This window comes from Coregonus clupeaformis, chromosome 27 (assembly GCF_020615455.1).
Source record: "Coregonus clupeaformis isolate EN_2021a chromosome 27, ASM2061545v1, whole genome shotgun sequence".
Lineage (NCBI taxonomy): Eukaryota > Metazoa > Chordata > Actinopteri > Salmoniformes > Salmonidae > Coregonus > Coregonus clupeaformis.
In genome coordinates, this window is record NC_059218.1 from 822113 (window position 1) to 894201 (window position 72089).

Consider the following 72089-nt stretch of genomic DNA (forward strand, 5'->3'; position numbering starts at 1 on the left):
CTGGTTGGTTTTGATCAAAATCATGGTGGTATAGCCAGTGGTGACATTTTCAGCAAAAATCTAGGGTATGGAATAGAAAAGACTTCTTTGGCAAGCCTATGTTTTCATTGCCAAAACGGCCTTGCTTAGTGTGTAGGGCGCTGTCCATTGCGCTGATAGAGCACAACAGAGATTTCGTGCCAACCTGTCACTTCTTGGTCAAAAGCACTCAATGGTCTCAGCATTTGAAATTTTATGTTTGTTGTGGTATAGCGTGATATAAGCAGAATTCAATATCATTCCAATGCCCCTGGGTATAGCTGCATATCGGTATGTTTGATCATAGAAACAGATAGACTACATTCTATTTATATGGTTTTCTTGGTAGCCTATTGCTTTTCGTGATTGTAAATGGAACTGTACATATTGGAAAATCATGAAACCATTGAGATCTTTGTAAGACAAACTAAACTCTGCTTCGAACTGTCTCAAAGCAAGTGATACAGCAATGGTAGGCCGGCATTGCTTAATTGATTACATGGGTGGGTTGAGCCACAGAAGTGTATTGTGCCATATCGCAACGTGTTGTTGAACTAATGAGTGGCACAATTTTCAATGTTTGAAGCGGGCCTATAGGCCTATTTATTTGGCAAAACAGCTGTGCATGGCTGCATAAAATTGTAAAGTGGTTGTCCCACTCTGGATAAGAGCGTCTGCTAAATGACGTAAATGTAAATGTAATCTCATTGTAGTAGGCTGTAGCAGGCTATGTTTTGGTTATTTGCATTTGCCTTTTGTTTACAGCATTTGTTTACTGTTAATGTAACTAGCCTAAATATAGATTGTGTCATATTTGGTTTATAGGCCTATAGTAGGTCTACCGCTGTTTTGTTCTGTTCGCATTCATTCATTCGCATTCGCAGTTGTGTCGGCCAAACTATTCAGTATTTTAGTTTTGCATGAATAAGCTACATTCAGCATTAATGTCAACTGCCCCCTTAGTCACTTTATCCTGGCGCCGTGTCTGGACACACTGCCCAAGGCCTCTGGATATGATACCTGGCTGTCAAAGGCCTCAACCGGTTTCTGCTGATGGTCTATGGGGAGATTTTCAGCGAAACTGATGCACTCTTTCATGTTCTGCAGAATAAAATAATGGACATGGGGTTCTGCTGTGAACGTATCAGCGACACGATGAAAGTTGTGGATGCCCGGAGACAAGAGTTGTACACTTTCTATGATCGGTTTGAGGAGAAATGCACCACACTCTGCCTGACAGACAAAGCAACCCGGAGCAGACAGCCGATCAGAGATGAGAGGAATGTTTTACAACATTTTGGACAATATCAGTGTTCAAATGAAAGCCAGGTTTGATCATTTGGCCATACAACGCTGTCATGAGAGGTTCACCCTGAAGGACAGACTAATGGACTTAATTTACAAGTAAAGTTAGGCCTAAATGCATTTTCTTTTGCAATTTGCGGGTTAGTCTACTGTTGAATAAACATGAGAATAGACAGAATCCTTTTGATGCATTTTATTTATCAAGCTAGAATTTTTTTATGAGACACTGACATTTTGAACTGCATTTTTCAGTCATTTCGATTGTTGATATGGAAATTCCGTTAGAACCTTATTTATTATATATTTGTGTGTAATAATATTTCACATAATCATATCATTATGTGCGTGCGTGCGTGCGTGTGTGCGTGTCCCGGCGGTGCATTGGAAGAATTGTAAATCCATTGTGGAAGGCTATGGCGTTTGCGTTGCAAACTATTCAGATAAAATGTGTCCATATATTGCTCTTTTAGTGCCACCTATTGGTTGTAACTGTGGATGCTACATCAGTCTATGGCTGAGCTCAGTTGAGCAGTTTGTCATTTTGTCAGATGATATGAAATATGCTGCCATTGGAGGCAATTTTTTTTTATTTTTTTATCTTGGCTACATTGGTATTTACATTTGGTGAACATTTTTGTCAATTTCGGTTAATAGCCTATGTCACTCTGGTTGTTAGCGCTATCTGTTGTATAGTGAACTTGGGCCTTATCAATGTTTATTTGTGACTAAGGGCTCGATTCAATCCGTATCGCGGAAGTTCAGTGTTACAGAGGGATTGAAATGTAAAGGTAATGTTTCCACGTTAGCGGAGACTGCAGTCACGGTAAAAGCTGCATACAGTATGTCGGCTTAATCGGAAATTACCTTTACATTTATATTGTGCAATCTGTAACACTTCTGCAATACAGATTGAATAGAGCCTTAAATCTGGTTTTGATCATAACCAGTGCCTACTCAGCCATTGACCTCACCACAAGTCACTGCTGTGGACCACAGATTAGACACAGGCAGCCCAGAATGATGCAAAACAGAGCATTACCATCATCCTATAACATATAACGCCTTGTCTGTCCACATACACTTCCAAGGCTGTTGGTTTTGAATTGATTTAATTCATGTATGCATTTCCATTGACTCAGGCCCAGCAGCAGGGAGCAGGGAGCTAGCGGGGAGGGAGAAGTCAGTGGGTAGGGAACGGACCTCATTAATAATGTCTCCTCGTCATGCTTATTTCACAGAGATCTCTTTAATTGCTCTCGTGAGGCTCACTTAAGGCCCGATTCAGACTTAGGAAATGTATGCCTTTCATACACGCTGCTCAGTAGTTGGTATTCAGACTTACCTTATGTAGGTGCTTAACAGGCTTTGCAGTCGTGGTTCCCTTGAGTGTGCTGAATACATTTAATTAAACCACTGAAAACTTGCTTGTCAACAGATTTTCTTGCTGAGTTTTCATTCAATAGGATTTTCAGTACATTTATCTAAAGCAATTCCTTTATATTTGGTGTACCTTTAATTAGAATTTTCGACAGACTCACAAGAATATGGAGAGAACCATTCAGAATATTAGGGATCAATTAAAGAAATCCATGTAAATACATGCATATTAGTCTCCTTTTCAGCAGATTAAAAAATGTATATTATTTAGGGATAGGAAAACATTTATGAATAAAACAAATGTTTTGGAGAGCTTTTATGCACAAAATATATTGGCGAATACAAAAATTGTTGTTTGATTCATCCAGAAAATTGCCATATTCAATAATGTTCAATCAATTAAATATTGGAAGGTGAGAAAAGTGTACAATAGGGGTTGAACAGTAGTACTATAAATCAACTAATAATTCTCACTAATTATGGAACTGTGATGACAACGGTCCAGTCGTCGTGAACCGTCATGAACCGTGCCAGGCTCCAGGTTTAAACGAGTGTTCCATAATAATTCAAACAGGCTACATTATTACACAACTTGTAATACGTTAGCCTAACCACATGAATGTGAAAGAGGAAATAGAGGTAAAATAACAATGGAATGGAATGACGCTAAATGTAAGGAAATTAACATTAAAATGACAGTTATAAATGTAGGCTATGTGGGTATAACTGACAGTGGCTACCGATAGTGGCTAACATTTAACATGATGCAAATTGTAAAACAAATGCAGTGAAAAGTCCGGGCATATAATTAAAACATTCTAGAAATCATAAATCAAATCAACTCGGTAGGTTTGTCGCTATACTGTCATTCATTTGCGCATGGCTACAGAAGCATATAGCTTGGGTCTCCAAATGTAATCCCTGCAAGGTTAGGCCTATAAGGCCATCATTTCATAAAAGTCACTGTGGAAAAAGTGATATGTTGATATGCTTCGGTTTGCTACCATATTACGGTTTCACATTTGTCTTCAGCGATCATAAGGTGAAATAAATCTAAAACAATTGTCATTTATATTTACAATCCCCTTATCCAAAAAGCTTACTCATTTACCAGCTATTATCAATAGCTCTTATCAATTCGTAAATGACAGTGCATGGAGAATGGTGTTATTTCTATCGGGAAAAAAGAAAGTAGATGTTGTTCCACTTGGAACCGACTGGTTGCCCATCGCGCGTAAAGGTGGTGGGAATGACGTCAAGATGTGAATTCGGCGCCTTTACACACCTCCGCCACACATTCATTTCTTAAATCTCCACCCCAAACGAATAGCAGGTGAATAGCACGCTGTTCTCATACTTAAATTCAAGGTCAGAATACGTGTAGAAAGAAAAGTACATAGAAATGGAAGTAAGTTCCATTTTACGCACAATTAACTCGGATCGGAATTCCCCACTTAGCACCTGCTAATCCATCAGCCTGGGTCAAGAGTGATGGGTATGGCTGCCTTACACACACACAGACAGATGCTGTGACAAATGTGACCGGCTGCTGAGCACAAAGACAACATCACTCACAGGTGGGGGAAAGGACAGAGCACACCAACACACACATCCAGACCACAATGACAAACAGGCATGCACACACACCTTCATCCACACTGGCACAGGAAAATATGTGTATGCATTGCACATTCAAAACCTATTGGGAGTTAGGAGATTGTGAAAAAAAAATGTATGTACTCACTAACTGTAAGTCGCTCTGGATAAGAGCGTCTGCTAAATGACTAAAATGTAAATGTAAGTATTAATTCATAGAGACCAAGACAAACTGTTTTCAACTGGTTTAAATGCAGTCCTTTATTCTGTATTGCAGTGCTATGAACAGACTTACAGTACATCCCAATGGAGGTTATGGTTGAGTATCTATATTCTCAGATGCTGTGGTGAAGTACAGTATTAGATGATGGAGCAAACGTCTATAGTCTTAATTAAGAACATACATTACAGTAGTTATGGTCTTGTGAACAAACAACAGCCCATATGGTACTGAAGGAACCAAGATGATAGCTTTAGTGTTTAGTTTCATTCTCCTGCAAGCAGCAACTGTCTATAGGTGACACTGACGTGAATAAATTATGTGGAGAAAAATGAACAACAAAATCAAATACAATTAAAACATTCCTATGGATACGGATGACACAGTATTTGTAAACAAGCAGTGTTGAATGACAGAATTCTCCTGGTACAGCCCTGGTTCTGTCTCAAATAACTCCCTATTCCCCATGTAGTGTACTATGAAGGGTATAGGGTGTCAAAGCAAAGGAGATGTGCTCATATTGGGTATGTGGCAGCCATTTTGAGTAACCATCTCTCTCTCTCTCACTGCTGTTTGTCTAAGGCTGCTATGTTATTGGAGTAGCTGCTGTTATGAAATGCCCAGTCCTAAATCAAACCATAGCCCCTACAACCTACGCACTTGTGGAGATCTGAGAGGATATGATAGGTATTGGCTATTAATGAATTACTAACTATTTACTTCACTTTTGTCTTCAGATAGGCTGGGTGGAGTTTGTTTCCATATTGCTTATATACCATCCAATCTTCTCAGATCTCCTTCAGTGCATAGGGGGTACTGTTGGGCTAAGGGATGATTTGTGATTGGGCAGAACTGTCTGGGAGGATGGCTTTTTCCCTTTGGTACAATGATGAGACATCTCATCACTGATTGGTTCTGTGAGCAGGAACAGCCGAATGGCAGTACCACTGGCCATTATATGGCCGTTATCTCAAATACACAAACACACACATGCATGCAAACGCACACACACACACACACACGTGCACATACACTCACATCTGTGCAAATGTTATAGGTTCTAAAGCTATCGTGCAAATGCTCAGATCCATACACGCAACATACACTGTGTGTAAAACTGCAGTATGTGTACAGATTTCCCTGAAGAGAGAGCGTGTGTGTGTGTGTGTGTTTGTGTGTGTGTGTGTGTGTGTGATTGCCCAGTGGGTTGCTCGACAGGGCTTAAACGAGACACAACCTACCCTGAAGTTATTAATCAATAAGTGCATCTCAAGCAGGGCCTTACAACCATCCATCTCCCCCTCTGGACCTGAGTGGCCTGTCTTGACACACACACACACACTCCAACCGGAGGAAATACACTCCCTCCATACCTCCATCCCTTGTTCTCCCACTTCCTCAACCCCCCTGTGGACTCCCTCCTCTTCTTAAGTAAAATTTATGAATTACAGAACAGGCCTCATGGAGGTGAGCCTCTGAGGTCAGCTCCCAACAATCTGTGTCTCTTCTCTCGACAGGACCCCCTGGGGGAATTTGAGCCAGTCTTTGTGTTCCTCTGTTAGGAGTGTGTAGGAGTATAGCTCCTTAGCCTCTAGTAAGGTCAGTTCTCTACATTGCCCTTGTGTGTGGGCCGTAGTCTCTGATGCAGCCTGTAATCTTGGGACGAGGCCCTGCGCGGGGTGGCCGGGGAGCAGAGCTGGGGGGCCGACAGGGCCTGGCCTGGGGTGGAGGTCGACGTATGGTGGGGGTGGTGAGACCTGCCTGGCTGGGTCCTGCTGCAGCTTACAGAGCGCCTGGTGGAAGAGGTGCTGTCCTCGGGTAGAGCTCCTCCAAGATCCCCTTTTCCCTGGTTGTCCAGCTGAGCCTCACACACCTCCAGCAGGGACACCACCTGCTCCCTCAGGGGAAGAGACTTAAACCTGCGCTGGGCCAGGTAGAAGAAGGCCTCCACAAATGCCTGCAGACCCATCCCTGAGAGGAGGAGATGAATAGAAGAGATGTGGTGGAGAGGGAGAAAGAGAGAGGGGGAAGGGTGAGCGGAGAGCAGGAAAGGGAGGAAACAGGGAGGTGGAAGAGAGAGAGAGTATTTGCCATGAATCAAAATGATTCTCACTGATACTTGAGTGAGTCACTCTCCAATATTGATTAACTATACAAAAATATAAAACGATTTCTATATAAGGAAATCATTCAATTTAAATAAATTCATTAGGCCCTAATCTATGGATTTCACATGACTGGGAATACAGATATGCATCTGTTCGTCACAGATACCTTTTAAAAAATGTAGGGGCGTGGATCAGAAAACCAGTCAGTATCTGGTGTGACCATTTGCCTCATGCAGCACGACACATCTCCTTCGCATAGAGTTGAACAGGCCTGTGGAATGTTGTCCCACTCCTCTTCAATGGCTATGCGAAGTTGCTGTATATTGGCGGGAACTGGAACATACTGTCGTACACGTCGATCCAGATTATGTCAAACATGTCTGGTGAGTATGCAGGCCATGGAAGAATTGGGCAATTTTCAGCTTCCAGGAATTGTGTACAGATCCTTGTGACATGGGGCCGTGCATTATCATTCTGAAACAGGAGGTGATGGCGGTGGATGAATGGCACGACAATGGGCCTCAGGATCTCGTCACGGTATCTCTGTGCATTCAAATTGCCATCGATAAAATGTAATTGTGTTCGTTGTCCGTAGCTTATGCCTGCCTATACCATAACCCCACCACCACCATGGGGCACTCTGTTCACAACGTTGACATCAGCAAACCGCCGCTCACCCACACGACGCCATACACGTGGTCTGCGGTTGTGAGGCCGGTTGAACATACTGCCAAATTCTCTAAAACAACGTTGGAGGCGGCTTATAGCAGATAAATGAACATTCAGTTCTCTGGCAACGGCTCTGGTGGACATTCCTGCAGTCAGCATGCCAATTGCACGCTCCCTCAAAACTTTAGACATCTGTGGCATTCCGTTGTGTGACAAAACTGCACATTTTAGAGTGGCCTTTTATTGTCCCCAGCACAAGGTGCACCTGTGTAATGATCATGCTGTTTAATCAGCTTTTTGATATGCCACACCTGTCAGGTGGATGGATTATCTTGGCAAAAGAGAAATGCTCACTAACAGGGATGTAAACAAATGTGTGCGCAAAATTCAAGAGAAATTAGCTTTTTGTGCGTATGGAACATTTCAAGGATCTTTTATTTCAGCTCGTGAAACATGGGACCAACACTTAACATGTTGTGTTTATATTTTTGTTCAGTGTAATAACAAACCACAGGGCAATTCCACGGTAACAGAACTATGCTGCGACTCAGATTTTCACTTTAAAATGTATTTCAAACAAAAAGCAATGATTGCAAAGTTAAACAAACCACATAACTCTATGCACAAGGACTACTTTTAACAAAGTCCAGTGAACATTTTCAAAGTTTGGTAACAGAATGACAGAACATACAGCACAAACCGTCATTCTGTTACCACACTTTGCATCTGCACTGCTCTTTAAGTAAACGTTTTTTGTACATATTTCAGTGGAACTTGTTAAAGAGTAGTCAGTTCATAGACTACTCTCTAGGTTTCCACATCAAGATGTCAAACTCATAAATCAACCTAACCAATACACACAGGAGCGATGACTGTCCTAAACTTAAACAACCAGCACCCACCCAGACACACACCATCCAGATAGGTACACTACATCTCTTTAATATACAGTACTTGCACTTTGCACACCATTTATTCTAGCTTTTACTCTGCTATTTACACCAAGTTTCATCAAACTTTGCTGTGGTTCTCAATAAAACATTAGGATGAGGGGGTGAAAAGCGTGAAGAAAGTGAAAAACAAGGATTAAAGGGAGGGAGAGAGTTATTTTCCTATAAAGTCACAAAGTAAAGAGAGAGAGAGAGAGAGAGAGAGAGAGAGAGAGAGAGAGAGAGAGAGAGAGAGAGAGAGAGAGAGAGAGAGAGAGAGAGAGAGAGAGAGGAGAGAGGGGGGGAGAGAGAGAGAGGAGAGAGAGAGAGAGAGAGAGAGAGAGAGAGAGAGAGAGAGAGAGAGACTTTCTTCTGAGGTGATAAGGGGCTTTTAGCATTCAGCTAAAGTCCTGAGTCAGCGCTTCTCTTCCCAAAACACAAACCTTTATTATTAATAATAAAATACTTGCCTTATCCCTACCCATACCTACACTCCACCCTCCCCAACACTGCGACCCAATCATCAGAGAGAGATTGGCTCTGTTTTCCTATTACCCGTAGGGGTAATGACCAAATTCTCACCCCGATTTTGGGCTGGAACCAAATATTCAGCTCACAACTCCTCGAGTTGTGCACCGCTAAAAACAGTCCCTCCATGCCAGCCGAGCCCCACAAGAGGAAACCCTGGAACAGCATTCAATCAATCGTACCCGCTGCACCCCTCTCTTCCTCCCGCTGCTTCCTCTTCCTCATCCTCCTGCCCCCTCTGCATATTTTCAGGTGGAAGCTGGTGAATTATTCATAGTGGATACTCTCACAAATGTTGTCACTCTACGCTGTGAGCTCATTTCAATGATGTGAGAGGGGATTCCATGAACAGTTAGAGTCAAAAATAAAACCTGGCCAATTCTAAAGGTCACAGCTAGTTCTGCCGGAGACCTGAAGACTAGCATTAGCTCACCGAACGAATGCTTAATATTTAGTTCAGCGGGCTAACACAATTATGTTTTGTTGTTACTGGTGGGCTGTGTGAAAGGTGACTGGTGATTGGTGGGCTGTGTGAGAGGTGACTAGTGATTGGTGGACTGTGTGAGAGGTGACTGGCTGGAGGGTTACCTGCTTCTCTGGAGTCAGGCAGCATGCCGGCCCAGCGTCGTGTGATGTCAATGTAGAGGATATCCACAGTCGCCATGGAGAAGTGACTGTTGCTCAGTTTACAGTTCCTACACACAGACAGATGGATATAATGGTTTTATGTAGCCTATGGTTTCATTGACTATAAAAAAGCCCAACGCACAATTGGCAGCCAAGAAGCTGAATTGCTTGATACAACTGACAAAATAGGTTACTTATTAAAAAGCACCATGCTAAGGAACGAATTGACAATAAGCACACTTAAAAGACAGATACACACACGCGCATACCAATGTAAGCTCTCTGACTCTGAACTAGTACCTGATGAAGGTTCTGAAGCCAGTGGGCCCCAGGCGCATGTTGCCCTTGACCCCAAGGAAGCGCAGGAAGAGGGCAGTGATGCGCTCCACGGTCCGCAGGTAGCTGAATTGCTTGGTGTACTTAGGGAACACCTGCTTCAGACACATAGAGGGCAGGACACGCCCCTCCTCCCCAGGCCCCCTCACTGGTGACCCCAACATCTCCTCCTGCTGGTGCTCTGGGTAGGACCTGGGGGGAGGGTTATTGATGGGAAGTCTATGTATCCACTACACTCACCTATTCTACAGAGATCAGATGTGTGTGTGTGTGTGTGTGTGTGTGTGTGAGAGAGAAGACATAGATAGATTGAGAGAATGAGAGAGAGCGAGAGAGAGAGAGCGAGAGCACGAGAGAGCGAGAGAGCGGTTATTTAGGGGAATTGTGTGTTGATAGGAGGTGATCTATGAGTGAATAAGAGCGGTATCCATCTTGTGTAGACGTCTATAGTGACACTGGTGCTGTGTCTGTGTGTGACCCTATGTGCCCAGGCAGCAGGGCTGAGTAATGGCCTCTATAGTCCTTCTGGACATAGGAGCATAAGGCCAGCCTAATGAGTCAGCTGGTATACTGGAGAGGAGGAGGAGGAGGATGGCGGGAGAGAGAGAGGGGAGGAGGAGGAGGACAGTGGAGCAGGAGGAAAAGGAGGGGGTGAAGGAGGAGGAAGAGGACAGAAGGTAAGGATATATGGATGGAAGGTTTCACTGCGCTCTGCCCTTCTACAGCTCTGCCGGGAGATGAAATCATCGGTCTATACAAGCACTGTGCTGTGGCTCTTCACTGGAGCAGATAACACACTCATCTACTCATGGCTGGCCCACACACACACACACACACACACACACGTCGCAAAGGCCAGCAACCAGACGGACTACAAACAAGACAGAAACTATGTGGTGAAGAGAGGAAGATGTTAAGCTCTCCTCTCTGTTCCTGGGCCTTAGCCAGACGTCAAGGCCTGTCTTAGGAGACCCAGGGAGAGGAGGAGAGAGAAGGGGAGAGAGGGGGAACAACATAACATTCTTAAGGTTCAAAAGCAATTATTTCTGAATTATGTTAATGTGATGCAGGCCACACGCCTTACTTTCAATTAGTCCTCGAGGCAGGGGAGGAAGAGGGGGCCGAGGGGAGGAGAGAGAGGGCCAGAGAGGACAGAGCGCAAGAGTTCATCCCACCATCCTTCTAGAGGTGCTCTCATGTCCTCAGAGAGGGAGCAGGGGTTTACCACCATTGGCCCACTGTGCGAATCATTATGATAATGCACGCACGGCCCGCAGCACACACAGGTGAAAGAGCGCGCACAAACACACACACACACACACACACACACACACATACACATACACAGGTGAAGGAACCCGCACACAGAGGACAAATGAGGTAGCACTCTCAGCACTCTGGTTTAACTTGCTGTAGGTTAGATCTTTATTCCTCTCCTATACAACGCCTGAATATGCTGAAGTACACTTGTGTTTAATGAACAAAGGACAACGTCAACAGAAAAGTAAAGCCAATCTGGAAAACCAGTCACAAACACAATTGAAAACAGGAGAGCAGAGTACGACTTCCCAAGAACAAAACATTTGAGCTTACAAAGCAATCTCCAACCCTCTCTCCTCTTTCTCTCCTATCCAACCCGAACTCTCCCTGCATATTACCTCACCTTCATCTCTACAGGATACCGAATTCTACAAATCAGCAGCACAGTGGGGAAAAACTGTAATGTTTTTAAAAACAAAAAGAACATATTGCTGTTCTGCTCCTTCAGTTGAAGTGGAACAAATCACCCACGTGTTCCATCAGAGGGGCGAACCCATCTCACCCTTTTAGAAGCGGTGTAAGAACTTAAAAGAAGGAAGTTCAGAAAGACAGAGGTAGGTTGTTCAGTGCTAGCTATGCTAGGTAATTAGGAGTTTTGGGCTGCCCTGGTTAAGAACTAAGAGTGGGTTAATGCATTCACACATGCTGGAAGGAGACAGGACACACACACACACACATAAATCCCTCAAGCTCCCCTATGTGAGCCATTCATAAACACTCAGATAGTGTTGGCTGTGGAGGATATTCAGTAGTGTTGAGCAGAGCTGTAGTGGCAGATTGGAGAACAATTAGTGTTGAGCTCTGAGTGGCCTGCTGCTGCTCAGGAGAATAGATAGCACTTGACATTCATGACTTAGAAAAAGAATGGAGAGCGAGAGAGCGAGAGAGAAACACCTCATCCCTCTGCTCACTCAGATTAACTGTCATGTTTTTATGTCAGACTCAGTTTGAACCCATTCTGTCTCAAGACAGTTCTCTAGGAATACCTTTCTATTTGACGTTACCCATTCTATTTGACCTTTATGTATTGTGTACCATGCTTTGATGAATGACAGACGGCAGAATAAGGCAGAGAATAAGACAGAAGTGGAAAACATATTCTGTCCCTGTGAGCTTACGAATGCTGCAGACGTGAAAAGCAGAGAGCGAAAGAGAGAGAGAGAGAGCTATACCGATAATTATATAACTATACTATTCGACAGGCCCTGAAAACAACATGACCGATCTGCTCTCTACAACCTCTCTCAAACACAAATCAATTATCAGAGAGGAAGCCCCCCGGCCCAGACCTGGCCTCCCTCCACTCCACAGGGCCCAGCAGCAGGACCAGCGCAGCTACGCGGAGGTCCTCAGAGGACAGGAGGACCCTGTAGGATTGAGTGAGATTAAACAGCTCCTCCAATACATCTGCACTAAATTCGCACACGCACACATTGTACTAAAAAAGTTTACTTGTTCAATGAATAGGAATATATATATATATATATATACAGTGTGGAAAAAAAGTATTGTCAGCCACCAATTGTGCAAGTTCTCCCACTTAAAAAGATGAGAGAGGCCTGTAATTTTCATCATAGGTACACGTCAACTATGACAGACAAATTTAGGGAAAAAAATCCAGAAAATCACATTGTAGGATTTTTAATGAATTTATTTGCAAATTATGGTGGAAAATAAGTATTTGGTCACCTACAAACAAGCAAGAGTTCTGGCTCTCACAGACCTGTAACTTCTTCTTTAAGAGGCTCCTCTGTCCTCCACTCGTTACCTGTATTAATGGCACCTGTTTGAACTTGTTATCAGTATAAAAGACACCTGTCCACAACCTCAAACAGTCACACTCCAAACTTCACTATGGCCAAGACCAAAGAGCTGTCAAAGGACACCAGAAACAAAATTGTAGACCTTCACCAGGCTGGGAAGACTGAATCTGCAATAGGTAAGCAGCTTGGTTTGAAGAAATCAACTGTGGGAGCAATTATTAGGAAATGGAAGACATACAAGACCACTGATAATCTCCCTCGATCTGGGGCTCCACGCAAGATCTCACCCAGTGGGGTCAAAATAATCACAAGAACGGTGAGCAAAAATCCCAGAACCACACGGGGGGACCTAGTGAATGACCTGCAGAGAGCTGGGACCAAAGTAACAAAGCCTACCATCAGTAACACACTACGCCGCCAGGGACTCAAATCCTGCAGTGCAAGACGTGTCCCCCTGTTTAAGCCAGTACATGTCCAGGCCCGTCTGAAGTTTGCTAGAGTGCATTTGGATGAACCAGAAGAGGATTGGGAGAATGTCATATGGTCAGATGAAACCAATATATAACTTTTTGGTAAAACCCAACTCGTCGTGTTTGGAGGACAAAGAATGCTGAGTTGCATCCAAAGAACGCCATACCTACTGTGAAGCATGGGGGTGGAAACATCATGCTTTGGGGCTGTTTTTCTGCAAAGGGACCAGGACGACTGATCCGTGTAAAGGAAAGAATGAATGGGGCCATGCATCGTGAGATTTTGAGTGAAAACCTCCTTCCATCAGCAAGGGCATTGAAGATGAAACGTGGCTGGGTCTTTCAGCATGACAATGATCCCAAACACACCGCCCGGGCAACGAAGGAGTGGCTTCGTAAGAAGCATTTCAAGGTCCTGGAGTGGCCTAGCCAGTCTCCAGATCTCAACCGCATAGAAAATCTTTGGAGGGAGTTGAAAGTCCGTGTTGCCCAGCGACAGCCCCAAAACATCACTGCTCTAGAGGAGATCTGCATGGAGGAATGGGCCAAAATACCAGCAACAGTGTGTGAAAACCTTGTGAAGACTTACAGAAAACTTTTGACCTGTGTCATTGCCAACAAAGGGTATATAACAAAGTATTGAGAAAATTTTGGTATTGACCAAATACTTATTTTCCACCATAATTTGCAAATAAATTCATTACAAATCCTACAATGTGATTTTCTGGATTTTTTCTCCTCATTTTGTCTGTCATAGTTGACGTGTACCTATGATGAAAATTACAGGCCTCTCTCATCTTTTTAAGTGAGAGAACTTGCACAATTGGTGGCTGACTAAATACTTTTTTCCCCCACTGTATATATACACACACACACACATAGTACCAGTCAAACGTTTGGACACGCACTCATTCAAGGGTTTTTCTTTATTTTTAGAATTTTCTCCATTGTAGAATAATAGTGAAGACATCAAAACTATGAAATAACACATATGGAATAATGTCGTAACCAAAAAAGTGTTAAACAAACCAAAATATATTTTATATTTGAGATTCTTCAAATAGCCACCCTTTGCCTTGACGACAGCTTTGCACACTCTTGGCATTCTCTCAACCAGCTTCACCTGGAATGCTTTTCCAACAGTCTTGAAGGAGTTCCCACATATGCTGAGCACTTGTTGGCTGCTTTTCCTTCACTCTGCCGTCCGACTCATCCTAAACCATCTCAATTGGGTTGAGGTCGGGGGATTGTGGAGGCCAGGTCATCTGATGCAGCACTCCATCACTCTCCTTCTTGGTAAAATAGCCCTTACACAGCCTGGAGGTGTGCTGGGTCATTGTCCTGTTGAAAAACAAATGATAGTCCCACTAACCCCAAACTAGATGGGATGGCGTATCGCTGCAGAATGCTGTGGTAGACATGCTGGTTAAGTGTGCCTTGAATTCTAAATTAATCACAGACAGTGTCACCAGCAAAGCACCCCCACACCATAACACCACCTCCTCCATGCTTTACGGTGGAAAATGCAAAAATCTGCAATTTGGACTCCAGACCAAAGTACACATTTCCAACGGTCTAATGTCCATTGCTCGTGTTTCTTGGCCCAAGCAGGTCTCTTCTTCTTATTGGTGTCCTATAGTAGTGGTTTCTTTGCAGCAATTCGACCATGAAGGCCTGATTCACACAGTCCCCTCTGAACAGTTGATGTTGAGATGTGTCTGTGACTTTAACTCTGTGAAGCATTTATTTGGGCTGCAATTTCTGAGGCTGGTAACTCAAATGAACTTATCCTCTGCAGCAGAGGTAACTCTGGGTCTTCCATTCCTGTGGCGGTCCTCATGAGAGCCAGTTTCATCATAGTGCTTGATGGTTTTTGCGACTGCACTTGAAGAAACCTTCAAAGTTCTTGAAATGTTCCGTATTGACTGACCTTCATCTCTTAAAGTAATGATGGACTGTCGTTTCTCTTTGCTTATTTGAGCTGTTCTTGCCATAATATGGACTTGGTCTTTTACCAAATAGGGCTATCTTCTGTATACCCCTCCTACCTTGTCACAACACAACTGATTGTCTCAAACGCATTAATAAGGAAATAAATTCCACAAATTAACTTTTAAGAAGGCACACCTTTTAATTGAAATGCATTCCAGGTGACTACCTCATGAAGCTGGTTGAGAGAATGCCAAGAGTGTGCAAAGCTGTCATCAAGGCGAAGGGTGGCTATTTGCATGATTCCATATGTGTTATTTCATAGTTTTGATGTCTTCACTATTATTCTACAATGTAAAAAATAGTAAAAATAAAGAAAAACCTTGAATGAGTAGGTGTGTCCAAACTTGACTGGTACTGTGTGTATATATATTATATATAAACAGAACAAATGTTTGCTGTTATCCTGTTTATCTCACTCTTAACAACTTAGTAGTTACTGTATTTTTGACAGTGCTGTTCTTTCTTTTTGCAACATGAAATCACTGTCAGTTACCATGTGGAACATTCAGGGCCTAAACTCATCAACCTTTGGACTGAAGAGTTTAGCACTGGAGTTTAAAAAAAAATCTTCAAAAGATGTTGACGTCATCATTCTGCAAGAGACATGGTGTAAGGCAGACATTGACACTCACTGTCCCACAGGCTACAGAGAGGTAATTGTGCCGTCACAGAAACACAGCTCTGTCAATAGAGGCAGAGACTCTGGAGGATTGATCATTTGGTACAAATCCATCTACAAAATGTAATTGATCCCCTCAAAATTGGTAAATACCACATTTGGTTTAAACTGAAAAAAGAACTTGTACTGACAGAAAGATGTTTGTTCCTTTGCGCAATATATATCCCTACCCTTGAGGAAGAGACGTGCCATTTCCAGGCCCAGGGACACAAATGCGCGCACAGGAACACTACCTGATCTAACGACCACACAAAGGGACAGCTTTATTAGAGGCCATACTGTTTCTAACTGTCTTAATCTCCCCCATAGAAACAACAGTGACAGCACCATCAACAAAAATGGAAGGGATATGTTGCAGCTCTATCGAAGCCTGGGTTTGTACTTTCTCAATGGTAGGTTACGGGGGGACTCTGGGGAGATTCACCTATTGCTCACCTCTTGGCCACAGCACAGTAGACTATATGATTACAGACATTGACCCTTTCTCTCTCAGCTCATTCACCGTCAAGCCACTAACACCTCTGTCTGATCACATTGAGTAAAAGCCTAATTGGATTTATACCAAAATGTCGCACAACCGATCATATTTACACCCTACACACCCTGATAGATAAACATGTCCACCAAACTAATACCAAAATGTACGCTTGCTTTATCGACTTCCAAAAAGCATTTGATTCTATTTGGCATACAGGACTGTTCTACAAAGTTATTGAAAATGGTGTAGGGGGTAAAACATATGACATAATTAAATCAATATATACTGGCAATACGTGCAGCATCAAAATCGGCAAGAAAATAACAGAATTCTTTAACCAGGGGCGGGGCCTTTGCCAGGGTTGCAATCTGAGCCCTGCACTCTTCAATATTTACATCAACGAATTGGCCACTATTCTAGAAAAATCCTCAGCCCCTGGTGTTAGTCTCCACAATTCAGAGGTTAAATGCCTGCTCTTCGCAGATGACCTGTGCCTGCTGTCACCCACAGCACATGGCCTACAGCAGAGCCTGGACCTGCTAGAGCAGTACTGCCAGAACTGGCCACAAAAATATTAAAATAATGATTTTCCAGAGAAGATTAAGATCTCAGGGAATTAGACCAAAGTTCTCAATTGGTACAAAATATATAGAGTACTGCACACACTACAATTACTTAGGTTTAAATATAAGCTCGACTGGACACCTTAATGATGTAGTGAATGAACTGAGAGAGAAAGTACGCAGGGCATTCTACGCCATTAAAAAACAAATTCAATTTGATATACCTATTAAAATTGGGCTAAACTAACTGAATGTGTCATTGAACCAATTGCACTTTATGGCAGCGAGGTGTGGGGTCCACTTGCAAAACAAGGTTTCACCAAATGGGACAAACACCCCATTGAAACCTTGCATGCAGAGTTCTGTAAGATTCTCCTACATGTCCAGAGGAAAACTACAAACAATGCATGCAGGGCAGAATTAGGCCAATTTCCACTAATAATAAAAACTAAAAAAATACCAATTAAGTTCAGGAAACATCTAAAATACAGTGACCACCTCTCATATCATTAGCGAGCCCTGCAATGCCAAGAGCTGAGCAAAGAAAAGAGTCCCCTCATCCAGCTGGTCCTGGGGCTGAGTTCACAAACCTGTTCTACTAACACACTGAAGCCTCAGGACCAGAACATCCAATCAATCAGAATAAACCAAATTACAAAACAGTCAAAACAAAACTACATTGCTTATTGGGAAACACAAGCACAAAGTAAAATGCAGTGCTATCTGGCCCTAAATCGACAGTAAACCGTGGCTAACTATTTGACCATGGTTACTGATCAAAACCTTAGAAAAACCTTGACAAAGTACAGGCTCAGTGAGCACAACCTTGCCATTGAGAAGGGTAGGCACAGGAAAACCTGGCTCCCTGTAGAGGAAAGGCTGTGCAACCACTGCACCACAGCAGAACCTGAAACAGAGCTGCATTTCCTGACAAAATGTAAAAAAGATTAAACAATTAGTGTCATTTCCCCAAATTTGAAACCATTTTTCAAGGTTTCCAAGACCTCTCTGATGAGAATAGGCTATCCGTCCTGTTGGGGGAGGACACAGAGAGCTGTGGGTTGGCAGCGCACTACATTGCTGCCTGCCATAAGATGAGGGACAGTGTCTGACAGACCAACCAACCTGCACATGTCCTCTATATTGTTATTGTTCAATGGTTATTTTGACCCTTGGTTATTGTTGTCCCATTGACAATATAGATTATTATTATTATTGTAATTATGTTAATATTGTAAATATCCAAAGTAAGCTTTGGCAATATGTACATTGTTACGTTATGCCAATAAAGCAAATTAAATTTGAGCGCGCGAGAGCGAGAGAGAGAGAGGAGAGAGAGAGGTCTGTCCTTTGGAAAGGGTAACCACTAAGCCCTCCCAGAGCTGAACTACAGCTAATCAATGACTGGGAAGAAACAACCTCATTCCCACCCTTTATCCATCCACTCTCCTGTCATCCACTCCATCTCGCTCTCCCTAGCCTTCCCAAATCCCTTTCTCCCTCCCACATCTCTCCCGCTCCATCCTCTCCTCTGACATTGCTGTGGTGGTAGCAGAGTGGCCACATAACTCTTAAACCTGCTGTCACACTGCAGAAAGGGTTTAACCAGCAGCTAGCGTTTCCAAAACACTCCCTGCCAAGCCAACCGTAGCCAGCTAAGGACCTAAAATAATCTATATTCTACTTTCTGCTTTCTCACAGCAACTTCTTGAATATTCACCCTCCACTAACCAACATGAATACAGAGAGGAGAAAATAGCATTGATCACGATAAACAACTCTGTTGTGCAGCTGACTGATTTTCTCCTTGTCTGAATCGGAGCCTTCACTGGGTGGGAAAAGGTGGATTTAAAAGATGAAATAACAGATTTAGGCTGAAGCATCCTATTGAAGTTGAATAGGAGTGTTGGGAAAAAGAGTGAGGATGCAGGATCGTGTGAATTTGTCACTAGGCAGTCAGTGTAATCTAGGTTTGGCTTGATGAAAGACAGTCTTCCTTACTATGGGTCTTCTGCCAGTTGGCTCAGCCTCACCTTTTCCAGGAGTTTTACAATTAGAGAAAAGGCTCCTGTCGCCCAGCTCCACAAAGGTGGTATTTCTGCCCATCAGTGGGCAGTTTGCTTCATTTTTTATGGGGAAAGGGAAACTGAGTGAATGGCATCTGAATCTTTAATGGGATCAATCAGCCCGGCAACAAGAAAACTAGAGCAGATCCAAACAGAACCAGAGCAAATACACAGGAAACCCTACAAATGGTCCTCGAAATTAGGGGAATGGCCAGAACATATACTTTATTGTCCCCTTGGACAATAGAGAATGCTGCTGCTCCCACATACACTACCGGTCAAAATATTTAGAACACCTACTCATTCAAAGGGTTTTCTTTATTTTTTAAAAACTATTTTCTACATTGTAGAATAATAGTGAATACATCACAACTATGAAATAACACATATGGAATCATGTAGTAACCAAAAAAGTGTTAAACAAATCAAAATATATTTTTAAAAGTATTTGACCAAATAGGGCTATCTTCTGTATACCCCCCTACCTTGTCACAACACAACTGATTGGCTCAAACGCATTTAGGAGGAAAGAAATTCCACAAATTAACTTTTAAGAAGGCACACCTGTTAATTGAAATGCATTCCAGGTGACTACCTCATGAAGCTGGTTGAGAGAATGCCAAGAGTGTGCAAAGCTGTCATCAAGGCAAAGGGTGGCTATTTGAAGAATCTCAAATCTCAAATATATTTTGATTTGTTTAACACTTTTTTGGTTACTACATCCATCTTCCATCTTAGTCATTTAGCAGACGCTCTTACCCAGAGCGACTTACAGTTAGTGAGTGCATACATGATACCATATGTGTTATTTCATAGTTTTGATATCTTCATTATTATTCTACAATGTAGAAAATAGTAAAAATAAAGAAAAACCCTTGAATGAGTAGGTGTTCTAAAACTTTTGACCGGTAGTGTAAATACACAAATACATAAAATCAATTGAGGATAACACCCCATCATACACCCCCCTCCACACCAACACAAAAAAATAATAAGTTCATGTCAGGCAAGGCTGTGACTAGGTGGCAGATCCACATGATGAAGGCCTACAGGCTCCAGTCCGTCATTGCCGACTCCCTCGTCTGTCTCGATTTCTCCCCTGCTGTTAAGTGGTTTTATTGACAGGGGTACAAACAAATGTTTATATCTGTTTAGCCTGCATATAGGCACCCTATAACACCTCCTCGATGGCTGGAACTCTGTGTTCAGTGCATGTATGGGGTCCCATATGACCTTTCTGATAATGGTCTCCTCAAAAATGTATTGGAGAGAGGAGGAAAGTGTCATGCCTATAATCTTCCCTGCTGTCTTGGTCAATCTCAAGATTTGGGCTTTGAGCTGCACTGTCAGGTTACCAAACCATGTAATAATGCCGTAGCGTAGGATTGACTCAATGGTGGATATGTAGAAGAGGAGCATGATCTTCTGGTTGACTCCATAGACCCGAAGTTGACGCAGGAAGTGCAAGCGCTGCTGGATGCGTGAGCACACGCTCTCCGCAACGGTGCGCCAGCACAGCCCAATGTCAATGTGGACCCCCAGGTACATGTCGGAGTTCACCTGCTCAACGTTCTCTCTGTGCACCACTATGGGGCTGTGGTCCCCAATGGACTTAGGGTTAAGGATCATCTCCTCTGGGGATTTTTTCACATTCAGTTGTAGGTGATGTTCATCACACCATCTGACGAATCCTTTGATCTCTGCCCTGTGGCCGTTGGTGTCAGAGCCTTTGTTTAAGAGCACGAGGACAGCGGTGTCGTTGAGAACTTAACCACGTAGTTGTTGGGGTGCCTGCTGATGCAGTTTGTATACAGCGTGATGAGGATAGGGGAACACACGTAGCCCTGGTCGCCCCCGTGCTGGTGAGTGAAGTGGGTTTTAGAGTCAGATAAAGCTTCCTGTAGGTTGGGATGGGAGGAGGCACACACACACACACACACACACACACACACACACACATCTCGTTCCGACTCATGACACATGCAGTAGCTCACCGCGACACACACCTCAGCTCACCGTAGCTCAGCGTAATACAGTCTGTGCTGAAGGATTAATGTGCTAGGTGAGAGTGCTGCATGTCTGAGTGTGTTAGTGATACCATCAAACCTCTCCATTCTACCTCTCTCTGGGTGTCGGTCGTACCGTCATTATTCATCCTGGCTGTTTCGCACCCTCTCTCACTCCCTCCTGACAAACCTCACCAATGTCTTTCCCTCTCTCTATTTCTAACTTTTAATTTGCCTCTATATTTTGTTTGCAACGGTCACTTGGTTCCTCGCTCCTTCCATCTCAAAAACAGACATCCTATTCATTTGAGATTCAGATACACTACATGACTAAAGTATGTGGACACCTGCTCGTCAAACATCTCATTACAAAATCGTGGGCATTAATATGGAGTTGCCCCCCCCTTTGCTGCTATAACAGCCTCCACTCTTCTGGGAAGGCTTTCCACTAGATGTTGGAACTTGCTTCCATTCAGCCACAAGAGCATTAGTGAACTTGGGCACTGATGTTGGGCGATTAGAACTGGCTCGCAGTCGGCGTTCCAATTCATCCCAAAGGTGTCCGACAGTGGTGGAAAAAGTACCCAATTGTCATACTTGATTAAAAGTAAAGATACCTTCATAGAAAATTACTCAAGTAAAAGTGAAAGTCACTCAGTAAAGTCCTACTTGAGTAAACGTCTAAAAGTAGTTAGTTTTAAATATACTTAAGTATCATAAGTAAATGTAATTGCTAAAATATAGTTAAGTATCAAAAGTAAAAGTATAAATAATTTCAAATTCCTTATACGGCACCATTTACTTGTTTTTTTTATTTATGGATAGCCAGGGGCACACTCAAACATCATTTACAAACGAAGCATGTGTTTAGTGAGTCTGCCAGATCAGAGGCAGTAGGAATGACCAGGGATGTTCTCTTGATAAGTGTGTGAATTAGACCATTTTCCTGTAACGAGTACTTTTGGGTGTCAGGGAAAATGTATGGAGTAAAAAGTATATACTTTTCTTTAGGAATGTAGTGAAGTAAAAGTAGTCAAAAATATAAATAGTAAAGTACAGATACCCGAAAAAACTACTTAAGTAGTCCTTTCAAGTATTTTTACTTAAGTACTTAACACCACTGGTGTTCGATGGGGTTGAGGTCAGGGCTCTGTGCAGGCCAGTCAAGTTCTTCCACACCGATCTCGACAAACTATTTCTGTATGGAACTCACTTTGTGCACGGGGGCATTGTCATGCTGAAATAAGCAAGGGACTTCCCCAAACTGTTGCCACAAAGTTGGAAGCACAGAATCGTCTAGAATGTCATTGTATGCTGTAGCGTTAAGATTTCCCTTCACTGGAACTAAGGGGCCTAGCCCGAACCATGAAAAAACAGCCCCAGACCATTATTCTTCCACCACCAAACCTTACAGTTGGCACTATGCAATGGGGCAAGTAGCGTTCTCCTAGCATCCGCCAAACCCAGATTAGTCCGTCGGACTGCCAGATGGTGAATCGTGATTCATCACTCCAGAGAACGCGTTTCCACTGCTCCAGAGTCCAAAGGCAGCGAGCTTTACACCACTCCAGCCGATGGTTGGCATTGCGCATGGTGATCTTCGGCTTGTGTGCGGCTGCTCGGCCATGGAAACCCATTTCATGAAGTTCCTCACGAACAGTTCTTGTGCTGACGTTGCTTCCAGAGGCAGTTTGGAACTCGGTAGTGAGTGTTGCAGCAGAGGACAGATGATATTCATGCGCTTCAGCACTCAGTGGTCCCGTTCTGTGAGCTTGTGTGGCCTACCACTTCGTGACTGAGCCGTTGTTGCTCCTAGACATTTCCACTTCACAATAACAGCACTTACAGTTGACCGGGGCAGCTCTAGCAGGGCCGAAATTTGACAAACTGACTTGTTGGAAAGGTGGCATCCTATGACGGTGCCACGTTGAAAGTCACGGAGCTCTTCAGTAAGGCCATTCTACTGCCAATGTTTGTCTATGGAGATTGCATGGCTGTGTGCTCAATTTTATACACCTGTCAGCAACGGGTGTGGCTGAAATAGCCCAATCCACTCATTTGAAGGGGTGTCCATATACCTTTGTACATATAATGTATGTCTCTATTCTACCTGAATAACTACATCCTACCTTTCTACATCCTACATTTCTACGTCCTACCTTTTTACCTCCTACCTTTCCTTGCCCTACCTTTTCTAAATCCTACCTTTTCTACCTCCTACCTTTCTATGTCCTACCTTTTCTACCTCCTACCTTTCTATGTCCTACCTTTTCTACATCCTACCTTTCTATGTTCTACCTTTCTATGTCCTACCTTTCTATGCCCTACCTTTCTACATCCTACCCTTTTCTGTCCTACCTTTTCTAAATGCTACCTTTCTACAGCATCTAAATCTGCCTGTTGTTATAATCCACCCTGGTACGTTTGGTTACGGATGTACCTGTACCATCTGCTGAGTGAGCAATGTCTTAGTTCCCCAAATGATGCTGGAATATTTTGTTTTCCTAGAGTTAAGACTCCCTGATCAGCGTTTTAAATGCATTATGGAACAGTAACGTTGGATAATAAGAGGTAGGCTGAGAGAGTGAGCCGTTCTTAATCATTAATGCCCAACCAGAGCAAGGACGAGGAAAACAGACGTGTATCCATTCCAATCCCAGTGAAACCAGTGAAAACTGGTTGTTCGAGTTGTTATTGCTTTCCTGTTAACATTATTATTGCCTGTTCTGTTTTGAGCACACTACATCCCCTGGGAGAGAGAGTAGAGAAGTAGAGAGCAGAGAGTGGAGAGAAGAACAGTACAGAGAACAGTACCAGCAGCTATGGATGGTTGGTAGTAAGATCTAGGCCCGTATTCACAAAGCGCCTCAGAGAAGGAGTGCTGATCTACATCTACATCTACATCTACGTCTACATCTACATCTACATCTACGTCATTTAGCAGACGGTCTTATCCAGAGCCACTTACAAATTGGTGCATTTGATCTAGAATCAATTTTGCCTTTCAGATCATAATGAATAATATTATATGGACAGATCCCGGGTCAGAGCTTAGATGCTTTGTGGATACGGGCCGTGGCCTCAGAACCACCTTCAGGGTGGGTTTGACACATAGATGTGACCTCGCACTTTGATCTCCCCTGGCCTCCCTGCATTAGTTTGTTCACTTGTTCCCGCGATGATTCCCGAATCAAAATGTCTCCCGTCTATTTTTACGCTTCATTTATTTTAATTTTGCAGATCATTACTGGAAATCAGACGTGTTTGGCTGCTGTGGAAGGTATGTAGGGGGAGGAAGGGGGGAGAGAGCTTGTCAGCGCGGCTAGTTTAGCATTTATCAGATGAAGCCATCATCAGTGAGTTTTTGGCTGGCTGTTGCCATAGCTGTGCCACATAGTTTCTTAATGATGGGTTTTTGTTTGATAGGCATAGAGTTGATAAACACAGCTCAGGACACACACACACACACACACACACACACACACACACACACACACACACAAGTAACTCATAAAAAAGAAGACCTGATTAACGTCTTCTCATTTTGTTTGCTGTATCGCTCGGCGCTGCACTGATTGTGTGTTTAAGCAACACATCAAATCTAATGGCTAAATTAATAAGCATTAGCGCTAGCTAGCTGGGGATAATTAGCGTTTTCCACTACAGGCAGTCATCGGACTCTGTCACACTCCATCTGCACAGATGACAACACATCTCCACGCAATCACCGCCTCACCTGCCTGACACAAACACTCACATTTTTGTTCCCGCCTGACAGTAAGCAGGGGGAGTGTGTACTGTGTGTGGGTGCGTGTGTGTCTCAGCAGAATACATAAAGAGAACCGAAGCAAAAACAATCTGTTTGTTGTGTCATTTTCTACTAATTATTAGTTTCAGCAGATTTCAGCTGACTGAAACGCTACATCAAAACAGAATTGTGGGCTAGAAGACTGTCAGAAACAGTTGACGGTTTAAAAGCAACTCAATACTCCTGTCATCTGATATAGAAAACAGGTGGGCTAAGGCAGAAATGATGACAAGGGAATACCAATGCCAAACGCCATGACAACTGAATCAAGCCTTCAGAAGGCCAAAACACAGCTGAGTCCACAGCTGTCCTTGTAGTAGGAACCAATGTCATTGGTTGTCATTGGTGTCAATGATGTCATACATGATATCTATGGCAGTACTTTTAACTACGGCATTACACCTCGTTGAGTAAAAGAATACAGAAATCACTGAACTGTTCAGTTTATTTTCAGTTATGGTAACTAACAATGTCACAGAAAGTATGAATCACTCATATAAATATGAAAATACTGCCATATTCAGCTGTGATGTACGAATCACTCACTTCTATACAACGGGTTACCAACATATTCAAATAATTATCGACATATTTTCATTCAAAACGTTATTTTAATGAATTTACTAATTCTATTTCATCCTTCCAAAAGATATAGTCCCGACACAAATCTAGGGTTGCTGCCCAAGCCGGCTGGTCGTTTGTTCTATCGGTTCGGTTGCCATGATGGCTGGCAACATTCTTATCTCTTGCTTGCTATAGCTAGCCAACTTAAATTGGCTAACACAATCACATCAAACAGCAGCCAGAATAACAGCAAAGTAGCTGCATTTACGTTAGTTTAAGCTGTTTTCTAGTGATTTTTGGGGGAACATCCATAACAATGAGATAATGATGCACGATTACGCCTGGCACAGAACACTTGCTCTCTCGCCAGGCCGCTGTCCAAAAGAGATAGCCAACTACACAGCTAACGCAATCACTTCAAACTGAAGCTGGAAGGAAAGCAAACTAGCTGCATTTCGTGTTTTTCTATTGATATTTCTTCATGTATATCCATAAAAATGATGCAGATTCATGATTTCGACTGGCTGAGAAAAGCTGCCAGCCTGTTTGTCTCATCCCGACACGTTCATTACCATGGGACAGCTGGAGATCGAATGTCAATACTGAAACAATGTTGCAAATGTTGGAGACAGACAGCAAGATTATTACAAATCTCTGCTGTTGAAAACCAAATGCTAGTCGAAAAGAAAATGGGAGACAATGTCTAGATGCTTTTTACAGTGTAGATCTAGTATATAAAGTGCCTGGCTGAGCTGATGAGACCGTGGATTGCACAGTCAGATGGAACAGAGTAAATAGGCATTTTAACGTCATAGATTTAGCCGGTGGTAACTTGTGGAATAGACACCGGCTGGAATGCGCTTTTAACCAATCAGCATCCAGGATTAGACCCACCCGTTGTATAATGAGCGAGAGGTATGCAGTGAGGATGATCTAGGATTATAGATATTATACAGGCTTATATCAATATGGTCCTGGTCATGAATATGGTAATAGCTGAAAGGGCATTATCCCCCAGCAGATATTCCTCTCACTGACTGATCATTGGAGATATGGAAGATCATCTTATAGAGAGAGATCATTCGGACTGTGGTAGCCATGTCTTGATAACCAAGGAAGGGCGAGCGAGAGAACGAGAGTACAGGGATAGATCAAGGCAGAAAGCCAGAGGATGAAAATAATAGAAAGAGCAGAGACACACAGAGAGAGAGAGAGAGAGAGAGAGAGAGAGAGAGAGAGAGAGAGAGAGAGAGAGAGAGAGAGAGAGAGAGAGAGAGAGAGAGAGAGAGAGAGAGACTGACAGATGAAGAGGAAATATACAGTTTCGTTACGGTAAGTCTCAACGGTATAGCGGTAAGGGGAGGTAAGGGGAGGTTAGTGATGGCCACCCCATGGGCCGCAGAGCTGCCTGCCAGACACACACACACACACACACACACACTGCACAGTCATGTGTGAAATTCCATCACGGCTGGGCAGGAATTGAATGTTTCCCTTTAACGGGCTTATGGAGAGCTGCTCACTGGGACGTTTCTAAAGCTGGCTGGCCAGAGAGACCAGACGGAGAGAGAGACAGACTTTCCTCTATCAGCAATCCCCAGGTCCAGCCTAGAGCCCAGACACACACACACACACGGACTGGCTAATATCGGCACACACACACACACACACTGAGGATGAACCCAGTTGAGATGGAGGGAGGTAGAGAGGGATAGGATTGGGTCGCTGACTCCATCTATGGTAATGTAGCTAATGATGCAGCTTCACCCTAACCATAACCTCAACCACAACCCTAGCTTCATCCACATCTCAGTTCAACCCTAACCCTCAACCACAACCCTAACCCTAGCTTCATCCACATCTCAGTTCAACCCTAACCCTCAACAACCCCCCTAACACTAGCTTTGTATCCACATCCTGGTTCAACCCTAACCCTAGCCTCAAACACAACCACAACCCTAACCCCAGGGCACAAAACTATGACCAAAACACTTGCATTTGCGACCAATTGACTTGGCAGTGCGACAATACTTTTTTGATTGGTCGCTAGGGTGCCAGTGAAAACAATGTAGCTGGTCACATTAAGTTTTTTGGTTCACAATGTGCTTTTATTTTTTTATTATCATGATTTATTCAAACAGAAATCTGCAACTGACCAAAAACAAACCATATGAAAGTATCTGCCTGTCCCTGTTTTGCTGTTGGCTGCTGTGTGAGCGAGCCACTCTCACGGAGGAGAGAGGTGCATTCTAATAAGCACAACCATATGACCGTTGCTCAACATGCAATTGCAGGAAGTATACAGTTTTCAAAGCAACTACTGTTGTTCTAGTTACAGAGAGGAGAGTCACGGCTTTCTGTGAGTATATCATTGACTTCTCACCTCTCAATATTGAGTTCATAGCACCACTTTATATTCAGAGTAGGCTTCTGTCCCTGTCCCAGGCTGTAGTCCCCACCTGCTTCAAGGAGACCACCGTCGTCCCAGTGCCCAAGACAAACAAGGTGACATGACTATCGCCCCTTCGCACTCATCCCGGTCATCATGAAGTGCTTCGAGAGTAGCCTGATAACCAACAACGACGAGTCAGCCTATAGGGAGGAGGTAAGTCAACAGGCATTGGGATGACAGGACAACATCCTCTCCCTCAACGTCAGCAAAACAAATGAGTTGATTGTTGACTTCAGGAAGCAGGGGAGAGAACATGCCCCCAATCCACATCAACGGGACTGCAGTAGAGAGGGTCAGCAGTTTTAATTTCCTCGGCGTCCACATCACTGAGGACTTGACATGGACCAACACCACCACCACTCTTGTCAAGCAGGTGCAACAGCGCCTCTACTTCCTAAGGCGGCATCTTCAGGGACCCCCACACGCCCCAGCCAAGAGCTGTTCACTCCCTTACCGTCGGCCAGACAGTATCGGAGCATGAGGTCTGATACCAACAGGCTCAGGGACTGTTTCTATCTACAAGCCATCAGACTGTCGAAGACTTGACTGGACTGACCACCTGCTCTGATTCTACACACGTTAGCACACATGCACTCACGCGCGCAGCCACACAGACATACACACACAAAACACTCACATACATTCATGCTACATACACACAAACATCACAACCAGACTCTTATTATGATTGCTAAAAACTGCACAATTTAAAAACACATGCACCCCAATCCCCCCTTCCCCAAAGCACATGTAAATATTCTACTATAAACTGTGCCTTACTGTATTGTACTTATGCTCAAATGTTTATTATATATTCTACTGATGACTCCTGGCTGTCCCCAGTCCACCTGGTCGTTCTGCTGCTCCAGTTTCAACTGTTCTGCCTGCGGCTAGGGAACCCTGACCTGTTCACCGGACGTGCTACCTTGTCCCGGACCTGCTGTTTTCGACTCTCTCTTTCTACCGCACCTGCTGTCTCGACCTCTGAATGCTCGGCTATGAAAAGCCAACTGACATTTACTCCTGAGGTGCTGACCTGTTGCACCCTCTACAACCACTGTGATTAATATTTGACCCTGCTGGTCATCTATGAACGTTTGAACATCTTGAAGAACAATTTGACCTTAAATGGCCATGTACACTTATAATTTCCACCCGGAACAGCCAGAAGAGGACTGGCCACCCCTCAGAGCCTGGTTCCTTTCTAGGTTTCTTCCTAGGTTCGTGCCTTTCTAGGGAGTTTTTCCTAGCCACCGTGCTTCTACATCTGCATTGCTTGCTGTTTGGGGTTTTAGGCTGGGTTTCTGTATAGCACTTTGTGACATCTGCTGATGATGATTCTTTTTTCGTTTGTATTCTTATCTTTTATTATTTCTTATTGTTGTTGCATCGTCGAGAAGGAACCTACAAGAAAGCATTGTATCCTGTACAGAAGACTAATACAACTTGAAACTAGGCTATGTCGTATATGGTTCTGATGCCCCCGCGGAGCCAAGCGGAGCGCGCCGCTTGCGGTGAATGGGCCTACCTCAAGTAGCCTAGCGCTGGAAAGTTTTTGTAGGACATTACATTTACTGATAGATTAATCAATTAGCCTACATGGCTATGTAGCAACAATATATTTAGAGTTAGCAATCTAGCTAAGTGTTTTGAGTTCCCACTTCCTCAGGTGGTGAATAATATAGCCTAGCCCAATATGCACAAAAATAAATGCGATAATTCTGGTAATTCAACAGGTTGCACATCAAAATATCAAATCATGCATTTCCTGAATATGTTAGATGAAATAGCTTACTTTTTTAAATCATAGGCTACCATCTCAGTTGTCTTACTTGTCACTTGAAAAAATGGTCTACTGCCTACTGATGAAAGTCTACAAAAAGACACCTAGCATTCGTCTTGGCTCGCCTACTGTAGACATATGATATCTCTTTCGAAACGTCTGTCTTAAAAAGGGGCAACGTCCTATTTTGAAATGTAAAACAAATATTTCAATGACAGGCCTACTTTGGAAACAAAAATAAATGCAATGCAATTCTAAAGAATAGAGTAATGCCTTACATTGCTCAAATATATCCTAAAGCTTTGTAGCCTTTTACACTCGTACCTGTATAGAGGTTGAAAATGGCAGATTTGGTCACTGATAAATACCTAAATTGGAACACAGATTAACATGCTACGCAAGACGTCAGAGCTCTGGCTCTGCGCTTCACAGTGCTGTATGGGTTTTGACTGACAGCCGTTCTGAACTTGGGCAAATATTTCAATGTTTTTGTTGTCTGAGTGAGGGAAATTCTGTAAATGAAAAGGAAAAATAAGACGTTGAGGATTATAATAAATACTGCTTTGATATCATACAAGCAACACCCGTGAGTCCAAACGTGCACTTCACATTTCCACAGCATAAAACAAATATAGTGTCAACATTTCTGATCACTATGCTTGATGTACAGTTACATTTTAGTCATTTAGCAGACGCTCTTATCCAGAGCGACTTACAGGAGCAATTAGGGTTAAGTGCTTTTGCTCAATGGCACAGACAGATATTTCACCTAGTCAGCTCAGGGATTCGAACCAGCGATCTTTTGGTTACTGGCCCAATGCTCTTAACCGCTAGGCTACGCTGGGATGTTCTGAACAGACACACGCACTTGAATGCACTCATGATTCCTTTCTATGCGCATCAGAATTACGATCGGTTTCCTTGAATTGCATTGTGAAAGCCTAACACTGTAATATCGTAGAGCCCTGAACCCTAACTTCATGTCCACATTCCAGTTCAATCCAAACCCTAGCCTTACCCATAACCCTAGCTTCATGTCCGTGTGTGTGTGTGTGTGTGTGTGTGTGTGTGTGTGTGTGTGTGTGTGTGTGTGTGTGTGTGTGTGTGTGGTAGACTCACGTTGGTGATTTCTTTTGAGCGGGGTCCATGAGACGTAGTGTGTCTCTAATGACTCCCACCTTCACCTCCTCATCTACTGGGCTGGTGACGTATTCAAACACCCCCGGGGACACCTGAAAAACACACACACAAACACAACATGAGGCATTAACACTGCAGCGCATGGCTGTGGTGATGATGGGCCTACTCACCTCCTGCTCGTGTTCTATTCTCATACTGGGGTTGGCGTTGACCTCCAGTAAAACTGGCTTTAGGTTCTTCATCAGTAGGATGTCAAATCCCAAGATCTGACACACACACGGTAGAGATGGTCATTACGTATTGCAAAACACCACATCTAACACTCCGTCACACTTTCCCTAAAATACATCTAGTACCTAAGAACACATTTAAATATCAACCACATTAGTGTCGTTTTCGATAACTCTGTCTGAGCTCAAGGCTATCGACTAATGGATTCAGGGTCTATCACCTTAATACAACTGAAGATTGTTATATTAGATTGTAAAACCACTTTCATTTATTACATTCCCATGACAACCAACTGAATCACACACACTCCACACGACACTCTCTCCTGTCCCTACTCCGTACCTGGAAACAGGTGGGTCCTGGTTTGCCGGACGGTATGTCGGCCTGGTAGTAGACCTTGAGCTCAGGGACCAGGGCGATGACCGTCTTGATGACCAGAGAGATGATGTCTGACCACACCTTCTTGATGTCCACTCCCTTAGAGGCCAGGCGGTAGAGCACGCTGGAGAAGGTGCGCTTGCTGCCCGACGACAGGCTGTCTGAGTGGACGAAGTTCCCGCTCTGGACGTTGAGGGAGTAGTTGGTCAGGTGCATGAACACATGGCTCAGGTTCTTCTGACTAGGCTCCTAGTGGGGTGGCAGGGAGATGGGAGAAACAGATTTTAGAATTCTATATTTAAAACATAGAAACATGTCTACTGTTTAAACATGAAGAAAGTCAATGTTTAAATGCTAGTAGTATGCTTTTATGCCGAAAGGAAGTTAAAATATTTTATGTACTGCTTATGAATGCGGTATGTATGTGTTATGAAGTCCTTATGTAGGTACTCTTCAGATAAAGTGTTCCTACCGTTCATACCTGGTATGGCTCGGTGCAGAATGGGTTATGAATGGGTTATGAACATGTTATAAAGTCCTTATGCATGTTCTTACCTGGTATGGCTCGGTGCAGAAACGCGACAGCCCCTCTTTAGCGATATAGATCTCCAGAGGCTCCAGGGACTTGACCAGCACGTAGAGACGGATGTCGAACTTGAGCTTGTCGATGAGCAGGGGCTTGTGGATGTATTCCTGGACCACGGACTGCTTGGTATGTGACCCCGCTATGACCCGGAGGTCGCTGGGGTCACGGATGAGGTAGATGCCGTCCCCCTGGGACCCTCCATCCGGCTTGATGATGAAGGTGGGCTTCAGGGACGCATCACTGTCCTTGGCCAGACTGATCTGAGACAGACAGCAACACTCAGAAATAAACATTGACCATCCATGAGTCTAAATGGGTGCAGATGTTAAGGTCAATCAAGCACAGGTCATCTGATTTGATGTTTAAGGAAAATGCCAAATATTTTTGCACTTTAAACTTCAAACCAATTCTCATCAATGGCAAAGAGTCCAAATCAGCTGGATTGTAAAGGAGCCCCTCTGCGGCAAATCACAGTACATTTAGTGCTGCAATATGGTGGTAGCAAACTACCTGTTATCCCCTAATGTGACTTAAGCTCCCCAAAGTTGAGTGATATAAGCAGAGCAATATCAAGCTGATCATGTAGCTATCGGCTTTGCCTTTGCCTTTGCATGATTGCATCTTTAGCTGAGGACATTATCCTGTCCGTGTCTCTCTGAAAAACATTACTGCTAATGTCTGTATGGGCATTTCAAATGTTCACTCTCTCAATCAGTGTCTCTTCACTGCTACCTAGAGTATTTTGCACCATTCAGACGCCACATCCAAAGTCCAGATATTGAGCTCTCAGGGCTTATATATATATATATATATATATATCTAGAGCAATTTCCTAGGTTGGGATGAATTAATATTAACTACATAGACACTCTCATTCCTTATCGTGACCTACCTTGATTAAAGTATAAAGTAATTCAGATTAACTTCAATGTTAAGACTTATCGCCCTTAGCTTTGATAGTATCCTATGGCACAGCTCCATCAGGTTTAGTCTATGCCTGTAGTCCAGGGCTCTCCAACCCTGTTCCTGGAGCGCTACCGTCCTATTGGTTTTCATTCCAACCCCAGTTGTAACTAACCTGATTCAATCTTATCAACCAGCTAATTATTAGAATCAGGTGTGCAAGATTAGGGTTGGAGCGAAAACCTACACGACGGTAGCTCTCCAGGAACAGGGTTGGCGAGCCCTGCTGTAGACCATCTGTGGTTAAGATTCAGAGCCTTTTAAAAAGGGACTCTAGTGCCCCCCTCTGTTTGACTAGCTGAGCTGTATCTTTTTCCATCGTGCCTTTTTCAATGATGTCAGTTCATTCACAAAGCCAGTTGAATGACCCGTCCACCATCCATCCCTATGCCAGGCAGGGAGGCTGTCTGAGGACACGCCCTCTCAAAGTCACCGTGACCTCTGAAGGTCAAACACCATTAACACGTATTAGCTCTAAATAATCCTGCGTGCCAACAAGGGGAGAACGACTGCCCCCTCTCATTGAAGCCACGGAAGTTCAAGGTCGACCGCGGTACTGCAGGCATTGCAAGTAGAAAACAGGATCCCCATTATAGTGAATGGAAAAATGGCGATCTTCGTGGTCAATCTTTGTGTAAATAGAAAATTGTTTCAAAGACAAATCATGGTACCAATAATTGCTTCTACTACACAAAATAAGTTGCTAATGGAAGCCTGCAGTACCCCGGTCGGCCTTCAACTTGAGTTACTCAATGAGAGGGGGCAGCACTGAGCTAGCCTGCAACATCACTTCCTGGAGTAGCTGAAACTGCGCATGTTATGTCTCCATAAGACGCCATCTAAATCGACTTCATTTGGCTTCACTGCGCTATTGAGTCTTCACATAGGAATGAATGGTGTCACGTAATCAATGGCTTTCTCCATTCGTATATACAGTCATTGGTGCCAACGCTGCGGGTTCAACAAGGGTGGCTGTATGTGTGTGCGCGTGAGAGTATGTGTGTGTGTTTAACCCAGCTGGCGCTGTGGTAGAGTATGCGTGTGTGGTATCCTGTGGTACAGTATGCGTGTGTGGTATCCTGTGGTATGGTAGTGACCAGGGTGTGTCACAGGCTGTTAGAGAGCATGTCATTCACTATTAGCAGCTGCTGCTGACTCTCGCTGTGCTAAACTGCTTAGCACTGAGTACGCTCAGAACAGATCCACTGTCCCTGCCAATTACCCCAGAAGTGAGAGTGTGTGTGTGTGTGTGTGTGTGTGTGTGTGTGTGTGGACATGTTTAACTATTCTTGTGGGGACCAGTTTGACCAACTGGGGACATTTTGTTAGGGAACCTAATGTGTGCCAGGAAAACATTGACTGAGATACTGGAACCGGCACGCCTGGCACCGACAATCATACCATGCTCAAAGTCGCTAAGGTCACTCGTTTGGCCCATTCTAACGTTCAATCGAACAGTAGCTAAATGCCTCGATGCCTGTCTGCCTGTTTTATATAACAAGCCACGGCCACTGTCTGTAGGAGCAAACAATTTCCGTGAATGGGTGGTGTACCTAATAAACAGTCAACTGAGGACTGTACTGTTAGTTTTTATATATAATTTTCGGGATGGTAAAATGTTTTCAGTGTAAACTTAAACTACTGAAAGCAGATATAAAGTCTGCAGAAATAATAATGCTATATATATATATATATACACACACACAGTGGGGGAAAAAAGTATTTAGTCAGCCACCAATTGTGCAAGTTCTCCCACTTAAAAAGATGAGAGAGGCCTGTAATTTTCATCATAGGTACACGTCAATTATGACAGACAAAAATGAGGGAAAAAAATCCAGAAAATCACATTGTAGGATTTTTAATGAATTTATTTGCAAATTATGGTGGAAAATAAGTATTTGGTCAATAACAAAAGTTTCTCAATACTTTGTTATATACCCTTTGTTGGCAATGACACAGGTCAAACGTTTTCTGTAAGTCTTCACAAGGTTTTCACACACGGTTGCTGGTATTTTGGCCCATTCCTCCATGCAGATCTCCTCTAGAGCAGTGATGTTTTGGGGCTGTCGCTGGGCAACACGGACTTTCAACTCCCTCCAAAGATTTTCTATGGGGTTGAGATCTGGAGACTGGCTAGGCCACTCCAGGACCTTGAAATGCTTCTTACGGAGCCACTCCTTCGTTGCCCGGGCGGTGTGTTTGGGATCATTGTCATGCTGAAAGACCCAGCCACGTTTCATCTTCAATGCCCTTGCTGATGGAAGGAGGTTTTCACTCAAAATCTCACGATACATGGCCCCATTCATTCTTTCCTTTACACGGATCAGTCGTCCTGGTCCCTTTGCAGAAAAACAGCCCCAAAGCATGATGTTTCCACCCCCATGCTTCACAGTAGGTATGGTGTTCTTTGGATTCTTTGTCCTCCAAACACGACGAGTTGAGTTTTTACCAAAAAGTTCTATTTTGGTTTCATCTGACCATATGACATTCTCCCAATCCTCTTCTGGATCATCCAAATGCACTCTAGCAAACTTCAGACGGGCCTGGACATGTACTGGCTTAAGCAGGGGGACACGTCTGGCACTGCAGGATTTGAGTCCCTGGCGGCGTAGTGTGTTACTGATGGTAGGCTTTGTTACTTTGGTCCCAGCTCTCTGCAGGTCATTCACTAGGTCCCCCCGTGTGGTTCTGGGATTTTTGCTCACCGTTGTGATCATTTTGACCCCACGGGGTGAGATCTTGCGTGGAGCCCCAGATCGAGGGAGATTACCAGTGGTCTTGTATGTCTTCCATTTCCTAATAATTGCTCCCACAGTTGATTTCTTCAAACCAAGCTGCTTACCTATTGCAGATTCAGTCTTCCCAGCCTGGTGCAGGTCTACAATTTTGTTTCTGGTGTCCTTTGACAGCTCTTTGGTCTTGGCCATAGTGGAGTTTGGAGTGTGACTGTTTGAGGTTGTGGACAGGTGTCTTTTATACTGATAACAAGTTCAAACAGGTGCCATTAATATAGGTAACGAGTGGAGGACAGAGGAGCCTCTTAAATAAGAAGTTACAGGTCTGTGAGAGCCAGAAATCTTGCTTGTTTGTAGGTGACCAAATACTTATTTTCCACCATAATTTGCAAATAAATTCATTAAAAATCTTACAATGTGATTTTCTGGATTTTTTTTTCTCAATTTGTCTGTCATAGTTGACATGTACCTATGATGAAAATTACAGGCCTCTCTCATCTTTTTAAGTGGGAGAACTTGAACAATTGGTGGCTGACTAAATACTTTTTTTCCCCCACTGTATATACACTGCTCAAAAAAATAAAGGGAACACTTAAACAACACAATGTAACTCCAAGTCAATCACACTTCTGTGAAATCAAACTGTCCACTTAGGAAGCAACACTGATTGACAATAAATTTCACATGCTGTTGTGCAAATGGAATAGACAACAGGTGGAAATTATAGGCAATTAGCAAGACACCCCCAATAAAGGACTGGTTTTGCAGGTGGTGACCACAGACCACTTCTCAGTTCCTATGCTTCCTGGCTGATGTTTTGGTCACTTTTGAATGCTGGCGGTGCTTTCACTCTAGTGGTAGCATGAGACGGAGTCTACAACCCACACAAGTGGCTCAGGTAGTGCAGCTCATCCAGGATGGCACATCAATGCGAGCTGTGGCAAGAAGGTTTGCTGTGTCTGTCAGCGTAGTGTCCAGAGCATGGAGGCGCTACCAGGAGACAGGCCAGTACATCAGGAGACGTGGAGGAGGCCGTAGGAGGGCAACAACCCAGCAGCAGGACTGCTACCTCCGCCTTTGTGCAAGGAGGAGCAGGAGGAGCACTGCCAGAGCCCTGCAAAATGACCTCCAGCAGGCCACAAATGTGCATGTGTCTAATCAAACGGTCAGAAACAGACTCCATGAGGGTGGTATGAGGGCCCGACGTCCACAGGTGGGGGTTGTGCTTACAGCCCAACACCATGCAGGACGTTTGGCATTTGCCAGAGAACACCAAGATTGGCAAATTCGCCACTGGCGCCCTGTGCTCTTCACAGATGAAAGCAGGTTCACACTGAGCACATGTGACAGACATGACAGTGTCTGGAGACGCCGTGGAGAACGTTCTGCTGCCTGCAACATCCTCCAGCATGACCGGTTTGGCGGTGGGTCAGTCATGGTGTGGGGTGGCATTTCTTTGGGGGCCGCACAGCCCTCCATGTGCTCGCCAGAGGTAGCCTGACTGCCATTAGGTACCGAGATGAGATCCTCAGACCCCTTGTGAGACCATATGCTGGTGCGGTTGGCCCTGGGTTCCTCCTAATGCAAGACAATGCTAGACCTCATGTGGCTGGAGTGTGTCAGCAGTTCCTGCAAGAGGAAGGCATTGATGCTATGGACTGGCCCGCCCGTTCCCCAGACCTGAATCCAATTGAGCACATCTGGGACATCATGTCTCGCTCCATCCACCAACGCCACGTTGCACCACAGACTGTCCAGGAGTTGGCGGATGCTTTAGTCCAGGTCTGGGAGGAGATCCCTCAGGAGACCATCCGCCACCTCATCAGGAGCATGCCCAGGCGTTGTAGGGAGGTCATACAGGCACGTGGAGGCCACACACACACACCACTGAGCCTCATTTTGACTTGTTTTAAGGACATTACATCAAAGTTGGATCAGGCTGTAGTGTGGTTTTCCACTTTAATTTTGAGGGTGACTCCAAATACAGACCTCCATGGGTTGATGAATTTGATTTTCATTGATAATTTTTGTGTGATTTTGTTGTCAGCACATTCAACTATGTAAAGAAAAAAGTATTTAATAAGATTATTTCATTCATTCAGATCTAGGATGTGTTATTTTAGTGTTCCCTTTATTTTTTTGAGCAGTGTATATATATATATATATATACACATACAGTGAGGGAAAAAAGTATTTGCTCCCCTGCTGATTTTGTACGTTTGCCCACTGACAAAGAAATTATCAGTTTATAATTTTAATGGTAGGTTTATTTGAACAGTGAGAGACAGAATAACAATATAGAAAAACGCATGTTAAAAATGTTGTAAATTGATTTGCATTTTTTTAATGAGGGAAATAAGTATTTGACCCCTATGCAAAACATGACTTAGTACTAGGTGGCAAAACCCTTGTTGGCAATCACAGAGGTCAGACGTTTCTTGTAGTTGGCCACCAGGTTTGCACACATCTCAGGAGGGATTTTGTCACACTCCTCTTTGCAGATCTTCTCCAAGTCATTAAGGTTTCGAGCCTGACGTTTGGCAACTCGAACCTTCAGCTCCCTCCACAGATTTTCTATGGGATTAAGGTCTGGAGACTGGCTAGGCCACTACAGGACCTTAATGTGCTTATTCTTGAGCCAGTCCTTTGTTGCCTTGGCCATGTGTTTTGGGTCATTGTCATGCTGGAATCCCCATCCACGACCCATTTTCAATGCCCTGGCTGAGGGAAGGAGGTTCTCACCCAAGATTTGACGGTACATGGCCCCGTCCATCGTCCCTTTGATGCGGTGAAGTTGTCCTGTCCCCTTAGCAGAAAAACACCCCCAAAGCATAATGTTTCCACCTCCATGTTTGACGGTGGGGATGGTGTTCTTGGGGTCATAGGCAGCATTCCTCCTCCTCCAAACACGGCGTGTTGAGTTGATGCCAAAGAGCTCGATTTTGGTCTCATCTGACCACAACACTTTCACCCAGTTCTCCTCTGAATCATTCAGATGTTCATTGGCAAACATCAGATGGGCCTGTATATGTGCTTTCTTGAGCAGGGGGACATTGCGGGCGCTGCAGGATTTCAGTCCTTCACGGTGTAGTGTGTTACCAATTGTTTTCTTGGTGAATATGGTCCCAGCTGCCTTGAGATCATTGACAAGATCCTCCCGTGTAGTTCTGGGCTGATTCCTCACCGTTCTCATGATCATTGCAACTCCACGAGGTGAGATCTTGCATGGAGCCCCAGGCCGAGGGAGATTGACAGTTCTTTTGTGTTTCTTCCATTTGCGAATAATCACACCAACTGTTGTCACCTTCTCACCAAGCTGCTTGGCGATGGTCTTGTAGCCCATTCCAGCCTTGTGTAGGTCTACAATCTTGTCCCTGACATCCATGGAGAGCTCTTTGGTCTTGGCCATGGTGGAGAGTTTGGAATCTGATTGATTGATTGCTTCTGTGGACAGGTGTCTTTTATACAGGTAACAAACTGAGATTAGGAGCACTCGCTTTAAGAGTGTGCTCCTAATCTCAGCTCGTTACCTGTATAAAAGACACCTGGGAGCCAGAAATATTTCTGATTGAGAGGGGGTCAAATACTTATTTACCTAATTAAAATGCAAATCAATTTATACATTTTTTTTACATGTGTTTTTCTGGATTTTGTTGTTGTTATTCTGTCTCTCACTGTTCAAATAAACCTACCATTAAAACTATAGACTGATAATTTCTTTGTCAGTGGGCAAACTTACAAAATCAAATACTTTTTTTCCCCTCACTGTGTATATATTTCAGTTTTAAAGCTAGTTTCCTGCAATTCTACTCATTTTGTCATGGGGCTGAGAGAAAAAAACATTTAATGGGGCTGAGAGAAAATGTGCAGTTTTAAAGCTAATTTCTTGCATTTCTACACGTTTTGTCATGGCTTATGCCGTGTTCTTATGCTATCTGCTTATGCTATCATTGGGGGCCCCATGCCATTACACTTTGGGAATTTTAGATGATCTTATTTAAAAATTAAAAATTAAAATATATATATATATTTCCCATGTCAAAATGTGTAGAATTGCAGAAAATGTGCTTTAAAACAGCAACATTTTGTCACACTAACTTTGCCAGCTGAGTACAGCTGAAAACAGAGGTGGGGAGAGAGGCACTTACACAGGCAGCCCAATTCTGATTTTTTGTTATTGTCCTGTATCCTTGGCTGTGTACTGTACCTGTGCGGAGAAGAGCTGGTACTCCTCGGGCAGGATCCAGGAGCGGGGGTAGAAGTTGTACTCCTCAGGGAACAGCTCCTGCATAGTCCTCACAGCTCGGGTCAGGTTGATCTTCCTCAGCATCTCAATCATACCTACAGAACAATTTACAGACGGACAGACAGACAGAGGCCATTTAAAAAGGTACACTACATGACCAAAAGTATCTGGGACACCTGCTCGTCGAACATCTCATTCCAAAATCATGGGCTGCTATAACAGCCTCCACTCTTCTGGGAAGGCTTTCCACTAGATGTTGGAACATTGCTGCTATGACTTGCTTCCATTCAGCCACAATAGCATTAATGAGGTCAGGCACTGATGTTGGGCGATTAGGCCTGGCTCTCAGTCAGCATTCCAATTCATCCCAAATGTGTTCGATGGGGTTGAGGTCAGGGCTCTGTGCAGGCCAGTCAAGTTCTTCCACACTGATCTCGACAAACCATTTCTGTATGGACCGTGCTTTGTGAACGGGGGCATTTTCATGCTGAAACAGGAAAGGGCCTTCCCCAAACTGTTGCCACAAAGTAGGAAGCACAGAATCGTCTAGAATGTCATTGTATGTTGTAGTGTTAAGATTTCCCTTCACTGGAACTAAGGGACCTAGCCAGAATCATGAAAAGCAGCCCCAGACCATTATTCCTCCTCCACCAAACTTTACAGTTGGCACTATGCATTGGGACAGGTAGAATTCTCCTGGCATTCGCCAAACCCAGATTCGTCCGTCGGACTGCCTGATGGTGAAGCGTGATTTATCACTCCAGAGAATGCGTTTCCACTGCTCCAGAGTCCAACGGCGGTGAGCTTTACACCACTCCAGCCGACGCTTGGCATTGTGCATGGTGATCTTCGGCTTGTTTGCGGCTGCACGGCCATTGAAACAAATGTTATGAAGTTCCCGACTAACAGTTATTGTGCTGACGTTGCTTCCAGAGGCAGTTTGGAACTCAGTAGTGAGTGTTGCAACCGAGGACAGACAATTTTTACGCGCTACGTGCTTCGGCACTCGGTGGTCCTGTTCTGTGAGCTTGTGTGGCCTACCACTTCGCAGCTGAGCCGTTGTTGCTCCTAGACGTTTCCACTTCACAATAACAGCACTTACAGTTGATTGGGGCAGCTCTAGCAGGGCAGATATTTGACAAACTGACTTGTTGGAAAGGTGGCATCCTATGACAGTGCCACGTTGGAAGTCACTGAGCTCTTCAGTAAGGCCATTCTATTGCCAATGTTTGTCTATGGAGATTGCATTGCTGTGTGCTCGATTTTATACATCTGTCAGCAACAGGTGTGGCTGATATAGCCGAATCCACTAACTTGAATAGGTACCTGGAACCAAAAAGGGTTCTTCAAAGGTTTCTCCTATGGGGACAGCCAAAGTACCCTTTTTGGTTCTATATAGTACCTTTCTTTCTAAGAGTGTAGGTTTAAGTTCAGAGGGCTAACACCGTGTTGTGGAGCACAGAAGACCTTGGCTCTGTACCCAGTCAATGGGTGTAGCATGGCGTGACACAGGCCAATGATGAGTGGAGCTAGAGCATACACGTGAGAAACAGACAGGTGGTTTGGTAACCCACCCTCATGTAGTTCTGCGTGTTATGGGGTGAGTGATGAGCAGTATATATGGGGTGATGGTCGGGTGTAGCATGCTACAGCTCCTCACACAATATAATAATCCTCCTCACTCTTAATACGATAATCAGTAATGCTGGGTTTATTACCTTGGCATGACAAGGCATTAACAAAGCTGGGCTTAGCAAGGCTCACATAACAGGATACATGCCAAAAACCTGCTTGGCAACAGTGTTTCCCACTATAACATTATATAGGGGGTAGGACTGGCTAATACATTTTTTGTTAAAGAGGCTGTGGATGTTGATTTGGGAAACTGGAAAATCATCTATGCGAAACACTGTGACAACATACAAAATGGTGTCCAGCGTCTCCCATAGATTATTTCCATGAATAGAGGGGATCAATGTACCTGGGAACTTGTTGACCTGTCCAGAGATGATGTTGTCATTGTCATGGAAAGAGACTCCATGCCAGTAGATGTCACAGGCAGACCGCCTGCCCATAGGGAACTGTAAAAGGAGAGAGAGAGAGAGAGAGAGGAGAGAGAGAGAGAGAGAGAGAGAGAGAGAGAGAGAGAGAGATGTTTGAGGATGGGGTTCTGATGATTGAGATCTATGAAGGGTTAGTGTTGAGGTATTCTCACAATTCCAACCAACGCAAGAAAGATTGGATATCAAGTATCGGGTTGGGGTGTTGAATGAAACACTGGCACACACAAAAATACATGCTCAAAGACTGATAGGATAGGTTTGTGCAGGTGGAATTTCGCATGTTGCACCATCTTTTACTCAGTATTGTGGTTTTGTTATATTAATATGAAGGATTCTTCCATCCACTAACGAGGCCATTTGCTTGTCACGAATAGAGAAGTTATTTCAGGCCAGGGTGTGCGGGTGGCCCTTCCAGTGACACTAGGAGGCAGAGCTTACCTCCCAGTGGGTAATGTGAATGAGACTGCAGTCCTGTGTTAGCTAATCATATACTGTAAGTCTATGGTTAGGAGGAGCCCTGGCAGGGGACGGACATGATATTCTCACAGGATTACAACAACCGCCTGCTGGGGCCTTCCCTGGAACTCTGACATCTTCCTGCTAACCCTTCACACACCATGACCCGCTCAGAAACCCATGGTGTCACCAGCGGTGGCAACATACTTTCCATCACATCAGACAGAAATGTAGGTTATTGTCTTGAATCTACCTTTATGAAGGGTCAATTAGGGAATCTCACAACTCCACACATTGTATTTCTATCTGCAACATTCTAAACGGTGTCATTGCCACCTCAGTGAATAGGCCCAAGGCGACCTTTGAAGAAAAACTCCATGAATTTCAGATGTGAACACGTGATCTTATGTGAAGTTAATGTGATAACATGTGACAACATGTAAAGCAACATGTGATAACACAAAACATGTTTTCACATGTGAAATAGTGATTTTCCACATGTTAAATCATTTAGTTTTTTCTGTATGGGGAGCTACATGACAGGGGAGGTGTAGGACCATCCCGTGAGAAACTGAATAAATAAAGAAAGAGTGTGAGAGAGAAAACTTGCATGACAGTCAAAGCCTGCTATAAATACAATCTCATAGATTTCAATGTTTAACCACCCCTTAATCTTATCAGCTAATTGGGTCACATTCATTTGGGCAGTATCTAGTGGAGGAGGGGAAGAGAGACGGGAATAGCCCCATCTGTGAGTGCATTCCAGAACTTCATCTAACACACGCGCGCGCACACACACAGGCACACAAAGAGGCACTTGTGGACATTGCGTGATTGAGTGAATAATGAACAATTCTAGTTCTTCTGGCTCCATCCCACAGTTCAGAAGAGGATATTAGCTCATCTCCTTAACATTCAATCAGAATTGGCCGAGAGACGTTGGCATGAATTAGCAGAGACTTGTCCTGGCAAGCCTGATCATTCCTCCTGATCCAGCCTAGTAAGGTTGCCTGGCATCGGGCATGTAACAATTTTACAACAAGATCTGTACTCTGACTGTCAACCCACTGCCTGCCTATTCTTTCACATCATACTAAAGTTGGAGTTGTTAGACAAGCTATCCATGTCAACAATACTATACATGGCCGCATATGCCAAGTGCCATCCATAAAGGTCAATGATGACAGCCTACTGTCTTTTTTATAAACCTCACTTGGCAAGTAGTAGAAAACAGAAAGGTAATCCGTCAGATCCAAATTAAACAGACATTATCCTCCCTATTTCACATGAGAGTTTGACTCTCTCTCTCTCAATCTGACTCTTCCCTGTGCAGCTCCCTGAGAGGGGAATATAATCATGTTGGATTATCAGAGATTACCTCTAATCATTTCCCACCGTTAACAGAAGGCCATATGCTGAAAGTCAGGAGGCAGATGCCTCTGGGGCTTCAAAAGTGCTGTGCCATCAAAACCACCCGGTTCCACAGCGGCCAGGATGTTAGGCCTAGTTTACTGACACATTATGGCCATGCCTTATAGGCTACACTAACTCAGTGAGTAAACCATGATTAGGACTCTACCTAGTGCCTAATATTGTACTAGAACCGAATTAACAAATGCCCCTAGTGACAGTCAATGATAAAGAGGGCTTGTTCACCTATAGCAGAGCCCTTATGTCAAGCTTTAGACAGTGTCTCCCATGTAGGCTGAGGCTTCTCTACACAAGACTAGCCTACATCTGTGGAATAACACTAAATAGTGTCAGTCCTCATCATAGTGTAGTGAGCGAATGAGGGTAACGTCTAATGGCAGATGACAGTAGGCTGGGTCATCAACAGTAAAGCATGGATCAATAACAACCGTAGAGTGCGGAGTGGTCAATACATTTAGGCTTAGAGGGGAAAATGTGATTCTCCCACTGTGCATCTTGTCTATAGGCCTAGCCCACATCAGTGCAGTATTCATCGAGGCAATGCACAGCAAGCATACCCAATGTCATGTTTGGCTACTGGCAAAACTCAAAACTGCATGTCCCCTACTGGTTATCAGTGAAAAACTGAGTTGAGAACCAGAGCCATAGCTCTGGAATCAACTCACTAGACCTGCTTCCTGCCGTAGGAAGGAGTGGGGGAATTAGATGCAATTTTTGTCATTATTGTAATGTAATTATTGTAATTGAATATAGAGGGAGGAACTGCTCTCTGAGTTTTCATATGGGTCAACATCTTCAAAGACCTATTCAGATAATAAATTACATTAGAAAATCTCTCTCTCAAGTTCCTCTTCTCCATACACCAGGATATAGCCTACTAGGGTCAAGTATGTTAAGCTGAATATTAGGCCTATCTCCTCCCACTGAAAGATGGGTGTGCCTTAATATACTTAGGTCAATGGACTTACTTACACTAGTGTGATTCCTTACGAAACTAAAAGAAAAAAAGACCATGATTTGGGGGATTTTCACAAAATGTAATCCATAGAACGGTCTTTTGGAGGAAGGATTGTTGACATATATTTGACATTTGTATCTTAAAGCTTAATTGAGAAATAATTTATGACATTTTTGCCTTACCCAGGCCTCCTTTAAGACTTTATCATGTTTAATCTCTTGGTGCTACAATGCAAAGGTTGTGTCATATAAAGCTTTACCACTTGCTCTGTAATATGACTAGCATTTTGATTTCAATAACACATTTCTTATATAAATATAGAAAAATATAAAACATGAATATTTTAAATATTTAAAAAATGTGGCTAATTTATCTATATGATGTTTAACATAATATACTCTATGGGCATATAAAAGTTCCAGAGTGGGATCTGCTAGTTTTAGAGTTATGATCCAATTTGTAAGCGTTACCAACAGAGTGAATGTGAAAATGGATTCAAAATGGTCGCCCTCTGCTGGTGATTTGCAGGATGTGAAATGACACAAGCAAAAAGGAGGGCTGTGATACATTGCCTACTCTGCCAATTTCTCAATAGAAAATGGTCCATAACTTTAAATCTAGGACAGATCCTACTCTGGAACTTTGATATACCCGTAGACTATTATTATGTTCAACAATAAATAAATAAAAATGGGCCTAATAAAAAAAGTACATATTTTCTATATTCATGTTTATATATTTCAATAATCATAAATTAATGTAAGAAAATTGTTATTGAAATCAAAATACCACTCATATTACAGAGCAAGCAGTAAAGCTTCATATGACACCAACTTGAGCTTTTTAGCACCTACAGATGAAACATTATAGAGTTTTAAAGGAGGCCTGGGTAACACCAAAATGTCACAAATATTCCAACTTAAATGAATTATGTCAATTATGCATTAAGATACAAATATCAGATATACACTACCGTTTGGGGTCTGTAAAGTTTGGGGTCACTTAGAAATGTCCTTGTTTTCGAAAGAAAAGCAATTTTTTTGCCATTAAAATAACATCTAATTGATCATAAATACAGTGTAGACACTGTTAATGTTGTAAATGGCTATTGTAGCTGGAAACGGCTGATTTTTAATGGAATAAATAGGCATACAAAGGCACATTATCAGCAACCATCAGTCCTGTGTTCCAATGGCACGTTGTGTTTGCTAATCCAAGTTTATCATTTTAAAAGGCTAATTTACCATTAGAAAACCCTTTTGCAATTATGTTAGCACAGCTGAAAACTGTTGTGCTGATTAAAGAAGCAATAAAACTGGCATTCTTGAAACTAGTTGAGTATCTGGAGCATCAGCAATTGTGGGTTCGATTACAGGCTCAAAATGGCTAGAAACAAAGAACGTTCTTCTGAAACTCGTCGGTCTATTCTTGTTCTGAGAAATTAAGGCTATTCCATGCAAGAAATTGCCAAGAAACTGAAGATCTCGTACAACGCTGTGTACTACTCCCTTCACAGAACAGCACAAACTGGCTCTAACCAGAATAGAAAGAAGAGTGGGAGGCCCCGGTGCACAACTGAGCAAGAGGACAAATACATTAGAGTGTCTAGTTTGAGAAACAGATGCCTCACAGGTCCTCAACTGGCAGCTTCATTAAATAGTACCCGCAAAACACCAGTCTCAACGTCAACAGTGAAGAGGCGACTACGGGATGCTGACCTTCTAGGCAGAGTTGCAAAGAAAAAGCCATATCTCAGACTGGCCTTTTAAAATGATAAACTTGGATTAGCAAACACAACGTGCCATTGGAACACAGGACTGATGGTTGCTGATAAATGGGCCTCTGTACGCCTATGTAGATATTCCATTTTTTTTTTTAAATCAGCCGTTTCCAGCTACAATAGCCATTTACAACATTAACAATGTCTACACTGTATTTCTGATCAATTTGATGTTATTTTAAATGGCCAAAAAAATTTGCTTTTCTTTCGAAAACAAGGACATTTCTAAGTGACCCCAAACTTTGAATGGTAGTGTATGTCAACAATCATTCCTCCAAAGGACCCTAATACGGATAGAAATGTGTGAAAATCCCCCCAAAATCACAGTATTGTTCCATTCTAGTTTCATGAGAAATCACTCACTACACCTCAGCACTGCACGCCTCAAAGCTCTTTTCAGACCAACAGGGGATCAGTTACGCCCTTGACTATGTTAAAGGTGCATCTGTCAGGACAAAGCGTAACGTATAGGGCCTCAGTCTACAAAGTTTTGAAACCAGATCGGATCTGCTGAGGCGGACATGGAAGGGATTACGTTTCAAGGCATGATGGTCATCCATGGTGGTAGTAAAGAGAGTTGTTTACCTCTCACTGTCCGTTAGCTTCAAACTCCACTGCTCCTCATGTATAATGAACCACATTGTTGATAACGGCCGATGGCAGGTATTAATTGCGTCACATTCAACGCCTGTAGGGCCAAACAGATGGCGCTCACCTGGCGACGTGAGGGGACCCGTATCAATTAGCCATCTCATAAATGTATTAAAGAAATTCCTTTCCATTAATGACAACTTTCAGACACCACATACCCAGGTGCAGGCTGTGTAACCGTATACTGGATTTGGAGCCGTCAGGTTGGAGTGAAAGGGTTAACAGAGATCGTGTCCCCTCATCAATGTGTTGTAGGACACTGTCAATCAACAACTTAACATTTAAGGCCTACTATGCTATTCTTTATCAAGCCCTTGAGGGAAAAAATATTAAAACAGATTAACACTGTTGATGCAACAAAGATTAATGGGGTGTATAGTGGTAGCTCCTATACCTGTTATAACAAAATTGTTGTTCATTTATATAGTTGTTATAGTAATTTGATGTTTTTATTATTACATAAGAGGAATAAGTGTCAGTCTTACAGTAAACTGGAGTTGTGCACCCCTGATAGATGTAGGATACTCACGGCCGGCCCGCTCATTAGGCAGGATAAGTCGTCCGCCTATGGCTGCAGATTGACAAGGGCGGCATTTTCTGAGCTAAACTGACCAACATGCACCTCCAACAACAACACATAAAACCTCACATAATTCTGCCCCAAAACAACGACAATTTCTCTCAAGCAGCGGCATAAGGGCTTTTTAGGTGAGTGTTGATGCCGCCCTCTAATAAGCAGTGGCCACTTTGTCAAAATATTTTGCTTGTCCATTCCCAGTGCGCCTCTCCAGGGTGCTGTTGGAGAGACGCATCGCTGTGGCACTCCACCAACGTTCTGTCAAAAAATAAATCTAACATAACTGATGTGGCAGATATAGGATATGGAAGAAAGAGTATGTGGCCTTTTCTGTAGCCTACAGGCTGGAGATAATACAATGTATGACAATGTAATGAGACTGACACTTTTTACATTATGCAGGTTTCTTCAATCAAATAGCCTAACCTAAATGGCGCCCAATCAAATAAAGAATGTGCTGTCATGTTAACAAACAACATATCCTAAAAACAGGACAGGTCAAAGTAAAATGAACAATATGGAATGGACAATCACAACTGTTGTCCAGGAGTTTCACCCCATTGTTATGATCAGTGGTTTCAAGTTTGTATGCGTCCATTTTTGACAAGCTGATCCAAGCGAAAAAATAAAATATTTCTGCATTTCCTGCTGTGTAAACGCATTGCAAATAGGCTCACGATAACTCCTGATAAAGTTGGGTAGCTGATATTCAGAGCTTAAATACCCAAATTGATTAGTCACAGGAATCAGGACTAATAAAGCCAACGCAACAGCCTGTTTTCCAAATGGTGGGCCAACCACATGGATGGGCATCAGTGGAGGCTGCTGAGGGGAGGATGGAGCTAATGGAATGGCATCCAACACATGGAAACCATGGAAACCACGTGTTTGATGTATTTGATACCATTCCACTTATGCCGCTCCAGCTATTACTACGAGCCCATCCTCCCCAATTAAGGTGCCACCAGCCTCCTGTGATGGGCATTCATAAAATTCCATTGAGGGCTGACATGTTAGGCTACACCCCAGTAAACGAGCCAACGTCTTTTATATGTTTTTTTTTGGTCCTGTCCAGATGTCTTTTTTTGGTGTATTACAAACTGTAGGCTTACCACATAGATGGGCATTCATAAAATTCAGTTTCAGGCAACACCTCAGTAAGCACAGGCTGACGCCAACGCCTTTTCAACAGCTTTTTTTGGTGCAGTCCGGACCGGCCTTGATTTCCACATCCACTGACATTGGTTTATGGTCCGGACCAAATCTGAACCAATCATAGATGTCTATATTTGGTTAAGATTTTGTCCGGTCTGGACCAGCCTTGATTTGGCCCAAACATAGACATCTAAACTAAGCAAAAAAAGAAATGTCCTCTCACTGTCAACTGCGTTTACTTTCAGCAAACTTAACATGTGTAAATATTTGTATGAACATAAAAAGATTCAACAACTGAGACATAAACTGAACAAGTTCCACAGACAACAGAAATTGAATAATGTGTCCCTGAACAAAGTTGGGGTCAAAATCAAAAGTAACAGTCAGTATCTGGTGTGGCCACCAGCTGCATTAAGTACTGCAGTGCATCTCCTCCTCATGGAGTGCACCATATTTGCCAGGTCTTGCTGTGAGATGTTACCCCACTCTTCCACCAAGGCACCTGCAAGTTCCCAGACATTTCTGGAGGGAATGGCCCTAGCCCTCACCCTCCGATCCAACAGGTCCCAGATGTGCTCAATGGGATTGAGATCCGGGCTCTTCGCTGGCCATGGCAGAACACTGACATTCCAGTATGGCTGGTGGCATTGTCATGCTGGAGGGTCATGTCAGGATGAGCCTGCAGGAAGGGTACCACATGAGGGAGGAGGATGTCTTCCCTGTAACGCATAGCGTTGAGATGGCCTGCAATGACAACAAGCTCAGTCCGATGATGCTGTGACACACTGCCCCAGACCATGACGGACCCTCCACCTGCAAATCGATCCCGCTCCAGTGTACAGGCCTCGGTGTAACGCTCATTCCTTCGACGATAAACACGAATCCGACCATCACCCCTGGTGAGACAAAACCGCGACTCGTCAGTGAAGTGCACTTTTTGCCAGTCCTGTCTGGTCCAGCGACGGTGGGTTTGTGCCCATAGGCGACGTTGTTACCGGTGATGTCTGGTGAGGACCTGCCTTACAACAGGCCTACAAGCCCTCAGTCCAGCCTCTCTCTGCCTATTGCGGACAGTCTGAGCACTGATGGAGGGATTGTGTGTTCCTGGTGTAACTCGGGCAGTTGTTGTTGCCATCCTGTACCTGTCCCGTAGGTGTAATGTTCGGATGTACCGATCCTGTGCAGGTGTTGTTACACGTGGTATGCCACTGCGAGGACGATCAGCTGTCCGTCCTGTCTCCCTGTAGTGCTGTCTTAGGCATCTCACAGTACGGACATTTCAATGTATTGCCCTGGCCACATCTGCAGTCCTCATGCCTCCTTGCAGTATGCCTAAGGCACGTTCACACAGATGAGCAGGGACCCTGGGCATCTTTCTTTTGGTGTTTTTCAGAGTCAGTAGAAAGGCCTCTTTAGTGCCCTAAGTTTTCATAACTGTGACCTTAATTGCCTTCCGTCTGTAAGCTGTTAGTGTCTTAACGACCGTTCCACAGGTGCATGTTCATTAATTGTTTATGGTTAATTGAACAAGCATGGGAAACAGTGTTTAAACCCTTTACAATGAAGATTTGTGAAGTTATTTGGATTTTCACAAATTATCTTTGAAAGACAGGGTCCTGAAAAAGGGACGTTTCTTTTTTTGCTGAGTTTATAAATTAAGTATTTTCAACTTCCATTCAGAACCAGAAATGAGCATGATTTCAACATCCGGAAAATACATATTTTCAACGTCCGGAAAATACGTATTTTCAACATCCGGAAAATATGTATTTAAAACGTAGGGGAAAATACGTCTTTTCACCTTTCATTCAGAACCTAAATAGAACCTAAATTCAACATCTGGAAAATCAATGTAATTTTGCTTACTGGGACTATACTAGTTTTGCGGGGCCACATTTTTTAGTCTTGACTAGGGCAGTGGAATGGCAAGGTCAGGCCCTGAGGCTACTGAACTCCCTAACTTCAGCATAGAAACAATGTTGACTATCTATCTATAGCCTACATTTTGTCAATAAATATGAATCAATGAAACAAGGACATACCTCTTTCCATTTGAGCTGCCTGATGCTGAGCTTCAGTGCCTCCAAAGAGGTTTTGGCTTTTAACGTGTCCACGGTGACTGGCTTCCTCCTCTTTGCAACTTTGTTTGCATCCTCTTTGTTGTGTGGGCTTACTTTGATGTCTTTTGGCGGTTGGATGGGAACAGTGTTACCATTCGCTTCAGTCTTCCCCTGCAGAATCTTCCCAGTCCCTTTGATTTGAAGCATCTGCCGGTCATTGTCTATTCGATTCATGGGTTTCCCCGAATTGGCATTGGAAGCTACTATAGTCCCTTGCAGTGCTGGGTCTGACTCCTGCTTTGCGCAGGTGTTCTTTTCATCTTTGCCTAGTTTGCTCCTACTTTTACTCCGATTCCTGCAAGTGACAGAGGTCTTGGATGTTTCCCTTTGGGCTACGGGAGTACCACTAGCCGGGATTGGGGAGACAGATGCGGGCGGGGATGCCACCGGCACCTCATCCTCGATAATATCTGCCTCCTCCTTCTCCACAACCTCGCCTGATGATTTCATTTGTTCGAGTTGAACCTTCACTTTTACATAATGATCACTCATTATACGAATCAATACCACAAGGCAGGGCTCGGCAATAACGCACAGCCCGAAAATAATGTGACAGCCAGTTATAAGAATTTTGCATAGCTATCCAGTCACACGCTAGCTACAATGTAACCACTCGTGGACCAGCTTGCCTAACGTTACAACGGTGCCGACAGTTCAGCTAGACGATTCAGTGGAACGGCCCATGGACGAAGCCCATGTCAGCTGTCATCATTACCAGTTAGCTAGCTACTAGTAGGCTTTAAACTAGGCTATTGTATGTGATAGGCTATTGTATGTGAGGTTTGGCCAAAATCTTCCCACAAGATATAGCCAACGTTAGCTAGCTAGACACTTTGTTTCATCCCCGGAAAGCAAATGTTATCATTATTCAATCACTGTGGCTGAGTACAGTGAAGTCCAGGGCTAGCAGGCTAACTAACACCGGTTGACATTGCTGGCTTGACAGCCTCCCACTGCTAGCTAGCACCTATAGCGAAGAACAATAAATAAATTGTATTTTGTGTCATCCATAGAATAGAATTTCGCTATTTAATCTACAGATTGTATCGCGTTACCTTTTAAACGCATAGCTAGCAAGTGAATATCGTCAGATCAGCGGCCAACGTCATCGGGACAAGACTGTCGTGCAGCAGATGTGCCCCCACCTAGCTATCACTGTGCCCCGGTCCGTGGAAGAGTCATTTTGACAAGAATTCTGCAAGGCCGGCAGCACAGATGATGACGTCACTTTGTATGGTAAAGAGGCCTTTTCAAAATAAAAGCTCGCATTTCAAAACATTGCAAATGTGAATAACTCTTTCAAAATATATTACATTTTAACCAATGTCCATTTGTATTGTGCTTATAAGCATAATGAATTTATGGAAACAATACAAAAATATATATGCTTCCCACAAAAAAATAACCACTATCGAACAATACAATGTTCAGACTGGTATGTTCACAATATTGGTCTGTAGAGAAAAAACTATTCTATGTGCTAAGGGAAAAGTTGGGTTGGGTATACTCAGTAGGGTCTGTAGAATCTATATATGGTATTTCTTGGGGGACTGTGTTCTAAATACCCAACAGCACTTTCTATTCCACCCACTACATTCACTGCAATGCAATACACTATAGGCATATAAATTACATATTGGCTTATAGAGAAACAAATATTGTAAGTGCCTAAATAAAAGTGGGGTTGGGATTACTCAGCAGGGTCTGTAGAATATATATACGGTGTTATATCTTGGGGGACTGTGGTATAAATACCCAACAGCACTTTCTAATGCACCCAATACATTCACTACAATGCAATACACTATAGGCCTAAAAATTGCATAGTAGGAAGTGCTGCTGGGAATTTAGACCACAGTCCCCCCAAAAATAACACCATATATAGATTCTACAGACCCTACAGAGTATTCCCAATCCCACTTTTACCTCGGCATGTAGAATAGTTTTTTTCTCTATAAGCCAATATGTAATTTAAAGGCCTACAAACGAAGAAAAAAGGGTTATTCGATTGTCCTCATAAGAGATCCCTTTTTGGTTCCAGGTAGAACCCTCTGTGGAAAGGGTTTTAGATGGACCCAAAAGGGTTCTACCTGGAACCAAAAAGGGTTCTACCTGGGGACAGCTGAAGAACCCTTTTAGGTTCTAGATAGCACCTTTTTTCTAAGAGTGTTGTGTAGGCCTATTGCATTGCAAGGGAATGGAGTGGGTGGAGTAGAAAGTGCTGCTGGGTATTTAGACCTCAGTCCCCCAAGAAATAACACCATATATAGATTCTACAGACACAGAGTATTCCCAACCTCACTTTTATGTCGGCACATAGAATAGATTTTTCTATATGAGCCAATATGTAATTTATATACAGTGTATTGCATTGCAGTGAATGGAGAAAATAAATCAGCACTCTGTTTTAAACTCATTGGTCAGTACAAGAGACCAATTTAAAATTTTGCAGACTCTATTGAGTAATTCCAAATACATATACACTACATGACCCAAAGCATGTGGACACCTGCTCGTCGAACATCTCATTCCAAAATCATGGGCATTAATATGGAGTTGGTCCCCCCCCCTCTTCTGGGAAGGCTTTCCACTAGATGTTGGAACATTACTGCAGGGACTATCTTCCATTTAGCCACAAGAGTGAGGTCAGGCACTGATGTTGGGCAATTAGGCCTGGCTCGCAGTTGGCGTTCCAATTCATCCCAAAGGTGTTCAATGTGGTTGAGGTCAGGGCTCTGTGTAGGCCAGTCAAGTTCTTTCACACCGATCTCGACAAACCATTTCTGTATGGACCTCGCTTTGCGCACGGGGGCATTTTCATGCTGAAACAGGAAAGGGCCTTCCCCAAACTGTTGCCACAAAATTGGATGCACAGAATCGTCTAGAATGTCATTGTATGCTGTAGCATTAACATTTCCCATCACTGCAACTAAGGGGCCTAGCCTGAATCATGAAAAACAGCCCCAGACCATTACTCCGCCGCCATCAAACTTTACAGTTGGCACTATGCATTGGGGCAGGTAGCGTTCTCCTGGCATCCGCCAAACCCAGATTTGTCCTTCAGACTGCCAGATGGTGAAGCGTGGTTCATCACTCGAGAGAATGTGTTTCCACTGCTCCAGAGTCCAATGGCGGTGAGCTATACACCACTCCAGCCAACGCTTGGCATTGCGCATGGTGATCTTAGGCTTGTGTGCGGCTGCTCGATCATGGAAACTTTAATGAAGATGCAGGGAGTCAGGAAGCAGGTGCAGTCGGTGAGTTTAATAGGAACGAACATAGAGTGAATACAAAAACAGGAGAAGCGTCTGAACATGAAAACAGAAACAATACTACCTAATGGGTGACAACAACATAGTGCTAGATAAAGGGGGAATAATCAGGGAAGTGATGGAGTCCAGGTGTGCCTAATGATGAGGCGCAGGTGTGCATAATGAAGGTTGCCAGGTGTGCATAATGCTGGGTTGCCAGGACCGGTGGTTAGCAGACCAGCGACGTTGAGCGCCGGAGGGAGGGAGCGGGAGTAGGCTGGTACCCCAGGACACACTGGAAGGGAGACAACCCGGTGGAGGAGTGACGAAGTGAGTTCTGGGCGTACTCTGCCCAGGGAAGAAACCAGGCCCACTCCCTGTTCCGGTCCTTAGTAACTCCTCAGGAACCTCCCAAGCTCCTGGTTGGTCCTCTCCACTTGCCCGTGGACTGAGGCCAGTACCCGGATGTGAGGCTGACCGTGACCCCCAGCTTCTCGATGAAGGCTCTCCATACTCGCTACGTGAACTGGGGACCACGGTCGGAGACGATGTCCTCCGGAAGGCCATAGTGCCGGAAGACCTGCTGGAACAGTACCTCAGCGACCTGAAGAGTGGTAGGGAGACAAGAGAGATGGATAAAACGGTAGGATTTTGAGAACCTGTCCACAACAACCATAACAGTGGTGAAACGATCAGACAAGGGAAGATCAGTAACAAAATATATAGATAGTTGGGACAAAGGCCACTGAGGCATGGGAAGGAGTTACCCTGCTGGAGCGTGCCGGGGAGCCTTGGTTTGAGCACATACGGAGCAGGAGTTGACATAGCGGGCGACGTCAAGGGCCTGGTCAACAAAATTCCCTGCGGCACCGGAATCCACTAGAGCTGTTGAAACACCACAAGGGACAGCCGGCTAGTGAAATCAGTACTAAAAAGGGTTTGGTGGAGAGTGATGATGGAATACTCAGGAGATGGATGATCACAGGGCCGTCCCTCTGCTCTAGTGGATCCCGGATTGGGACATAGCGGACACCGTTGAAGCTGGTGCCCCTCCTGACCACAATAGGGACAGAGCCCCAGCTGTCTCCGACGGCGTCGCTCAGCCGAGGGGAGGCATGTGGCCCCTAACTCCATGGGTTCAGGCTCTGACTCAGATCGGTCAACGAAGGAGGGAGAGAGGCTATGGGAGTGCCAACGCTCCTTGAGGAAGATCTACACGTTGAAGAACGTGGAGGACCTCATCCATAGCCATCCCCAGTTGTGCCAGCTGATCGTGGGGTTGGAGAAGTAGGTTTCCCTGTTCGCCGACCATCTGGGAGATGTCTCAGTTGGCTGCTGCTTCCATTCTGTGAGGTAGTATTCTGTAACGAAGACGCAGAGAGTTAGGAAGCAGGTGCAGTCGGTGAGTTTAATAGGAACGAACAACGAGCGAATACAAAAACAGGAGTAGCATCTGAACATGAAAACAGAAACAATACTACCTAATGGGTGGCAACAACGGAGTGCTAGATAAAGGGGGAGTAATCAGGGAAATTATGAAGTCCAGGTGTGCCTAATGAGGCACAGGTGTGCGTAATGAAGGTTGCCAGGTGTGCGTAATGCTGGGTTGCCAGGACCAGTGGTTAGCAGACCGGCGACGTCGAACGCCGGAGGGAGGGAGCAAGAGTAGACGTGACAGAAACCCATTTAATGAAGCTCCCGACGAACAGTTCTTGTGCTGATGTTGTTTCCAGAGGCAGCTTGGAACTCGGTAGTGATTGCTGTAACCAAGGACAGACACGATTCAGCACTCGGTGGTCCTGTTCTGTGAGCTTGTGTGGCCTACCACTTTGCAGATGAGCAGTTGTTGCTCCTAGACGTTTCCACTTCACAATAACAGCACTTACAGTTGACTGAGGCAGCTCTAGCAGGGCAGAAATTTGACTAACTGACTTGTTGGAAAGGTGGCATCCTATGATGGTGAGCTCTTCAGTAAGGCCCTTCTACTGCCAATGTTAGTCTATGGCGATTGCATGGCTGTGTGCTTGATTTTATACACTTGTCAGCAACAGGTGTGGCTGAAATAGCCAAATCCACTTATTTGAATGGGTGTCCACATACTTTTGTATATATAGTGTATTTGTATTTTATTAAAAGTGTATTTCTTTAAATATAGCCTACAGAATAGCTTTTAACATACCAGTATTGGTGTGTAAACCTTCTAAATAAATGCTGTTATAAATAACACAATATAAAAAATAAAAGTACATCAAATTATCCATAAATATTTTCAATGGTGGTTGCAATGCTGTGAAAGACAGTTGTACTGCAAAAGAGTGCAAAAAAAAAATATCGACATTCCCAAAGTTTAGCATGTCTTTGCAGGGGACTCTTATTTTTTTAAACGCGGGATCGTGCCGCCAGCATAATATCCCACTGCTAGGAGAACGGTAATGTAATTTTGCTGTACCGTGGACAGCACCTGTGTTTTGATCCCCTTGACAACGCAACTGACGGAAGACTTCGATGGACAAAACAGTGGACAAACTGGCAGTGCTGTAGTTCTTTATATCTCCAACAGAGGACGTGCTTGCTCTATTTTAGGTAAGCTTATCTACTCCTACTCCGATTTTTTGTTGTAGTCAAATATGTTGCCAATATTGAATTTCTAACAACACTCGGCAGGTGAGGTGAAGTATTAGTGGTTGTGAAGGTTGCACAAGTACCTGTATTGTGCCCACCCTTACGAAAAAAGAGTGCAGTATAACTGCAGTATGCAGCAAATACTGCGTCCAAAATATATATTTTTTTTACTGCAGTAATTTTGCAGTGTAACTGCAGTTAGAGTGCAGTATAACTGCAGTTCACTGCAGTTATTCTGGATGAAAAACTGGAGCCTTTTTCATATATTTTCATTGCTTGCCTTTGGCAGCAACTTAGGCTTCTAGGGGGTAACTAGTCCCCCCTAAGAACAATGTCTAATTGCTGACACAAAAAAGCTTGGAGAAAAAAAATGGTATGTGGATGAAGGTCATGCTTAGGCGAATAAACTATAAAGGGAAATATATGGCTACAGCTTACACTTTTTTTTCATGAAATATTGTTTTTAGAAAAGTGTAGAAGATTATAATATAATATAATATGCCATTTAGCAGACGCTTTTATCCAAAGCGACTTACAGTCATGCGTGCATACATTTTTGTGTATGGGTGGTCCCGGGGATCGAACCCGGGGATCGAACCCACTACCTTGGCGTTACAAGCGCCGTGCTCTACCAGTTGAGCTACAGAGGACCACCATTATGGCATAGGGTTTCACACAAGTGTGTTAGAATCCATTTAATCCGTTTTATTTAGAAATTCTTTAGTAAATAATACTTAAAAGCTAAGTCTAGTTGTCTTATTTTAATTATTTAAATAAAAGATGGGGGTTAAATGGTGTTGCACATATCACCATTAATATTCGCACTATGAGAAGATTTGATGTAAAGTCCCTCTTTTTAACTCACCTGCACATACATTTTCTTTGATTTTTCTTTGTCATTCCTTTTGCATACAATCCATTATGTACAATTGCACTAAATGGGTCAATATCACCATAAGGTGCCTTTGAGACTTCCCCATTTCCCCCCAAAAAAGCTGAGATTTTCCATTGAACTTCATATTCATTGTATTAAGTATATGTTATGCTGTTAGAAATGCATATTGGTCAAGCTCCCACACTTTTTATAAATTAACTGCAAGCAGACAATTTACATGCAAACAGCAAAATATGTCCACCCTGTCATGGACAATTTCAAAGCAGAATAAATACATTGTAATTACATAGTGATTATAAAACGTACATTTTCAGAAAACTATTTAGTCACTTTCTCAACAATATATTTTAGTTTATGGGAAAAGTATTTGGATAATAATGAAATTATGGCAAACTATTTGTTTCTCTATAAAATCTGCGAGAGTTGCACTTTCTTTTCTAAATAAAATCGAACAAAAAAGATATCTGGTCAAACTTTCAAACAATACTATTTGGCCCTCATTTGTTCATAAAGGAATCACACAAAAGATTTTGCTAACTTGTGAAAATAATTTGTTTATTTTCATAGAACATGAAAATAACAGGGTGGACAGTGACATGACAGGGTGGACCCTGGGCATGACAGAGTGGACACGTTGTGAAATGTCATTGAATGGCCTCATAAATGCAAGGAACAATGCAAGAAAATTATGTAAAAAATGCCTTTTCCCATGTAGGGGGAAATTACAAGTTGAACAGACTGTTTTTGATCCACTCTACCTGCATGCAGCCACTGAATAAAGATGCCCAAAATGAGACATTATTGTGGCCTTCTAGCGTTAAACTCTGTACATCATTCTGCACAGTGAAAGTCAAACATTCAACTGTAGAACAAGAAGAAAACATTTTTTTAAGTGGAGAACAGTTGATTTGAAAAAACAGAATATTACAGAAAGATCACTTGGACGCATCTCCAAACAGTCTCTCCCTTTCTGCAGAGACATGGCTCAGTTCTGCAGTTGCTGTTCCACATACTTCCATGCAGACACTTCAATCTGTACAGAGCGCTTGTTCAGAGCCTGTGGTTCTGGTATTAGGCAAAGTACCTGCCAGGCATGGTACCAACAGATGTCGTCCCGAAGACTTGGCCATTTGAACTTGTTTATGCCATGGCGTTGCATACACTTAACTTTCACACTGTGCCCTTCTGCATCCATGATGATACCTGGGTATGCTTCATTGTCATAATTAACGACGCACCACTCTCCAATGTGCTTTACCTCAATCATTTCTGGTCTCCTAGGATTATCTGGTGTCTTTCCACATGCTGGGGACTCGTCAGATGAAACAGGAACATTAGCTAGAGTGACCTCTTGAAGGTTAAAGCAGGGGCAGTCCAAAACACCTTCCTCCCTTTTACACAGACATGAAATGTCTCTGTATTTCATTTGGCCGGGTGTCAGACTGATAGCTTGGTGGATTCTCATAGTGCCTTTTATGGCACTGGCCCTGTTTCTGGCTCTGGCTTGACTTTTTGCCTCTCTCCATTTCTTTCTTTTTGCCCTCTTCTCTCTCTCACTGAGCTCATTGACACCCTTCTTCTTTCCAGTCTCTCTGTCTTTTTTCCATTTGACCCTTTCTTTCTCAAGGTACTTTCTTCTTCTGTCTGGGTCAGCATCACGACGTTCCCGATATATCTCCTTGCTATCTCAGCTCCTTTTGATCTCATTCCTTGAAAAAGACGATTCAAAATGTTCCCTTACACACTTTAATTGGCAGTCCCGGTAAACTAGGCTTGCATTATCAAACTAGGTTTGCTGATACCGATATCGGCAAAAAAATTGTCCATATTGTCCATTCTTACTACGTATAGCATGTACTGTTATAAAATGTGTGTAATAGCTGTTGTAATATGTGTAACATTATCAGTATGTGGCCTAAGCTATGCACATGTCCTTCCTGTCATGAACCATGTCCACCCTGTCATGGAAGGCTTGCTGACAGGGTGGACAATGACAGGGTGGACATTTTTGGCTAATGTTAGCATTTAATGAGCACATGGTGGACCTTCACTTAGCAACATACTACAGTTAGCAAGCTGACTGTGTACTGTTTTACAAATATATTTCAAAGTTCTGATAGGTTTTTCTATCAATTGATATTTCACTATGACAGAGTGGACATGTTAAGCTTGACAACATCCAACTACACACATAATATGATGAAAATTATGAAACATAAGTGTAAATACTTACTCTGCAACTAGACACTGCTTCAGCCTTCATTGAAGAAAGACAAAATGCTCGTAGTGATGTCACTGAAAACATCAGTGGGTTTCTTAAAGGGGCAGTTACCCCATAATGACAGGGTGGACAGCAATTTCAGGGACACATGCAAAATGTTCAATATGATTATGAAAATACAATATACATGATCAAAATTACTTGTTTTATCAAATAACTTATTGTGGACAGTAAAACCATGTAAAAAAAAAATGGATTTAGTATCATTTAACCACTTATTACACACACTGTAGTTAGCAGAGCAGTGTGTGGGACATGCCAAAATCACGTACATCCAATGAAATTTTTTTTATAAAATGAAGGAAACACTTTTTTAGAGACTTATCATTCTACTGATATGTGTGCAAATGTTTGGCCACTTATAATAAGACCTCAGACTTTCATTATTCTGCTCCATTTTCATGATGACTGAGTGAGTCTGATGAGGACACCAAAGGCACCTCATAGTGATATTGACTCAAATATTATTTGAATAATGCAAGATTTTAAATCCCAGCAGTCTTTAAAATGACATTCAGGAGCAAACGGTTTTAAAAGGCTATAAAGTCACATTAACTGTAAAGCTCTCAGTCACTAGTGGAAACATTTACAACTGCAATTAAGTTATGTTATATTTTTAATGCATAACCTCAGACGATCTGGTAGTAAGGTTGCTAGCTAGCACTCCTAGCAGCTTATGCTAACTAGCTAGCTGGCTAGCAACTGGGCTATTCATTGTCTAAATGACAGGTAGAAACACATTCTTAACCATAAAGGGGTAACTAGCCCCCAGGGTTTGCCCCCAACACACTCATCCAACATAGTACTACTTTACTCAAATATTATCTACATTTTTCTCTCTAAACAAGTGGATTATTTATCTTAAGGCTTTCCTACTTGTATATTTAATATAAAAATAAATTATATATCTATCTTTATTGTAATATATCTACAACTTTTTCAAAATGTCTACAAATTTGATCAACTTACCACAAAATCGTTTTGTTGAAATATCTCCAAAAGTTGTGATGACACAGAGGACATTTTTTGTTGAGCAGTGGCAGCCAGTGAAAGTGTTGGGGTAATAATTTGGTGACATCTTGTGGTCTTAATGTGAACTACATTAGCCTACTTAACAGAAACTTTATCCCACTTTTTAAACAAGTATATTAGGGTAGTCTACTGCGTTTTTAGATCGTTATTCTGTATTTTTATGGAATCTATTTCGGCATTAGAAAGAGAACCAGGCTATGCACGTCATCTGTATGATGGTGGTTAAACCTGTCATTGCAGACGGAACGGTTTGAATAAGGAAAAGGAGAGAAAAACGAAAGTTGTTCCAGTTGTTGCGTTTTTCAAGTTGTTTTATGGTCCACATCCCTCTGCAACAATGGAAATAGAGAGTATGGTAGCGAACTCATCAGAGCCGGGGAAGGGAAGAAAGACACCTTTATAAGAAAAACTACTACTGTTTCTTCCACTACCATACAGAAGCAAGCAAGTAAGCATACACATTTTCTTCAGGACATTTACCTTTTCTAATTGTCACTTGTCAACATGTCGGTCTTTATGTATTCGTTTTATTTAACCAGGGAAGTCAGTAATGATGCGTCTTACAGTTAGTTGTGCAGTATATTAGTTGAAGAAGTTTAGAAAAACATAGCCTATTTACACCTAACTCAAGCAGTACTGTGTTCAGAGCTCAACGTTATTCCAGTTTGTGTTGCCCTCTGTTACAGTGCTGTGGTGCCACAGATGAGTAGGGGGGTTACAGTAGGCTACAGGGGTTGCCCTGCTTTGGGGGAGATTGCAGTGCACCCTTGGAATTCTTAACCTGATATACATTCTTATGAATGTCCCATATTATGTACAGTGAGCTCCAAAAGTATTGGGACAGTGACATATTTTTTGTTGTTTTGGCTCTGTACTCCCACACTTTGGATTTGAAATGACACAATGACTCTGAGGTTAAAGTGCAGAATGTCAGCTTTAATTTGAGGGTATTTTCATACATATCGGGTGAACCGTTTAGAAATGACAGCACTTTTTCTACATAGTCCCCCCATTTTAGGGGACCAAAAGTATTGGGACAGTGACATATTTTTTGTTGTTTTGGCTCTGTACTCCCGCACTTTGGATTTGAAATGATACAATGACTCTGAGGTTAAAGTGTAGAATGTCAGCTTTAATTTGAGGGTATTTTCATACATATCGGGTGAACCGTTTAGAAATGACAGCACTTTTTCTACATAGTCCCCCCATTTTAGGGGACCAAAAGTATTGGGACAAATTCACTTATGTGTACTAAAGTGATACAAAGTTAAGCATTTGGTCCCATATTCATAGCACGCAGTGATTACATCAAGGTTGTGAGTACAAATTTGTTAGATGCATTTTCTGTTTGTTTTGGTTGTGTTTCAGATTATTTTGTGCCCAATAGAAAGGAATGGTAAATAATTTATTGTGTCATTTTGGTGTCACTTTTATTGTAAATAAGAATATAATATGTTTCACTTCTATAATAATGTGGATGCTACCACATGATAATGGATAATCCTGAATGAATCGTGAATAATGATGAATGAGAAAGGTACAGACGCACATTGTATCAAGTGCTGGGGTACAGAGCCAAAACAACAAGAAATCTGCAACTGTCCTAATACCTTTTGGAGCTCACTGTAGAATTTGATTGCAGCTATTGCAGAATGACAAGTGCCACAAAGGACCTCTACCATATGTGTGCAATCCATTCCCTTACCTAACCCAACTGTTAATTTACAGTGATGTCAGAGTGAGTGATTGGGAGTATGGGTCCCAGAGAATGTTATTCCCTTCTGAGGAACAATGTATGTGGTGAAGGAATGAGGAAAGGATGTATGATAAAATAAGACTGATTGATACTCTCTTAGAATTAACTTGCAGGGATTTTCTACAGTACTACTTCCTCAACTTTCCTTCCTCGCAAACACACACACACAGACGCACACACACACAGACACACACACAATGAAATAGGCATATAAAAGCCTGTTCTAATACTTAAGAAATGCATCTTTCCTTCCTCCATTCGTTGAAGTATTCACTGATCTGACATAACTGGATTGAAAGCTTAAGTGATACTTATAGCCTGCGTTCACCATATTATTAAGGTCAGTTTAGCAATTATATTAATGAGGGTTAAGGGGAGAAAAGAGGATGCACTTCAAAAGGCATTCATCACATTCTTTAGAAGCAGAATGTAATGAATGCACATTCAGTCATTGTTAAACCACAATCTCTCATAAAAGCAGGTAGAATACAGATGTTTCTATTAATAAATTACCTGTCTGTGGGTCATAGGTGAAACATAGCTGTATGGCATACAGTGGGGTCCAGAATTATTGGATCCCTTGATAGAGATGAGCAAAAAAGACAAAATAAATAAATAATACAAATACTTAGCTATATTGAATGTACATTTTCTTATTTTATATTATTTTATACTAATACTAATACTAATAATACTAATAATACTAATAAGAGATTTTGTTTAAAGGCCCAGTTCAGTCACAAACGTGATTTACTGTGTTTTATATATATATATATTTTTTCACACTATGAGGTTGGAATAATACTGTGAAATTGTGAAAATGCTGATAGTGCCCTTTTAGTGTAAAAGCTATTTGAAAACACTGTTTGAAATTTCAGCCTGTTTTGGTGGGACAGAATTTTGGCCTGCCTGGGGGACATCACTAGGCGGTTAATTAGTTAATAAGAAGGTTATTGCTGTCAATAACAGCAAATTTCTGTTTTCGTTTCCCAACTCAACCACTCCCAGACAGTCCTAGCAAAATTCTTGCTTGAGAAATTGCTCTTTGCTAGGAAGCTATTTTTGTTTATTTTTGACCATTTTAATTTAAAACAATTACAGTAAGGTACTCAATTGTTATCCAGAAATGATTTGACATTGAGATAAAAACGGCTGCATTGGACCTTTAACAAGTAATTTAAAAAAGATAGGGGATACAATCATTTTGACCCGTTTCCATACTCCAGCACCCTCCCCTTGTGAGACACAAAGCATTTTTCTAAAATGTTTTATGAGATTGGAGAACCCATTGGGAGGGGTCTTAGACCATTCCTCCATACCACGTGTCAAACTCATTCCACGGAGGGCCGAGTGTCTGCGGGTTTTCGCTCTTCCCTTGTACTTGATTGATGAATTAAGGTCACTGATTAGTAAGGAACTCCTCCCCTCACCTTGTTGTCTTAGTCTTAATTGAAAGGAAAACCCAAAAACCAGCAGACACCAGGCCCTCCATGGAATGAGTTTGACACCCCTGCTCCATACAGAATCTTTCCAGATCCTTGATATCCTTCGTCTGCGCTTATGGACTGCCCTCTTTAATTCAAACCACAGGTTTTCAATGGGATTCAAGTCCAGAGCCTGAGATGGCAATTTGATTTTTGTCAAGATTTTTTTGGTCAATTAACCATTTCTTTGTGGATTTTGATGTGTGCTTGGGTTTATTGTCTTGCTGGAAGATCCACTTGCAGCCAAGTTTCAGCCTCCTGACAGAGGCAACCAGATTTTTGGCTAAAATGTCCTGGTAAAGTTTATGACGCTGTTGACCTTAACAAGGGCCCAGGACCAGTGAAAGCAAAATAGTCCCACAACATCAAAGTCCACCACCATATTTTACAGTAGGGATAAGGTATTTTCTGCTTCATTTGCATAAAATATTTTTACAAAAATGTAATACAAAAAAGTATTATATTTGTGTCTACATTCAACTGGTAAAAGCTGATTGTGATATGATTAGGGGGGTGGGGGGATTACTCTATCAGGGTGTGCTTCCTGGCCAGGGTGTGCTTCCTGGCCTGAGTGGCGCAGTGGTCTAAGGCACTGCATCGCAGTGCTAACTGTGCCACTAGAGATCCTGGTTCGAATCCAGGCTCTGTCGCAGCCGGCCGCGACCGGGAGACTCATGGGCGGCGCACAATTGGCCCAGCGTCGTCCAGGGTAGGGGGGGGAATGGCCGGCAGGGATGTAGCTCAGTTGATAGAGCATGGCGTTTGCAACGCCAGGGTTGTGGGTTCGATTCCCATGGGGGGCCAGTATTAAAAAATAAATGGATTCACTAACTGTAAGTCACTCTGGATAAGAGCGTCTGCTAAATGACTAAAATGTAAATGTAAAGTCTAAATGTTGGAGTTGAGGCTTTTTTTTTTTAAGTTTAAGTAGGAAATTGCATGCATTTTGACCATTACAGAGTAGATGCCCCAAATCTCATGTAGTTTTTAACCCTTTTTGTCCCCAATTTTGTGATATCCAATTGGTAGTTACAGTCTAGTCCCATCGCTGCAACTCCCGTGCGGACTTGGGAGAAGCGAAGGTCAAGAGCCAAGCGTCCTCCAAAACACGACCCAGCCAAGCCACACTGCTTTTTGACACACTGCTCACTTAACCCGGAAGCCAGCCGCACCAATGTGTCGGAGGAAACCCCGTACAGCTGGCGACAGAAGCTAGCGTGCATGCGCCCAGCCGCCCCAAGGAGTCGGAAGAGCGCGATGGACATTCCAGCCGGCCAAACCCTCCCCTAACAAGGACGACGCTGGGCCAATTGTGTGCCACTTCATGGGTCTCCCGGTCGTGAAAGGTTTTTCAGTCACAAACCTTGTCTTCCCACTCACAACTGTACCCTAGTATTGATTATGAAGATGATAAGTTAATGAAGCAGTACAGGCCAAACTGAAGCGTCTTGAGTTTCGTTTGCGTGTTCTACAGTCATGTAAAGACAGGGGGGAACATCCATAAAGTTTTTTAGGAAAGGCTTTTGTAAAACATGCACCTTACATCGGATACTCTTGAAAAGTTCTCTGTAAAGCGAACTTTCATCAGGGTTTTATATGGTCTATAATTGGTTTCTCTCGTTTCATTGTCAGTATCCTTTTTCAGCGTGTTGATATCTGTAACATCCATAACGGTTGTGGATGTGATGGGGATTGTATGTATTATATCGTAGATTTAGAAGCTTGTGAATTCACTACGTTTTGTGCTTGTTCTGTGATACTTTCTTCAGACTTTTACTGAAGCAATTGTTGATATCTTGAAAATGATGTGTTCTAGCTAAGATTCTCTTCGAAAATATATGCTGAAATACATTTCTCATATATGGCAGTACTGTTTTTGTAGATAGAGAGATAAGTGTCCTTTTCAAATGCAAGCCCCCCAAAATATACTGACTTCATCCAGTGTACAGAAAAGTGGATTGGCAGTATAGGCACATGTCTATGGTCTCATTTGCATAATTTGTTACAGTATTTCAGAAACATTTTAATACAAAAAATAAATATGATTTGTGTCTTCATTCAACTGGTAAAGGTCAATTTTTATATACATCAAGAGAAAAAAAATTACCTATGAGGGTGTGGTGCCTGGCCGTATATTATTCAGGCTACCTGTAAGTATGCTATCCTAAAGTACTATGCCTTCAACAGGACTTTTTAAAAACATTCCAAATGACAACAAATGTGTTGTGATATATTTTGAGACATTTTAAAGATTTGAATGTCTATTTCAGACTCTAACATCCATAACGGAGAGTGTAACATCCATAACGGTTGTTTTTCCTCTGTAAAGTACTAATGGAAATGACACATTTATTATAATTATTGTTTTTGTGTTCAACCAAGCCTTTCCTTCAAACTGGCAATGCATGTTTTGACCTAAGGTCTACAAACTCAGACTTTTGCTAATATGTTCAGTCTCCCCAAAAAGCTTGTCCATTTAATGTAATATACATAACGCTTCTTATGTGCTTTATTTCTCCAACATCCACTTTTTTGGGTATACTTAGGGCTGTTGCGGTGACCGTATTACCACCACACCGGCGGTCACGAGTCATGAAGGCAGTCAAATTCCATGTGACCGTTTAGTCACGGTAATTAGGCTTCTCCAAGCTCTGATGCTGCCGATGGTCTTTAGTAGCCTACCAAACTTGCTAACTGCCTGGTACTCAGCACTCTATTGTCCCTCTAATCACTCTGACATCAATGCAAATGTTAGAAAATCTAATCTAACACTTCATGAGAGCCCATGAGCTCATGTTGCGCAACATTTCAATAGGCTATGAAATTGCGCGAGAAAACAGAGTGATGGCCTCTACTAAAAAGAGGAGAATCAGCTTTCTATAGGCTAGGCCTACTATATTTATTTTTCAACTTTCCTAATATTAAGCACATTGCTTATATTTACAACAGCAGTAAAGCCTACCTGGCTGGCATGAAAATAAACCACAGGGAAAAGCATCCTCCATTTCGCTATTTAAGTGTTTAGATGACATGCATTTTTTCCCACTGCCCGATACAGGTGCATGATAATGGTCCATTCTAAATCAAAACAAATTTCAAACATATATTATTTAGTAAATGTAAAGACAAAATTAAATAGTCTGATGGGTGACAATATTAGCCTATCACTTCTGAATGATATATTATCACTTGTGAATGATGCCCAGCATAAGAAACAATGCCTTTTTCTAGCGACTTTTTCAAATCATAGTCGCACACCTCATGTAGCCTAGCCCATAGGCCTGTATGTTTTAATAAGGTTTGTATCACAACTAAAGTGGACAAATAACTTCTTAAAATTAAGCACATTCATCCGCTTTACAAGGGGTGTAGAGCCTAACTGGCATACATAAGCAGTGCATTTCAAGTTTGGGGAAGATAATTTTCACCATAAAAATGCATAAAAGTATTACATGCATAATTGCATTTGCGGTCACTTTTGATAATGATGTTTTCCGCTAATGGAACATTTGCGTTTATAGCTTACTACCATGTGCGCATTGCTGTGCTTATAATGTGAATAAATATTTTATCAACATATTAAGCTAAACGTTCTGATCTGTTGCATCAGCCACATTGCGTAAAAAATGTTTTTTAATGCTAGTGGTTGTATTCATTTGGGATCTATCGCATCCCACAACTGTCCCAGACTATGTTTGGAATATTTATTTCTCACACAGAATAGAATAGGTCGACCTACTATGTGTCACGATCGTCGTAGGAGTGAGTAGACCAATACGCAGCGTGTTGCACGAACATGGTGATCTTTATTATCGACAGCGATAAAAAGCACACTAAACAAAACAAATACACGACTCGTGAAGTCCACGGTGACACTGACCGAACACGGAACAAAAACCCACAAACACAAAGTGAAACACAGACAGTTAAATATGGCTCCCAATCAGAGACAACCAGCACACAGCTGACACTCGTTGCCTCTGATTGGGAGTCACTCAGTCAAACATAGAAACAGACTAACTAGAACCCCCAACATAGACATAACCACATAGAACAAACACACTCTGGCTCAACAAATAGAGTCCATTAGCCAGGGTGTGACAGTACCCCCCCCTAAAGGCGCGGACTGCGACCGCGCCTCAAAAAACGCAAAACAGGGGAGGGCTGGGTGGGCATACCTCCTCGGCGGCGGTTCTGGCTCCGGGCTTGCCCACCACCCTCCAATAAACCCCCCATAGCGCCCCTGGTCCGGTCTGGTCCCGCTGGCTGGAGCTGACCTGGACGTAGCAGGAGCGGCTAGCTTCAGCTCCGTTGTGGAGCCGTTGACCGGTACCTGATTAGGCACCGGTGACCCAGGCACGGGTTGTGCCGGACAGACGACGCGCACCCCCTGGCTTGGCGCGCGAGGCAGAAAGGACCGGACCTGGCTGACGATGCGCACCCCTGGCCTGGTGCGTGGAGCAGCCACGGGCCGGACCGGGCTGACGACTCGCACCCCTGGCTTTGTGCGTGGAGCCGGAACGGGCCTCACCGGACTGACGACTCGCACCCCTGGCTTGGTGCGTGGAGCCGGAACGGGCCTCACCGGACTGACGACTCGCACCCCTGTCTTGGTGCGAGTAGCAGGAACGTTCTGGACCAGGCTGACGACTCGCACCCCTGGCATGGTGCGAGTGGCAGGAACAGGCTGGACCAGGCTGACGACTCGCACCCCTGGCATGGTGCGAGTGGCAGGAACAGGCTGGACCAGGCTGACGACTCGCACCCCTGGCTTGGTGCGAGTGGCAGGATCAGGCCGGGCCGGGCTGGCGACTCGCACCCCTGGCTTGGTGCGAGTGGCAGGAACAGGCCGGGCCGGGCTGGCGACGCGCACCGTCTGTTTGGTGCGAGTGGCAGGAACAGGCCGGGCCGGGCTGGCGACGCGCACCGTAGGTTTGGTGCGAGTGGCAGGAACAGGCCGGGCCGGGCTGGCGACGCACACCGTAGGTTTGGTGCGAGTGGCAGGAACAGGCCGGGCCGGGCTGACGACGCACACCGTAGGTTTGGTGCGTGGAGCAGGAACAGGCCGGGCGACGCACACCGTAGGCTTGGTGCGTGGAGCAGGAACAGGCCGGGCTGGGCTGGCGACGCACCCCGTAGGTTTGGTGCAGGGAGCAGGAACAGGCCGGGCCGGGCTGGCGACGCGCACCATAGGCTCGGTGCGGGAAGCAGGAACAGGCCGGGCCGGGCTGACGACACGCACCACAGGCTCGATGCGAGGAACAGGAACAGGCCGGACCGTACTGGGGACACACACCACTGGCCCTACGCAGGGATCAGGAACGGGCCGGACCGGACTGGTAACACACCCCAGTACCTCTCGCCGTACCTCCACACTTTCCCTCTCCTCTGTGACCAGTGGCCCCCTTAACCTGGCGGCCTCCTCTGCACACCCGCTGGACCGCTCCATCGCAGCCTCCTGCTGCCCCGTCGTCCACGTCGTGAGCCCCCCCCTAAAAAATTTCTGGGGTTCTCTCCTCCCCGTGGACCAGGCCTCCCTAGTTCTCGCCAGACTCTCACCCCACTGCTTCCAAGTCCAACCTCTCTGCTCTTCACTTGGCTTGGCCCAGTCGAGACTTTTAATCCACTGCTCCATAGACCAGCCCCTCTTCTCTTCACTTAGCGGGGCCCAGTCGAAACTCCTACTCCACTGATCCCAGGTCCTTCCTCTCTCCTCTTCACACTGCTTGGTCCCGTTTTGGTGGGTTTTTCTGTCACGATCGTCGTAGGAGTGAGTAGACCAATACGCAGCGTGTTGCACGAACATGGTGATCTTTATTATCGACAGCGATAAAAAGCACACTAAACAAAACAAATACACGACTCGTGAAGTCCACGGTGACACTGACCGAACACGGAACAAAAACCCACAAACACAAAGTGAAACACAGACAGTTAAATATGGCTCCCAATCAGAGACAACCAGCACACAGCTGACACTCGTTGCCTCTGATTGGGAGTCACTCAGTCAAACATAGAAACAGACTAACTAGAACCCCCAACATAGACATAACCACATAGAACAAACACACTCTGGCTCAACAAATAGAGTCCATTAGCCAGGGTGTGACACTATGGGGGATAGTAGATTTACATAGGCTAGTGCTTTTGCTGTTCGTTAGGCCTACTCATCTAATCTTGTTGGCTGCCGAAAAGTAAAATGTGGACAGTTCTTCCAATATCTTCAATATGCACCTCGGAATTGATTAAGGACGTGCGCAGTTGCGTCCCCATGTGTCGGTCTTCACTTGTAGCCTGTGAGAAAGACCCGGTCACGTGATGGAGCGCGCAGTACTCAGGGAGAAGGGCACAACGGCCACTGGCCGCAAAAGGCATGGATTTTTTTAGGGTGCATTATGGCCACACAAAGGGGATGCCGCCGTGAAATTTTAGGCATTATCAAGTGCTTGTCAAATTGTGAATGAGTGACTGATGTAGTGTGTACAGCCTGCGCAAAAAAAACTAAGCAGAGCTCATGCCTTTCAAGCGACTTTTTTCAAATCCTCATTAGTCACATCATGCAGCCTTACAATGTATTAAAAATCAAAACATATAGCCCAACATTTGTAGAACAACTAAAGTTACATTAATAACTCTAAATTAAGCATATAGGAGTACCTATTTCTATGTTAACCGCTCAACAAAGAATAGCCGCATGTGCGCACTCCCTCAAATCGTTTGGAGAAAATATAATTTCAATTTTATTCAGCTTTGTTCAATTGTATTCTTCATACTATAAAATAATGCCACGGAATTCCAAGCAAATCTTGTCTGCTAAATGAACTAGTGTAGCCCACAGCCATTTGGTATAGCCAGATCAGGGCCTAACATAAGGACAACTCAGAGTATGCTATTCTGTTCTTCTGAAATAGACTACATTTTCTTCATATCATGCTTCTTTAGACCTGTCTAAAATAAATAATGGATTTATTGTGAAGGTGTAGGCTATATTACATGGATTTATTAGACTTTTAAAAATGTCAACGTTCCAAAGGTCAGCATCAGTGGCTTGTAGGCCATGTGTGGAAGCCAGGAGATGCTAAATGCGTTTATGTTAATTAACAGTCAATTACCGTGAGACTGACAGTTATTTGCCTGACAATCACCGGCTAACGAAATTTCATGACCACCACAGCCCTAGGTATACCCTCCCCAAGGGGTACTGTAGACACCAGTGGAGGCTGCTGAGGGGAGGGCGGCTCATTACTATGAGCCTGTCCTCCCCAATTAAGGTGCCACCAACCTCCTGTGAGAGGCACACACATCAAAAGTTTAATTTATATTTTGTTTGTCCATTCTGTGAGACATTAACGTTGGATTTTGCCTGAGGTCACAAACCATAGCAAACAGGTTAGACTCCTCTCTAGATTCCATCTGTCAACGACATCATCAGTAGGCAGGAACAGCTATTTTGTGCACTGTGTGTGTGTGTGTGTGTGTGTGTGTGTGTGTTGTTTTGGTTTTACTATCCTTGTGGGGACCAGAAATCCGGACAAGTTCAGACAAGTGGAGACATTTTCCGGTCTCAACAAGGAAAAAGGCTATTTTAGGCTTAGGGGTTAGGTTTAGTGTTTGGTTTACAATTAGGGTTAGGGTTAGAAT

At 43.4% G+C, this 72089-nt stretch overlaps 1 protein-coding gene across 1 annotated transcript; it reads right to left on the reverse strand.

Moving 5' to 3' along the window:
* Positions 1 to 4537: 4537 nt before the first annotated feature.
* LOC121541500 (tubulin polyglutamylase TTLL11) lies at positions 4538 to 52309 on the reverse strand. The gene is made up of 10 exons (XM_041850562.1): positions 51050 to 52309; positions 41918 to 42017; positions 39898 to 40031; positions 31962 to 32252; positions 31371 to 31655; positions 30968 to 31063; positions 30777 to 30889; positions 9678 to 9905; positions 9339 to 9445; positions 4538 to 6487 (listed from the first exon to the last, which is right to left on the reverse strand). The coding sequence occupies exons 1-10, from the start codon at positions 51617 to 51619 to the stop codon at positions 6117 to 6119; spliced, it is 2295 nt and encodes a 764-aa protein (XP_041706496.1). The 5' UTR covers positions 51620 to 52309; the 3' UTR covers positions 4538 to 6116.
* Positions 52310 to 72089: the final 19780 nt, after the last annotated feature.

What these genes read in the sequence shown, in the direction of transcription:
- LOC121541500 (XM_041850562.1), bottom strand. Translation starts at nt 51,619, where the DNA reads ATGAGTGATCATTATGTAAAAGTGAAGGTTCAACTCGAACAAATGAAA. An exon ending in GAATAGAACACGAGCAGGAG is followed by an intron (nt 30,890 to 30,967) that starts GTGAGTAGGCCC and finishes TGTGTTTTTCAG; the next exon opens with GTGTCCCCGGGGGTGTTTGA. An exon ending in GCTCAAAAGAAATCACCAAC is followed by an intron (nt 9,906 to 30,776) that starts GTGAGTCTACCA and finishes CCCTCCCCCCAG; the next exon opens with GTCCTACCCAGAGCACCAGC.